This window comes from Camellia sinensis, chromosome 13 (assembly GCF_055761805.1).
Source record: "Camellia sinensis isolate YWXY chromosome 13, ASM5576180v1, whole genome shotgun sequence".
NCBI lineage: Eukaryota > Viridiplantae > Streptophyta > Magnoliopsida > Ericales > Theaceae > Camellia > Camellia sinensis.
This window is the reverse complement of record NC_138973.1, coordinates 1846321-1918409: the sequence shown is the minus strand read 5'-3', so window position 1 is coordinate 1918409 and position 72089 is coordinate 1846321. Positions and strand designations below refer to the sequence as shown.

General features: G+C 37.7%; 4 protein-coding genes across 11 annotated transcripts; 2 read left to right on the top strand and 2 right to left on the bottom strand.

Moving 5' to 3' along the window:
* Positions 1–28881: 28881 nt before the first annotated feature.
* Positions 28882–37128, top strand: LOC114265388 (uncharacterized). Of its 6 annotated transcripts, none has more exons than XR_014348091.1 (4): positions 28882–29679; positions 34723–34773; positions 35747–36134; positions 36747–37128. XR_014348091.1 is itself a non-coding variant. In XM_082901146.1 (4 exons), exons 2-4 carry the CDS (start codon positions 35818–35820, stop codon positions 36825–36827), a joined length of 246 nt encoding a protein of 81 aa, XP_082757272.1. In that variant the 5' UTR covers positions 28882–29679; positions 35747–35817; the 3' UTR covers positions 36828–37128. The 6 variants fall into 6 exon arrangements, 3 of the variants coding, with proteins under 3 accessions (XP_082757272.1, XP_028062015.2, XP_082757271.1); XR_014348090.1 differs by lacking the exon at positions 34723–34773 and adding an exon at positions 30000–30085; XM_082901146.1 differs by lacking the exon at positions 34723–34773 and having other exon boundaries at positions 35747–35889; positions 36042–36134.
* Positions 37129–37520: 392 nt separating this feature from the next.
* Positions 37521–39227, bottom strand: LOC145805883 (17.3 kDa class II heat shock protein-like). Its single transcript, XM_082901144.1, has one exon. It carries the CDS (start codon positions 38265–38267, stop codon positions 37773–37775), a length of 495 nt encoding a protein of 164 aa, XP_082757270.1. The 5' UTR covers positions 38268–39227; the 3' UTR covers positions 37521–37772.
* Positions 39228–39374: 147 nt separating this feature from the next.
* Positions 39375–41744, bottom strand: LOC114265386 (uncharacterized). Its single transcript, XM_028206212.2, has 2 exons — positions 40974–41744; positions 39375–40379 (listed from the first exon to the last, which is right to left on the bottom strand). Exons 1-2 carry the CDS (start codon positions 41544–41546, stop codon positions 39615–39617), a joined length of 1338 nt encoding a protein of 445 aa, XP_028062013.2. The 5' UTR covers positions 41547–41744; the 3' UTR covers positions 39375–39614.
* Positions 41745–59967: 18223 nt separating this feature from the next.
* On the top strand, positions 59968–66925 carry LOC114303194 (uncharacterized). Of its 3 annotated transcripts, none has more exons than XR_014348084.1 (6): positions 59968–60238; positions 60563–60614; positions 61252–61376; positions 65570–65638; positions 65778–65801; positions 65884–65961. XR_014348084.1 is itself a non-coding variant. In XM_028248345.2 (6 exons), exons 1-6 carry the CDS (start codon positions 60054–60056, stop codon positions 66055–66057), a joined length of 471 nt encoding a protein of 156 aa, XP_028104146.1. In that variant the 5' UTR covers positions 59980–60053; the 3' UTR covers positions 66058–66901. The 3 variants fall into 3 exon arrangements, 2 of the variants coding, with proteins under 2 accessions (XP_082757268.1, XP_028104146.1); XM_028248345.2 differs by lacking the exon at positions 65570–65638 and adding an exon at positions 66051–66901 and having other exon boundaries at positions 59980–60238; XM_082901142.1 differs by lacking the exons at positions 65570–65638; positions 65778–65801 and adding an exon at positions 66051–66925 and having other exon boundaries at positions 59978–60238.
* The last annotated feature ends 5164 nt before the right edge of the window (positions 66926–72089 follow it).

Below are 72089 nucleotides of genomic sequence, written 5' to 3'. Positions count from 1 at the left end.
TATTTTTTTAAAATTTAATTTATCTGTGATTTCTATTTGTTTTTAATTATTATTATTTAGGTAAGTTATGATGCGAGTTAGATGTGTGAGTTTTATTAATTTAAAGTATGATGGTAGGAGATATTTTCAAATTAGATTTGTTTAGATAGATTTTAAATATTTTTAAAATTAAAAATTAGATGTTGAGAGGCAAAAGAAAGATTTTAACTGAATAAATAAAAATTAAATTTATTCAGTGATTTAAAATTTTGATAGATGTACCTCAAAAAAAAAAAAAGAAGAGATAATTATATTAATAAATCATAATTCAAATTTAGCTATTGTCATATTTTTTTTAGATCCATATCTAAATTCTTATCTTCTTTATTTCCATGTGGTTTCTATTTTTTATTTATTTATTTATTTATAATTTACTTAAGATGAAGTTGTGGATTTCTATTTTTTTTTAAATTTAATTTATTTGTGATTTGTATTTATTTTTAACTATTATTATTTAAGTTAGTTATGATGTAAGTTAGATATGTCATAGACATATGAGTTTTATTGATTTAAAGTATGATGGTGGGAGATATTTTCAAATTAGATTTGTTTGGATAGACTTTAAAAAAATTTAAAATTGAATATTAAGAGGCAAAAGAAAGATTTTAACTGAATAAATGTAACACTTGTACCCTTTTAAAACTTTTGGGAAATGTATTTGAATCCTGTATTTTATTTTGAGGATCCTTGGTGTTGTTGTATCTTGGTTTTGGATGAGTGAAAATTGATTTAAACTTGTTGGGTTTGGTTGTTCACACTTGTTCTTGTCAAAAGTTCCTTGGAAACTTAGAAATTCTATTCTAGGGTCGACACCAATCTTCCTAAGGGTCGACCCGTACCTGTTGATGAAGTTTTTGGAAGTGTTGCTGGAATATAGGGTCGACACCAGTCTGGGGAGGGTTGACCCTCTTATATTACAGATTCTGTGTGTTAGTTGCTGGAAATTAGGGTTGACCCCCTCCTGTCTAAGGGTCGACCCCCTTGCTTACTGCCAGATTATCTTTTCTACCTGAAGGGTCGACCTCTTTGCCCGAATGATCGACCCTTGCGTGTTTTTTTTCAGAATTTTGAGGTTCGAATGGGCCATACTTTTGGGGGTCTTGGACTTGTCCTTTTTATTTGACTTTAGGGCAATATTCTATTACTATAAATAGACCCAAACCACTTTTCTCATATTACTTTTTCTCCTCCTTTCATCTTAAACCGTGATTTCTTTCTTCTCTCTCTAAAACTTGACTTTTCGCACCTAGATCTCTAAATCTACTCACCTAGAGTGATCTTTTCATCATGGTTCTTTGAGAAAGATTGTAGATCTTGTCAAGGACTTTCTATTGATCCAAGTAGTTCGTGGTTTCATCACCGGTGATTTTTGGGTTGTTTTCTCTTCGCTTCAAGAGGTAGAGATTTCTTTGCTCCTTTCTAATACTTCGTCTATAGATAGATATGTGGTAGATTTTATTGCATAAAAACCACATTCATTATGGATTTTCTTGAAAGCTATGAAAGGGGATTCTAGAGTTTGATATTTGTGATTGGAGTTGTTAAGTTGTTTGTTATTGAGTTATTTGGGAAATGATTTATTATGTTTGTGAAGAGAGGGAGGAAAGCCCTAATTTAATATTATTGATTTAATGGATTTAAAAGGGAGGAAAATCCTAATTTAATATTATTGATATAATGGATTTAAAAGGGAGGAAGTTGAATAATCTTTATATTTTGCTAATATGGGTTGTATAATTGTGTTCATATCAAAAGAAAATAAAAGAAGAAATAACTACAGTATTGGTATTGTTTTAGACTAATCACATAAAGTTGAGTTGAGTTATAATTTTGGTACCAATGGAATTAGTTTTGTAAAATAAAGAGGATGGACTTGGTTTTGGTTTTGTAAAATGATGAGAATGAATTTTTAGAAAATGGTTGGAGTTGTGTGGATTGAAAAATAAAGAAAAGTGATCATTTTGAAAGAAAATGAAATCATCATCCTTTGTAAATTGATAATGAACTTGAGGTCGGATTTTGGAACCTTTACATATTATCACTTTTATTGGACTGAAACTCTTGCGAGAATTGGATTGTTGTCCTACGAGTATTTAATACCTTTACTTAGAGATTTTGTCCTTGGTCATCGGTGGAGGATGGCATTGTTGTGTTAAATCATATCGTGTATGTGTTACACTTGTGTTATTATGCATTCTAGTATGTTGAGATGATTGAGAATGTGCTTGCGCTTAGAATGAGAGGTACCAGTACTGTGACAACCCTCACCTCTGATTAGTGTTAAATTGCGATTAAGCATGATAAGTAATTGATTAAGATAAAATCCTGAATTGATTGCATGAGTGTGTTGCTTTAATTGCATTTCAATCTGTTTGTCATTGAATGATCTATTCATGTTTTAATTTCGAATTGCGAATTGAAAGCCTTATCGACGACCGATTCATAAATTGATTGGTGTTTTATGCTAATTAGGAATTGTAAGATTTTATGGTAGGTTTTATTAAAATTCAATTTGGAATGATTAAATCAGAATAAATAATGTTAATTTACATTTGCTTGAGTTATTACACAATTGCCATTGAGTGGGCCACCTTTACAAACCTTGTTTGGAACTTAATTCACATATTTGACACACCATTCTTCATCCATTTTCTAGACCAAACCGTGAGTAAGAGAGAGAGTGGTAGAAAATTGAATTTATCAAGAAATTTTGCTTGAATTTAGAGGAATTGAAGAGGACTTGCAAAATTAGGCTACCATACTAGGAATCCAAGACTTAAGGTAGGAAATTCATCCTCTTAACCATGAATTGAAGTTGTTACATGCATTGTTCATGAAGGTTTCATTGAAATTATGTTCAATTGGTGAATAAAGTCAAGAATTAGCTTAAAGTGTTGATTTGAGAGTGAATTCATGCATGCATGTCCATATCATAGAGTTTGAAGTTATTTTTCATGAAATTCTTACATGCATGTTCATATCTTAGTTGTGGTCCAAGATTTCACCATTTTTTAGAGTTCAATCTTGCATTTGATCATGTTTTGAAGCATTAGAGTTCATGAGAACTCATGCATGTTATGTTCTTGCAATGTTCTTCAAGTTTCATTCAAAATTGTGTTCAATTGTCACACCTTTGGGCTTGATTTTATAAAATGATCTGTGAAACATGTTGTATTATGGATTTCTAAGTGTTTTCCAGAAAATTGGCCCAAAAGGTTGAGTTTTAATATGTTTGATTCTTGGTTTGAGCTTTGGAAGCAAATCTGGAAAACCCAGATTTTGGCTTCCACGCTCGAGCGAAGGATTCCACGCTTGAGCGACCACTTTTGTGTTCAGAGCTCTGCTCGAGCGATGAAATACTGGCTTGAGCGTAGATTGCAAGCTCTCAGGTTTTTGTGTGTGCAAACGCACGCTCGAGCAACGAGACCCACGCTCGAGCGAGGAATTGTGTCTCACGCTCGAGCGAGCATCGAGCGGAGAATTTCAGCAACCAGTACTTTTTGCATTTTTACAGACAACTCGAGTGAGGGAGTCTACGCTCGAGTAACCCCTCTGTTTTGGTAAGCTCGCTCGAGCGGAGAAAGCTACGCTCGAGCGAGACCCCTATTTTCAACAAATTTTGAAAAGTGTTTTATAGAACATTTTTGCATTCTTATTCCATCCTAGGCATTCCTAGGCCATGTTTAAGGCATCTTAATGAGGATAATGTTATAGAACCACACCAAGCCATATAGGAGCCAAGTTATTAATCCCAAGTGTGTAACTTAGTGTGTATTCATGCTGCAACTGTGTAGGGTTGGCACTCGAGGATGCTGACTAGCCTGTCTGTAGCCCAGTAATCTGTGAGTAACAATGTTGTAAAGATACATTCAATTATAATTATTTCTGAACGATTGGCTGTACTACTTTTTGAAATGACAATGTTTACTGAATGAATGTTTGTCCTATTTGTAAACTGTACTCGTGGCACCCATAGCAACTTACTGTTACTGTTACTGCTACTACTACTGTACTGTTACTGTTACTGCTACTGTTACAGAGATCTCTGTCAGTTCCAATGTTGGGAACTACTACTGTTTACTGTCTTGATGGCCATCAACTGACTGTTCGGTTTGTTAAGACCTACTGTACTGTTCTGCTATTGGATGTACCACGTATGACTGCTATGATTTCTAATTGATTGATATGACATGAAATATGAGACATTGATGGAATAATTGATCTACAGATGCTAATGACTATTTTAATTACTGAAAGGACATTCATTCTTAACCCCTTTACACAGTTGTTATTCACTGGGCTTTAGCTCACTGTTTATATATGTATGTAGGTGGCCAGGCACCGGACCGAAGCTAGGAGCGTCAAGTTAAGCTCTCATTTTGTCAAGCCAACCATTGTGCCTCACTTCGAGGTTCCAAGTCAGTTCAAGCCAAGGCTGTTTTGGGGTGTCTCAGATTCACCCTTTTGTCTCTGTTTTGTAATGAATGCTTAAGACTTTTGACTGTACAGTTATGGTGAAGGGATTGAATCCCAAACCTGTATGTTACGCGTATCTGATATGTATATATGTTTATGGTTATGATGTGGACTAGTCTATAAAAGTCGTTTTCCACTCAGATTTTCACAGCTCATTGGACATCTTCTATTTACTGTTTGGCTTTCGCCAGCCTCTTACTCTGTACTATTGTTATTACTGTTAAGCAGGCCTTTGGTAATCACGGATTAATGGCCGGTGACAATGTTAAACCCTTAGGGGCGGGTTTTGGGTGGTTACAAGTACCTCCCAGCTAGCGCTTGGAGAACTTGGCAGAGGTACCATTACCTTCTAGCCGATGTCTGGTAAATTGGCATTTCGTTATAGAAAGGTGTATCCTTGGCTTGGTATTTTGTTATGGAAATGTGTATCCCTGGCTTACCGTATTTAAGGCAGATAGAGCGAAACTTGTTTATCATTATTGTATCAGTATATCTGTGTATATTATGGGTTATGATGGTTATGGTTTTGGAAGGCCAAGTTGCCTCATTTGTTGAGTAAATAGTTGTTGGTTGTTTGTTGTTTCCCCTTCGTACTGAATGTATTTATGTAAATACATGAATGTGTTAGAAATGGACGTAAGTACTATATTGAGATTGTGAATAATGTAAAGGACATCAGATACTTACGAACATGTTTCAAAAAGGCAAATCAGGTGTACGTCCAGAAAGTGGGAGAAAACGTAATGGGCTTTGTGAAATTGTTTTCAGGAACTTGTTATTGTCATATGAATTTTGAAAAAAGTAACATCATGAAAGAAAAGTAAAATACTTATGTTGTTGAACGAAATGAATGATTTTGAATAAAGTTCCTATATAAGTATATTTCTGTGGGGACATAATTTTTGAATGACGACACGTGGCCGAGGTGTCACCGAAGTGCCAGTCAGGGTGCCATGTGTCCTGATCATGACGCCGAGATCATCTCGGCTAGGCCGAGGTTGTCTGCGAGAATATCAGAATCCGAGATAAGGGACAAGAGTCCTAAAGTGAGAGAAGACTTCAGTTTGGGTAAAGATAAGACTCTTAGAGAAGTTCATCCCAATCCTACTGGGAGTCCAAGATTAGCAGTAATCCTAAGTCCACTAGAGCTAGGCTTCTATTAAGACTAGGATTGTATTGGCTATAAAAGGGAAGCACCCCCATGGGTCTAAGGTACGCAATTTATATTCTGAATAGTGAGTTAAGCATTTTTGCTATCTTTGAAAGATAACTAACTTGATTGTCGGAGTGCCCCGGGTGGACGAACCACCGCCGGAATCTCTTCTTTCTGTTGCAAGTTGTTCGGGCTTAATCTATTCTGCCAGTGCTCTCCAGCTAAGTACTAATTTGGCAGTGTGGTCGGGAATTGACACACAATTTGGCGCTGTCTGTGGGAAAGAAAGGAGAATATATGGCCAACAACAGACAGAAAGAGAAGGTTGTGGACGACATCCCTACTAAGAGTGGGAAACATATTGACCTTGACGTCGAAGAAGACAACTGCAATGAAGAGACTTATGATAAGAATCACGAAGGAAAAGACGTTGGCCAAGAAGGCGACGTACCAAAGAAAATGGACCAAAGCCAGTATGGAAGGATAGATGCCTACGGAGGGACGATGAGGTAAAGGGAATGGCGAACAAATTGGCAGACCTACAAACGGTCGTCAATTTCATGATGCAGAACAACGTCATGCAGCCACCGTTCCCGTTACAAGATACACCGATTCCAGCGGCCAAGAAAGATGCCCGACAAGATGGGCAGAAAACAGTCTCTACAGTCCCCAAGCACACCAGGAGCGAAAAACACTCTCACCGACCTTCAAGGGAGGTCGGGCAAGGAGAGTCGAGAAGGGAAGAATCTCGAAGGACACATCGCACCAAGGAAGCAGACCCCAAAGAACACCGGCATGTTCAAAGGCAGGAGTTGTGCTTCGACGCAACTAATGGAGAAATGTCGAAGAGGGCTCACAACGAAACTGAGAGTAGTGCACCTAAAAGACTGAAATCAGGAGATAGCCGAGCTCCTGGGCGGACCAAAGAGGACTTGAGAGATTACCTTAAGAAGAAGCAACAAAATGCCGAGGTAACTTCCCTTGTTAAGCCAAGAACACCATTCTCGGTGGAGTTGGACAAATTTGAGGCCCCGAAAAGATTCAGTATGCCGAGGTTCCAGATATACGATGGTAAGTCGGATCCCAACTTTTACGTCGGTTTATACCTGAACTCGATGGCATTGTACACTGGGAACGAGCCGTTGCTTTGCAAGGTGTTCCCCTCATCCTTCGGGGAAATCACATCGGATTCGTTTCACAAACTGTCGAAAGGAACTATGAAGACCTGGCCGAGATGTTCATGGCCAGGTTCGTGACAAACAAATTACAGCCGTTAAGGGTAGACGCCCTGATGGCTCTGAAAATTGGTAAGGACGAAAGCCTAAGAGCCTATGCCAAAAGGTATTATGAGGTATTCAACCGAATACCCGAGTGCAATCAAGAGGTGGCGATCGTGTTTTTCAATAACGGCCTAAAAGATGATTGTCCACTACAAAAGTCATTGGCAAAGACATTGCCAAAAAGCATGGAAGAACTCATGGCCAGAATTGAGAAATATGCCAGAACCGAGGAAGACACGCCAAGGACTAAGGAGACAAAGCAAGAGAAAGGAAACAGCTCGTCGAAGCGAGGCCGAGGTAACAACGGATCCAACAAGCAAGAGATAAGACCGAGGGCAGTACAGGCAGTCACAACTGTATTCCGAATTCCAATTCACAAAGTCGTGGATAAAATCCGAACCCAGCCCTATTTCAGAGCACCAGCAAGGGTCCCAGGAGAGTTTATGGGAAGAAGCATTGGTAAGCATTGTGCTTACCACAATGAAAATGGGTATCTGACTCAGGGTTGCAGAGCCCTGAAAGCACACCTGGAAGACCTGGTAAGGCAAGACCATTTAAAGGACCTTGTAGATGAAGCCAGGACAAGGGAAGAGCAAGCAAGACTGCCTCAGGCACCAGCAACTCCACCTCCCCCAGCACAGTAACCGCAGGCAGGCGGACCTCGGGTAATTAATGTAATTCACTCGAAGGTCAACGAAAACGAAATACGGGGGGAGACCCAGAAGGTAAAGCACTTGCAGCATGTGTACCAGGTCCGGGAGAAAAGACCTAGGGCCGAGGAGTGCTAGGGGCCAGTAGTGTTCTTTACTAAAGCCGACCTTGAGATGGTGCAGCATTCACATAACGATGCCTTGGTAGTATCCCTCCAGGTTGGGGAGTACCAAGTGAAGCGCATCCTAATTGACCAAGGCAGCTCTCTTGACATCATGTATGTCAGGTGTGACAAGGAGCTTGGCCTTCACCCAGACGATATGGAGCAGTCCAATAGCTCAATGGTCGGGTTCAATGGAACGCCGACGTGGCCACTGGGAGCAGCAAGCTTGGAGGTGCAGGCTGGCTCCAAAAAGATAAAAACAGAATTCACCATAATCGACACACCCTCCCCCTATAATGCTATCTTAGGAAGGTCATGGTTGCATGCAATGGGGGTTGTTCCCTCAACGTTGCATCAGTTATTGCAGTTTCCAACAGAGCATGGGATAGAGGAGGTCAGAGGGGATCAGTTACAGGCAAAGAACTGCTCCATGGCAGCAATGAAATCCACCTGTAGCATACGAGAACCAGAGACAGTAGAGATCGAAGACCAGGACGTCGAAGTCCTAGATGACGTCGGCAAAGAGTCAGCCGAGAAGAGTGAAGAAGCCCTGAAGAAAATCCTTGTCCAGCAAGGGGATGAGGAACGGTTCTTCCTTCTACGCTCGGGCTTAGCTGAGGAAGAGGAAAAAGAACTGGAGGCTTTCTTGAGAGCAAACATTGAGGCATTTGCCTGGACACCTTATGAGATGCTTGGAATTGACCTTGAGGTCACTTGCCATAAACTGAACATAGACAGGTCGGCCAAACCTGTAATCCAACAAGTAAGAAGATCGACGTTGATGCATGTTGAGGCAGTGGAAGAGGAAGTAGACAGACTTCTGGAGGCCAAAGCCATTCAAGAGGTAAATTACCCGACATGGCTATCAAATACCGTGGTGGTGAAGAAAAAGAATAGTAAATGGAGGGTCTGCATGGACTTTACCAGCCTAAACAAGGCTTGTCCCAAAGACAGTTTCCCATTACCCAAGATTGACCAATTGGTGGATGCCACTTCAAGGCATGGAAGGATGAGCTTCTTGGATGCTTACAGGGGGTACCATCAAATAGCCATGTACCCCCCAGATGAGGAAAATATTGCGTTTATCACCCCAAAAGGGTTGTATTGCTATAAAGTGATGCCTTTTGGGTTGAAAAATGCAGGAGCAACTTACCATAGATTGGTAACCAAGATGTTCAGACACTTAATTGGCCGAAGAGTGGAGGTATACATCGATGACATGGTCGTGAAGACCAAGGAACCTGAAGGTCATCTGGTGACCTAAAAGCAGTCTTTGATATCCTTAAAACATATCAGCTCTGATTCAATACATCGAAGTGTGCATTTGGAGTTGGATCTGGTAAGTTCTTGGGATACTTGGTGACCAGAAAGGGCATTGAGGCCAGCCTAGATCAGATCAAGGCCATCCTAGAACTGAAAGCCCAACATCGGCGAATCAAGTACAGATGTTGATTGGAAGGGCTGCAGCCCTGAATAGGTTCATAAGCAGAAGTTCTGACAAATGCAAACCCTTCTTCAGCTTAGTGAAGAAGGCCACAGACTTCTTATGGACAGAAGAGTGCGAAATCGCCTTGGTCAACTTGAAGAAGTATTTGACCACGGCTCCAGTTCTCTCAAATCCAGAACCTGGAGAGGAGCTATTCCTGTACTTAGCAGTTTCGGAACATGCGGTAAGTGCAGTGGTAATCCGAGAAGAAAAAAGGGAACAAAGGGTTGTTTACTATGTAAACAAAACCCTGGCTGATGCAAAAACCAGGTATTTACCCTTGGAGAAGTTAATGTTGGCTTTAATAATGGCTTCAAAGAAACTGAACCATTACTTTCAATCCCACAAAATTGTGGTGCTAACTGAACACCCTTTGAAGTCCCTGTTGCAGTAGGGAGATCTGACAGGCAGAATATCCAAATGGCCAGTGGCCTTGGGCCTGTATGACCTGGAATACAGACCCAGAACAGCAATCAAAGGCCAAGTTTTGGTCGACTTCGTGGCCGAGTTCACACCAGGATCCATCATACATCGGGCTCCGTTGAGCCGAGGTGAACGATGCCCAAGCGAACAAAGAGGTGCCCAGCCGAGGGCAACGGAATAAAGGAAGGAAGAAAAACTCAGGCCCTGCGGCATTTACATCGGTGACTCCTTTCGACTATTTGTTGATAGGAGTTCAAACCGACAAGGAGTGGGGGTAAGAGTAGTACTGGTATCTCCAGATGGACAGATACTAGAACAATCTACTCGTTTGGGGTTCAAGGCCTCAAATAATGAAGCAGAGTATGAAGCACTGATTGCAGGACTGAAACTGGCAGTAGCAGTAGAAGCAAATGAGGTGATAGTCTTCTGTGACTCTCAGCTTATACTCAACCAGACAATAGGCGAGTTCGCAGCCCGAGACGAAAGGATGTCGGCCTATGTAAAGGAGGTCGGCAGATTGGTGGCCTTGTTTCAGAATTGCCGACTACAGCAGGTTAGCCGAGATGATAACAGTCACGCTGATGCCCTGGCCAACCTGGCTAGTGCAATACAACCTAGAAAGGCAAGCACGATAGTGGTTGACTACTTGCCTGGTCCAAACATAGAACCACTAAACACAGAGCGCGTAGCAATGTGTGTGGAGATGGGACCAAATTGGATAGATACAATAATAGCATTCCTTAAAGATGGGAAGCTGCCCAATGACCGAAAAGAAGCGCACAAGATCAGACTAAAGTCGACAAAATTCAATTTGACCCCAGAAGGACACCTCTACAGAAGATCATTTACTGGACCCCTTCTGAGGTGTGTGCATCCTGCACAGGTTGAAGATTTTCTGTACGAGATACATAAAGGAATATGTGGAAGCCATGCTGGAGGCAGGTCACTTGCCTACAGGGCCATTACCCAGGGATATTGGTGGCCCTATATGCAGAAAGATGTCGAAACTTATGTGAAGAAGTGTGAGAAGTGTCAAAGGTTTGCACCTTTGATACATCAACCAACAGCCGACTTGAACCCAATATCCAGTCCTTGGCCATTTGCCTAATAGGGCATGGATCTTGTCAGAAAACTACCTCAAGCAATTGGACAAAGGAAATACTTACTAGTGGCAACAGATTATTTCACCAAGTGGGTAGAAACTGAACCCCTTGCCAAGATTTGAGACATTGATGTAAAGAACTTCATCTGAAAGAACATCATTACCAGGTTTAGGATTCCAAGAGCAATAGTTACAGACAATGGAACACAATTTGACAGTAAGCTAATCAAAAGCTTCTGTGCGAAGTTCAAAATCAAGAATTACTTTTCGACCCCAAGTTTTCCTCAAAGCAATGGACAAGCAGAAGTATCCAATAAAGTTATCTTGGATGGGATAAAAAAAAGGCTGCAAGCAGCAAAGGGAAAGTGGTTGCCCAGTGTACTCTGGGCATATCGGACTACGCCGAGAAGATCAATGAGGGAATCCCCGTTTGCCATGGCTTATGGCACAGAAGTAGTCATTCCGCTGGAGGTCAGCATCCCAGGGATCAGAACCCAGGCAGTGGAGAATGGAACTAGTGATGTATTTTTAGCTCGAGATCTGGATTTTCTAGAAGAGAGAAGGGAGAAAGCAACAATTCAGCTGGGGACATACCAGCAGCAGCTCGCTAGGGCTTATAATAAAAATGTGAACCCACGAGAGTTCCAAGTTGGTGACCTCGTCCTAAGAAAGGTCGTCGACAACAAGAAGGATCCTAGAGAAGGCAAGCTTGGCCCAAATTGGGAAGGACCCGATAGAATCGTCTCGGTATTGGGCAATGGGGCATATCAGCTTGAAGATAATGAAGGCAAAGAGTTACCAAGGCCCTAAAATACATGCAATTTAAAGTTTTTCTATCATTAGACTTTCTTAATAAATAAAGTTTTAGCTTGATTTTTTTACACTTGTGGCTGATAAGATACTTGACGATGTTTCTAGAATACATACTTAATGAGAACCCAAGTGAAACTTAAGTTCACATCAGGGGGCAGAGGGTTGGAGAATGATGCCTGAGAAAAATTTACAAGCTGAGATTAAGTTTAACACTTGTTGAAATTTGAGAAAAATTTACAAGTTGAAGTTAAACCGAGGCTATGTTTAACACTTGTTGAAATTTGAGAAAAATTTACAAGTTGAAGTTAAACTGAGGTCATGTTTAACACTTGTTGAAATTTTATTAAAAATTTACAAGTTGAAGTTAAACCGAGGTCATGTTTAGCACTTGTTGAAATTTTATGAGAAATTTGCAAGTTGAAGTTAAACTGAGATCATGTCTAACACTTGTTGAAATTTTAAGAAAAATTTACAAGTTGAAGTTAAACCGAGGCCATGTTTAATACTTGTTGAAATTTTATTAAAAATTTACAAATTGAAGTTAAACCGAGATCATGTCTAACACTTGTTAAATTTTTAAGAAAAATTTACAAGTGGAAGTTAAACCGAGGCCATGTTTAACACTTGTTGAAATTTGAGAAAAAATTACAAGTTGAAGTTAAACCGATGTCATGTTTAACACTTGTTGAAATTTTATTAAAAATTTACAAGTTGAAGTTAAATGAGGTCATGTTTAACACTTGTTGAAATTTTATGAGAAATTTACAAGTTGAAGTTAAACCGAGATCATGTTTAACACTTGTTGAAATTTTAAGAAAAATTTACAAGTTGAAATTAAACCGAGGTTATGACTAAAAGAAAATTGGTCTAAACACTTGTTGAGATTTTTTAGAAAAATTTACAAGTTAAGACCAAGGTTGTATTAAAAAAAGTACTTATGTACTTGCCGAGGTAAACCATTGGTTTGTATAACCGAGGTATATGACCCTGAGGAAATTGCACAGATAAGGTGTATGCTTGAAAGCATGCAAAATTATTCTAAGTACAAAATCATACAAGAGTCATACAAAGGAAATTGTATTTGCATTCAGAAGAATCAGTTCAAAATGAAGAGGGCACTTCGGCCTACCAAAAGAGTAGTTGTTCAGAAATTACAGAAGTGGCACTTCGGCCAGATCCAAGCTTACACTATTTTAAAAAAGAAAGAAAAAAGTACAAGGTACAGGGAAAAAAAAGAGAAGCACGTCAAACTAAGACTCTTCGGCGTTTATGGCTGGTTGGGTCTGGAGTTCAGAAGACAGTTAAGAAGACATCTCGGCGGCCCTCTCAGCCGCGAGCTCGGAATCAATTTCTTGAAGACTTTGGTCGAGGCTCTTGTCGGCAATAGGCGCGTCCGATGTTGCCTTCTCAAAAGGAGAGTCTTTTGAGACCTCACCTTCCTCATCTTGAGTCAAGTCCAAGACTTGCTCATTCAGAGTAGGGGGCTTGGCCCCAGCAATGTCTTTTATCTTCCTAACTAAAGCTTCCTCTTCAGACTCAGAACCGTCTTCGGATTGGCTTGGAGCAGGCGGGAATGACAGGGGGAGGTCGTCGGCATTCTTGAGGGGGGAGTCCTCGGGGACGTCCAACTTCTTGAGAGCAGTCATCCAACCAAGGGTGAAACCCTTGTTGCATGCCTGCTTCACTTGTTTTTTGTAGTCCTCCCTGACGTCGGCCGCCCCCCTCTGCGTATGCCTTCTCATCGGCAGCCTTGATCTCGGCCTCCTTTGTGGCTAAGGCATCTTGGAGTTCTTTTTGGGCCTCGGCCATATTTTCTTCGGGCTTTTTCTTTTCGGCCTCAGGAACCTTCTTAATAGGCTCTGTCGCATTTGCTTTTTCCTCGGCCACGTCTTTGGCTTTAATGGCTGCCGCAGCCTAATCTGACAGTGTCTTCATTTTTGCCTTAGCCCTTTCGATGGCCTTCTATAAACCACCAACCTCCCTGATCTTGTCGGCTAACTCCTTCCTTATTTCAAAAGATTGCATAGAGAAGGAGTGGGCGTGCTGGATCGCTTAAAAGAAAATGGATAAAACAAAAGTTAGTAGAAATTCTCTAAGTATGGAAAAATAGAGAAAGAAAATTACCAAGTGAAGGAACTTACTTGAACGGAGTGTTGCAGCACCAAGGCGAAGTTTTCATACTGGCTCATCTCGGCGTTGCGATCGAGATCTCTATGAAGGAGCAAAGTTGTAGTAAAGGCAACGCCGACGTTAACGTCATCGACACTATCGCTAGCTCTGACCGGCCTGTCCTCTAGTGTGATTGGGGGGGCCCAGGGGGAGTCAGACTTCATGAAGCCCGAAGCTGTTGTCGATTCGGACCTCGGCCTCTTCGACCGAGTTGATTGGGATGGTTCGGCCTCGGCGGGCCTCTTCTTGGGGACGGAGGGGGTCTTCTCGCTCTCAGCCAATTTTGAAATTGGCAAGGTGTCCTCAGTGTTAATCTGAGTCACCGTTGCCTTAGGCTGAGCCTTCTTCATTCTTTTAGGCTTTGGTGTTGGTTGAGGCTGGGATTGTGCTGGTTGAGCGTTGACGGTGTCAGGGATGTCAACTAGAAGATCTTCTGCGACTGCCTTCTTGCGACCCATCTCGACAGGAATTGCAGTTCAGCGTCGGCGTCGGCGTTGGGATGGTAGGATCAGCTGTGGAGCCGAGGTAGATGGTTGTTTTGCTGGATCTGAGGTTGACCCCTGATCTGGCTGAGATGATGAAGTTGTTGGTGGAGTTGTGGCGGAAGGAGGAGACTTACTTTTCTATTTCCTTGGGACGTCAGGAAGTACCGACTTGTAGGTCGTGATGAAGTTGAGCAGTAAAGGAGCTCTCCGCTTGTGGACTGGCAGGTCCAGTAACTTCTTTAGATCCTTGCTGGGGAAGACGGACTTCCGGAAGTCTTTTGGTGGTTATGGAAGAACTGCAAGAAAAACAGATGTTAGAACATATGGAAAGAACAAAGTATTAAAGGCTTGAAAAAATGTCACACTTGGCTCTTACCATTACCCTCTACGAATACCGTTCGACTGAGAGGGTAGAGGTGAAGGTTGTCATTTGGAGCAGACTCCTAGTTGCCCGAGATAATGAAGTAATCATCCCCGGCTCCCTTGTTGGAGTCTGGGAGGTTGGCAACAAGTTTGTATTCAGTAGACCTCGGTTTGGGGAGGTAGACATAGCCTTTTTCTAATTTGAGGCCACACATGGTGTAGCAGTATTAGATGTCGGCTAAGGTCACCCTAGCATTTTCTCAGCGTGCTAAGGCTATGATACCATTAATGACTCTGTATGAGTTAATGTTTAACTGCATTGAGTTAAGCTTGTAATAATGGAGGACTTCTCGGAAAAGGATGTCTAGTGGAAGCCTGAGTCCACACTCAATGAAGGCGACGACCGGGAAGGGCATGGAGTTGACTGTGGGCATAATGGAGTCGTCCTCCCCAGTCAACCTAAGGTGAACGTTGGCTGGAATGGAAAACTCCTGCCTAAAGTATTCTAACTTGGTTGGGGTGTCTTTCCTGTGCTTCCACATACCCATGATGTCGGCTTAAGGGGAAGGTGTGGGATTTCAGAAAGAAGTGTTTTGTGACGGTTTTGAAGGACCTCGGCTAAAACCTAAATGTGAGCTGGGGTTAGAATTTGTGGGGATTTTAAGGGGAATTCGTTTCAGTTTTTCCTAAAATTTGTGGGTTCTACAAGCAAATCCCAAACCTAGATCTATGGAAACGAAGATTGAAGGCACGAATCTGGAAAAGACACAGAAAACAGAAAACAATAGCGTGTTTCAGAATCAAGAATAGTGATGAACTATCAAGAACACTGTGACAAAGTGTGCACAAGGGCGTGTAGACGTCCCCGAACGCCCCGGGAGGGTTAGTCCCGTTCTGTTCATTTAGGGTCACTACAGCTCGGACTCTTGATGTCACGGTTCCTAATCTGAACCAAAGAGTTCAAATCCGGCAAATCGTTTTGAGAAACTGATTTTTTGAAAAAGTAGTGCCAAACATGGACTGCTTTGCCAGATACAGAGTCGCCACCTAAATATTTTATTTTGGGAAATTTAGGAAACCCTGACTCGGTGCCAAAAGGCCACGTGTCCGTCATCACCAAAGTTGCCTCGGCTCGGGAACTTGGGTACGATTGGGGAAGGTCACTTCGTGAGCACCCCCGCTCGCCCGATCAAAGATCGGCCTCTACTAACCATGATATCTATTTTTGAAAACATTGTGTGTTCTTATTCCGGTTATTAGCCTAGGTTACTATGTGATGCGCACAGCATACAAGTATAGACTGGGTCACCCGAATTGGAACAAAACATTTCATGCTTGTTTATTTGAAAGATGGTTTGCTACTCGCAGGTGGGCTTAGAAGAGATGGTTTTGCCACTATCTAGTGGGCTTGAAACAAACATTTGATGATTCATTCCAATCCAGATAACTCAACCTTCACCCACAGGCATTCAGGCAGTTATATCACATAAGCAATTAGCCTCATGGTAAGTATGCTATTCATGGCAGTCACTCACACGCATGCAAGGATGCTAAAGCATAAAACTTACCGAGTACTCCAAGCCAAAATAGAAACTACATTAGAAATCATGCATGATCCTAAGTATACAAAAATGCCTAATGCAACACATGCAAAATGTAACTATAGCAGGCTCGGCTATTCTAAACATGGCATATGAAATGCTACAGCTAACATGTATTCAATTCAGAATTGAAAGTACAATGCAGTTAGTATGATGCGCCGAGCCCGGTGCATGCAAAACAGATGAATGATGCAAACATGCTGTCATACTATATGCTAATTGAAATATGCCTAATCTAACCATCAAAAGCGGATAAATAAAAGGGAGAAAGACGTGGGGTTGGAAGACATACATCACACACACGCACACTTATTACAGTTATGCCCTCGCACAGAGGGTCCGAATAAATAATACAGTCCCAAATGAAAGAATATTACAGTCCAAATATTATACAAATTCCTAATTAATTAATGAATTAACTAAGAAAGCAAATAAAATTGGCATGCAAGCCAGGGACTGCCTTGCTTCTGATGGATGATGCATGTCCGGATTGTCTTGCGCGGAAATCCACCGGAATGCCCCAATTAGCCTCTGTTTACACCTGTTCTTGAAATGCGTGCCAAGCCCCAAAAGGTTGCTGATTCTTCGTTTTACTACAACAGAGAGCAGGAAAGGGGCATAGCAATGTATTTTCACAGATATATGCATGCCTCGATCCTCGTGCCACCAATCACGCATATCGATGCATGATGGCAGACGGGTCGAAATGTGCAACTCAATATAGAATGAATGCACGTGTAAACACAACAAGAACCTAGCTCCATCATGGATGATCCGGAGTGTCGGTGACTGGGGAATTGAGATACGTTCCGTCACTCGGAGTACGGAACATACCTCGTTTCCCGTGCCCGGGCTAACTCCTATCCCGAATACGATGTAATATGCATGATATGCATGAATGTAACTAAGATACAGTCCTAACATACACAATGCTATGGAATGACATGCCTCGAAATACGTGCACACAGGCACGCAAACCGAGAAAAATGACTAAATGCGATCTAAGATATAACCTAGTATGCACTATGCTATAAAAATGAGATGCCTCGAAATGCGTGCACACGGGCACGCAAACCGAGGAAATGATAGAATGCGATGTGAATGCATGAAAATGGCATATAGAATGCAACATGGACTTATACTAACATGAGAGAGCCTCAGCCGTACTCACATAAGAGGCCGATGGATGAAAATGAAGTGCCTCGAAATGCGTGCACACGGGCACGCAAACCGAGGCAATGCATACGCAATGCAATGGCATGGAAATGACATACAGAATGCAACATGGACTTATACTAACATGAGAGGGCCTCAGCCACACTCACATAAGAGGCCGACGGATAAAAATGAAGTGCCTCAAAATGCGTGCACACGGGCACGCAAACCGAGGCAATGGCAGAATGCGATGAAATGACATGGAAATGACAAATGGGCTTATACCAACATGAGTGAGTCTCAGCCACACTCACATAGGATGCCGGCGGATAAAAATGGAGTGTCTCGAAATGCGTGCACACGGGCACGCAAACCGAGGCGACGACAAAATGCGATGAAATGACATGGAAATGACAAATGGGCTTATACCAACATGAGTGAGCCTCAGCCACACTCACATAGGATGCCGAATGATGAAAATGAAGTGCCTCGAAATGCATGCACACGGGCACGCAAACTGAGGCAATGATAGAATGCGGTGCAATGACATAGAAATGGAAAGCAATCATTCTAATGGAATTTCAGTCAGTAAAATATGGGGGAAAACAGTCCCGAAATGGGGCGAAATGACATGAAATGCAAGGAATTGTCCCGAAATGCGAATTTAGGCACCCGAAATGGCCTATAGCTATGCCAAATATGCACAACATGGACATGCAATGCAAAGACAGAAGCTAGACAGTCCCAAAAAAGGCACTTTCACAGTTATAAACATGGCCAAACAGCAAGCATAGGTATGGCAAAAATGGCATGCAAGAATAGGGACCAAAAGAGGGGTAATGAAGCAAGTGATATAAGAAAAACCCAAACTGAAAAATTTCCTTCTACAACATTGAAGAGGGACCAAAAATATGAATGTTCACAGTATATGGAAAGCCTCGAATCAATATACAAACATGCTAAAAAAAAGGCACAAGATTGAGGCTCAAAAGGTGCTATAACATGAAGTATACAAAATAATCACCAAACAGAAAAAACGTGTTAATGAAACATGAAGTATAGGCCAAAATAAGGCCACTTTCAGTTCGGACCAAGGTCCAAAAACAGAAGCAAAGGGGGCTGCCAATTTATGCAAAAATGGGGCCAAATAAGGGATATAACTACAAGTGACACATGGAGGTACCAAACAATGTTAAGCCCTTCTCCAATGTTGAAGAGGGGCTCAAAATAAGCCTAATGTCAGTTTACAACATGCTCGAAAATAAATTGCTCATGGGCCAAAAATAGCATGCAAAATCATGACATATAAGAGGATCAATGAAGCAAGTGTATTATGGAGGGCTCAAACAGGGTTGAGCCCTTAATGAAAAGTGAAGATGAGCTCAAAAGAGGGCCCTTTTCAGTTAGGGCCGGAGATTGAAACAAAAATAAAGTGGGGCTTACAAATAGATCAAGAAAAAGGGTCAAAAGGGTAAAAGTATCACTTACCCTTGAAGACTCAAACTTTTGTTGCTTCTTGGATGAATTTGCAGCTTCTTTAGCCTTTGAGAAACCTTCCTTGTTGCTGGAAATGAGGTGGTGGTGGTAGAGCTTGGTGGTGTAGAAGGAATGATGGTTAGGGACTTAGGGTTTTTCAAAGAATTGAGAAGGATGAAGATGGAGTTGTGTATGAATGCTTGAAGGAGAATTTTTCTAACCCCAAAATACTACAAGGCTTGATTGCTATATAGGCCAACAAGGGGGTGTAAAGGTGGGGGAAAAGGAGAGCAAAATTCCCCCACAAAATATCCCCCGGATAAATATCTTTTCTGGGGGATATTGCCCCACAGCTGTAAAGTGCATAGTGCAAGGAACACGGCCGGCCTATTACTTTTGCTCCAGGTGGCCGGCCGGCCACACCCCCTAGCCGGCCGGCTAGGGGTCAAAAGGTTCAATCATATTTTCTGGCCGGCCACCAACTGGTGGGGTACTCTTATGTGTGTACAACACAACCATGTGGTTAAAAGTCCAAGAAAGTGGGTCCAAGGGGTTCAACATTAGCTCGGAAAGAGGGGTTCAAAAGGGTCAATTTGAATTACTGGCCGGCCACCTCTTTTAGGGGTCCTCTCATGTGTGTACATCACAAATATGTGGTTCAAAGTTCAAGAAAAAGGGTCCAAGGGGTTCAACATTAGCCCGGAAGGAGGGGGTCAAAAGGGTCAAGTTGAATTAATGGCCGGCCACCAACTTTTAGGGTCCTCTCATGTGTGTACATCACAAATATGTGGTTCAAAGTTCGAGAAAATGGGCCCAAGGTGTTCAACATTAGCCCGGAAGTGCGAAAAACGGGCGCCGGAGGGCGTCGGAGGATGTATAACTGGTTGCTGCAACAATTGCTGGCCTCCCACCCTTCAGTGATCTCCCCGGTGATAAAACAGAGGTACCTGCCAAAAATGAACGAAAACCGTTGCAAAACGAAAGCTCGGGGACCAAAACACGCAGTTCGGGGTCTCGAAAATGGGCTGTTAAGCACCGAAAGTGGCATTGGGCCACGAAGTGGGTTTCCCAGACCCCAGTGTCCCTCAAAAGGGAGAATAAAGGAAGTATGCCAAAAATCAGAGCAAACGGAGATGGTTAGGCGGTCCCGAACCGAGGCACACGGCCAACGGTCCGGAAAAACCGGAAACCAGACTCCGAAATGTGCAAAATGGCCTACGGCCACCAAATGTAGCCTACGGACATTGAGAGATGGTCTACGGCACCTCTCCCTTCCCTCAGGAAAAGAAACAGAGAAAATCGAGTCTGGTTCGCAAACCGAGACAAGGTACAGAAGAGGGTTCGGAAGTCCGAAGGCAGGGCTCACGGCCGCAACTCTGAAACTTCTGAACGAGCACATTATGCAACATCACCAAGCGCTCAATCGGTGATGTCTGGGTCTTAAGGTCGGTCAAAAATGGGGTGTCTACAAGGCGCGAGGCCAAAAACAGTGGCAAAAGTGAACAAATTTGTGAGCAGTGTGTGTGTATTCAAGACACGAATTGGGCAAAAGGAAAATCATAAAATAAACGTGCTTAGATACGTGATTGTAGACCGCACCCGAGCACGCCCGCTGTCCGCATCGCGACAGCGGGAATTCATTTTGTTCTGAGCTACTACAGTTCGGACTCAATGTCATGGTTCTGAATCTAATCTCACAAAGTGCAATGTGAAACTGATAAATCACCAAAGAGTTCAAAATCCGGCAAATCGTTTTGGAAAACTGATTTTATAAAGAAGTGCCAAACATGGATTGCTTTTCCAGATACAGAGTCGCCACCTAAATGTTTTGTTTTTGGAAAAATTTAGGAAACCCTAACTCGTGCCTAAGGCCACGTGTCCATCATCACCAAAGTTGCCTCGGCTCAAGAACTTGGGTACGAGAGGGGAAGGTCATGCAATGAGCACCTCCACTCGCCCGATCAAAGATCGGTCTATACTAAGCATGATATACTGTTTTTGAAAACACATGTATTCTTATTCCGGTTATTAACCTAGAATTACTATGTGATGCGCACAGCATACAAGTATAGACTAGATCGTCTAAGTTGGAACAAAACATTGCATGTTCGTTTGTGAAAATGATTTGAAGTTTGCTACTCGCAAGTAGGCTAAATCGGGGATTTGATGAATTGTTCCAATTCAAGCAATCTAACCTTCACCCACAGGCACTCAGACAGTTAATCAAATAAGCAGTTAGCCTCATGGCAAGCATGCTAACATGGCAGCATTTACACACATGCAGTATGCTAAAGCGTAAACACTCACAGTGTACTCTGAGCCAAAACGGAGAACTAATTAGAAATCACGCATGATCCTAATTCATGTTAAGATAGCTAATGCAACACATGCAAAAATGCAACTAAGATAGACTCGGCTATCTAGAATGGCATATGAATGCGACAATTCGATACATGTATTCAACTTGGAGTTGAAATACAATGCAGTTAGTATGATGCGCTGAGCCCGGTGCATGCAAAACAGATAAATGATGCATGCATGCAAGCATAAGGTATGCTAATCGAAATATGCCCTAAAACTAACCATCGTAAGCGGTTAAGTAAAAGGGAGAAAGAAATGGAGATTGGAAGACATGCATCACACACACGCACGTTTATTACAACAGTTGGCCCTCTCGAAGGATGGTCCGAATAAGAAGCTAACTAGCTAATCTAAGCTAATTAAACTAATTATTACATCACAAAACTAGCCAACTAACAAGCCAACTAATTAAGCTATTACAACACAAATTAAATAGTTAAACGCATTAACTAATTAGGTACAAAATCAAAGCATAAACTAGCTAAGCAAATTAGCTAAGTAAAGCAGTAAAGCAATGTCCTCAAAGGGAGAAGAATACACGCATGCTCGGTCGCCTCGTTCTGAAATCCGTCGCGATGCCTCGATTTGCCTCTGTTTCCAACTGTTCTCAGAACCTTGCTCCAAGCTCCAGAAAGCTTCTAACTCACCTTGGGGACCTGTGGAAGGGCTGCCGACCACCTAGGGGTCTTTCCAGCCACTGGCCGACCACTTTCTATATTACAGACTAGAAAAAGCGGTCGGCCAGCTAGTTTTTCTGGTCGGCTAACCAATTTTGCTGTACTTCTCCACTTTGGTACAACAGAGAGCAAGAAAGGGCATGGAAATGTATTTGCAAGATATGTGTGCGCAACCACCCTCCCTATTATTTCATAAGCTCAAGGGAGTGTGGTTCTCGACCCGCAGGCCACCAATCACGCATCTCGATGCATGATAGCCAAGAAGCCAAATTGCACAATTCAATGTAAAATGAATGCACACATAAACACATAAATGCCTAGAACTCTATCATATATGATCAAGAGGGTCGGCGATCGAGAATTGAGGCACGTTTCATCACTTCAAGTATGAAACGTCCATCATTTCTCGTGTTTGGACTAATACCTAATCCAAACAAATGCAATGCAACTCAAGAATGCAAACATGTAATGCAACTTAAGCATGCAAACATGCAATGCAAGGCATGCAAAACACAATGCAACTACGTGGCATACACAATGCAAAAGATAACATAGCATACACAATGCAAACAACAACATGGCATACACAATGTAAAAGATAACATGGCTTATGCAATGCAATGTAACAACATGGCATACGCAATGCAAACAACAACATGGCATACTCAATGCAATGTGACATGATCAACTTAACAAAGCTAATGACATGCAAACAATGCTAATGCATGGATACACAATGCAAGGCAACATAAGCATGCAACAACATGATGCAATATAACAACATTCACATATCATGCTCGATAGACTTAAACCAAAATAGGCAGACCTCAGTCATGCCCAAATTAGTGGCCATTATGATGAAACTAAGGCATGAAGATCAAGACAAGCATGCTCAATGCAATGGCTCATCAAGTAAGCCTAAGAGCACAACCCTCAAGAGTGCTAAAGAAGTGACAAATGTGGAAGTGTAACAACACTATAAGCTCTAAAGTTAAGCAAAAAATGATGCCAAATCATTCAAACAATATAAGCATGGCATGCAAAGGTCCTTAAGCATTAAAGCTAGCAAAGAGGACTACAAAGGGGACATGCAATACATGGCACAAATGCATGAATCAACCATGGATAGAGCTCAAGTAGGTCTAAACAAAGACCAAAACATGCTAAGATGGAGGCTCAAATGTCTAGGCATGCAAGCATACACGCTAGGCCATAAGCTAGGCAATAATGCATAACACTCAAAGGCACTTAAAGAATGAATGAAGTGGGAACATGGCAATGCTACATGATCTGAAATGTCATGGTAACTGATGCCAAATCATGTACACAACACAAATGAAGCATGCTATGGTACCCAAAGCTTGAAACTAGCAAGGCATTTGTACTACAACTATGCAAAACATGAAGCATATGGTCAAGGCGACCTAAAATAGTCCTAGAACATGTCAAAATGATACTAAAACATGTATGGAAGGAAGCCAAAACAAGCTAGCATGAAGGGCATAAGGCATGGAATATGCAAGGCAAATAAGGTGGATTACACTACACCTATCAAGACCAAGCATGAGATGGCTTTGCCAACAAAAATCAAAGTTATATCATGGAAAAATAACCCCAAAAACACATTGAAATGATAGCTCGCAAGCTTAGGCATGAAGGCATACGCAATGACTCATGTTTAAGGCATAAAGGGCAAACCCTCCAACGCATTGAAAGAGTGAAAGATGTGAATGCATGAACATGAAGCATGCACTGAAATCACATAACAAATGATGCCAAATCATTCAAATAGACCAAGCAATGCATGCTAGTGGACTTGATACACAAGACTAACAAGCTAGAATGCATTATAGCTATACAAAGCATGGCATGCATGACCAAAAAAATACAAATCAGAGCTAGAGCATGCTAAAACATGGACAAAAGCTTCTTAGAGTTAAGCCAAAATCATGTTAGAATGATGGTCTAAAACATGATACACATTAGGCTAGTTCATGGAATTGTACTACAAGTGCATGGAGCATGCATGAGGCTATCAAACAAACCCAAAATAGATCTAAGGCATGTTAAAAAAACACCAAAAACCTACTGAGATGGCCCCAAAACAAGCTAGAAAGACATGCTATTTCATGAAGCATACAAAACTAGTTTGTGAGAAATACACTACAAGTGTATAAACCATGCAAGGGGTGACAAAACCAAGTCAAAACAGTGGTATGTCATGCTGAAATAATCCCAAATACATGCTAAGATATGGCCAACATAAGCTTAAGAAACATGCTCACACATGAGGCATTCAAAGCAAGCATGCAAGACATAAGGAGAGGGGATGACCCTCTCCTATTTGGAACCTTAAAACACCATTTCCACCACTGAAATTTCTCTGAGTTTCAGTGGTGAGAAGGCCAAAACAAGGTGATCCTAATAGCTTAAAAAGATGGCACAAGAACAAGGTCAAACAAGGCCTAAGAGGGGTTAGACTACCCCCAACATAAGCAAAACAAGGGTTTAAGGGGTTAAAGGCTCACCCTTGTAGAATCACTTTGAAGCTACAACCCCAACAACTTTTTTGAGCTCAAACCAAACCAAAAACACTAAAACCAGCTTCTAAGAGCCTCAGCAACAAAAGGATGGTGTTTGAGTGTGTGTTTGTGTGTAATAGTATGACAAAACTACACTTCTAAGCACAAAAATGAGGCCAAGAGAGAGATATAGAGATATATGTGTATCTATAGCTCCAGCCAAAAAAACTGAACCTGGAGGAGAAGGGAGGAGGTTCTCTCTAATAGAGAACAAAAGTGTAAGCTTGTTGGACAAGCTAAGGGTCTAAGGCTATCCCTCCATATGTGTATGGAGGATGGTTTTAGTGCCTTCCAGTTGTGACAACTGGATAGAAAATATCTCTAGGAATGAGTTGGAAAAGTGGTCGGCCAACTACTTCTACTAGTCGGCCGACCAGTGGAAGTGGTCAGCCAGGGCAAAAAGTGGTCGGCCACAGGGGAGAGGTGATCTACACACTGAAAGCAAGGCAATGGTTTGGTGGCCGACCAGAAAAGGTGGCCTAAAGACCAAGGAAACCAATTTTTTGACCAGAAAATTGGCTGGCAAGAAGGAAAATGGTCTCCAAGGGTAAGAGCTGGTCCCCCACCCTTGTACCACCTTCCAAACAAGGAAAACAAGGTTTGTACCAAAAACAAACCAAAAAGGATGCAAGACGAAAGTCTGGGAGGCAAGGCGCATAGCCGGGAGCCTCGAAAACTAGTCTATAGGCATCAAAAGTGGTCTACGACCACAAAAGTGGTCTCCCAGACCACAGTGTCCCTCTAGGCAGAGGCAACAAGGTGTGGTTCAAAAACCACGACAAACGGAGAACGTTAAGTGGTCCCGAGTCAAGGCGCGCGACCGAAGGCTCCAAAAATCGAAAACTGGTCTCCAAACGAGAAAAGTGGTCTACGACCACAAAGAGGTGGTCTACAAGACCTCTCCCTCTCTCTAGGGAAGAGAAAACAAGGTTCGGTCCATAAACCGAGCCGAAACACAAAGAGTTCAGAGGCCCAGAGGCAAGGCACTCAGCCGAAAACTCTAGAAACTCGAAACGAGCACAACATGCGCAATCACCGAGCGCTCAATCGATGACGTCTGAGTCTTAAGGTCGGTCAAAAATGGGGTTTCTACAGTGATTCATAAATCAAGAACTTGAGAAAAACAGCAATAGCAACGAATAATAAAGTAAAGTTTTTTGAAGAGAAACAAGGAATTGAAATAAAAAGGAATAGTGACTCACCCAAGAAAAATGAAGCCGAAGTAAAGTTTGCCGGGATCAGACGGTAGCCGGAAACAAGAAAGTGCAGCAGAAGCCTCGCCGGAGGAGAGAGTGAGACTGGTTGCAGAAAGCTTCGCAAAAGCAGCAATGGAGGATTTAGGAGAGTAAAGAGAGAGAGTTTTTGCACGAAGACAATGATGTAAAGTGAAAAGACGAAGAGAGAGGGTTCTAGTTTTGTCAAAAAAGCGAAAAGGCGGCAAAATGAAATTGATGAGCCTAGAATGACGTATTTGTCAGACGGCGCACGTAGGCACAAGGCGACTTAAATGGCGCGTATCGGACACGGTATAGTGGGAGACAGACGTGTGGTAGAAATGGTTGAATAGCAATGCGTGACAGCTAATACGCGTGTTGAAACTCTTGAAGTTCTCAATATAATGAAGCAAAAACCTCGGCTAAGGAGACGATCTCAGCTTAAACGAACTTGGTTATTAGTTCCAGAACATTGATGAAAGCAGACTATAGGTCTTGGTCATATTAAAATGATAAAGTTATGACTTCGGCAATGAATGATAAAGCGAAGATTAGTCGACGTGCTAAATGAAAGGAATGATATAGGTTCTATCACCTCAGGATGCCGAGGTAATAGAAACTAGGGGGTAGTTGTGGGGACATAATTTTTTAATGACGATACATGGCCGAGGTGTCACCGAAGTGCCAGCCGGGGTGCCACGTGTCCTGGTCATGACGCCGAGATCATCTCGGCTAGGCCGAGGTTATCTGGGAGAATATCGGAATCCGGGATAAGGGATAAGAGTCCTAAAGTGAGAGAAGACTTCAGTTTGGGTAAAGATATGACTCTTAGAGAAGTTCATCACAATCCTACTAGGAGTCCAAGATTAGCAGCAATCCTAAGTCCACTAGAGCTAGACTTCTATTGGGACTAGGATTGTATTGGCTATAAAAGGGAGGCACCCTCATAGGTCTAAGGTACACAATTTATATTCTGAATAGTGAGTTAAACATTTTTGCTATCTTTGAGAGATAACTGACTTGATCGTCGGAGTGCCCCCGGATGGATGAACCCCCGTCGGAATCTCTTCTTTCTGTTGCAGGTCATTCGGGCTTAATCTATTCTGCTGGTGCTCTCAAGCTAAGTACTAATTTGGCAGTGTGGTCGGAAATTGACACACACAATTTCTATATAAATTGTCACATTATGTATATGATATGATCTAAAGCATTCATGATCATAGCTATCTGTATGTTGTTATTGTTTAGGATCATATTGGGATCCTTACTGGACTTTATGTTCATTCCATATTGCTAATCCATTTTCAGGTGAACGTCGAGAAGGGTTTCAAAATCGAGGATCTTTTTTATGTGTTGGCCACGGGGCCTTTTATTTGTAGGCGGAATGCCATTGATGTAAAAGGAATAAGCCCTTGCTTTTAATTTAAAAGATGTAAGCTTACGGGCAATTTATTTATTTTTATCTCATGTTGCATTCATTTTATATTCGAATGAGAGAATGTTTAACAATAATACTCATTAATGTATTAAATTTCTACGCATGATCTTTGAAGTTGTGTTATAATGAAGGATTTGGTAATGGTATCCGTTGATATAAAAGTGGGGCGCGACAATAAATAAAAATCAAATTTATTAATTTTATCTATTTGTATATCTGTTTTATTTTTATTTTTATTTTTATTGTTATGTTATAATGTAATATATAAGATATAAATAAATACCCACAACTCTCATAAAAAAATATTATTTGATTTTTTGGGGAGACAAGGGAAACAAGTTTTAATATTTGTTTTTTGAAAATCAGTGAGAGATATTAGAATGAAGAGATTATGAAATATTTTTGTTATCTTTCTATTTAAAATCCATAAATTAAGGTGAGATAGAGATATTTTCGTTATCTTTCCATTTGAAATCTATAAATTAGGGGATAATTGTTATTTTTAAAATAAATAAATCAGTCAATAATTTTTTTAAAATCTATTTTATAAATTAAAAATCAATAATTTTAGAATGAGAGTTTGAAACTCTAAAGAGATTTCTCATTAGAAATTGTCTTTCTCCTTATATAATATATAGATATATAGATTTGTTAAAGACAATGACAATTACTACATTTAAAAGGTTAGTAAATTTGTTTTCTCAATGATCTTCATCATTTATTAAGCTTATGCAATGTAGTAGCTATGACTAGGTTTTTCAAAAATCTAAAAACAATTAATATTGATTGAAAAGAAGATCCAAGCAAACCAATTAGTAACATTAATTGCAAAACCCTAATAATCTTTATTTATTTTTAGCTATAGAGTTGGTGCTTTTCATTGATCAAATTATAATTAATACTATCAGAGTGATGGGTGTTCTTAAGACATGGCCAATAATCTTCTCTAGGCTTTTCATTGTCTGGTTCACTTTCACTTTTATTTTATCCCAATTTCATCTTCTCTTCCCTTCATTATAAATAATTCATAATATATCCAATAAAATTTGGTACATTATGTTTTGTATTTGTTAGTTTCATACAAATAAAAGTGTGTTAGGCAGGGATATATCTTCGCTTATATTTTCTTTGTAAATTTCATTGAATAGATCTGATGAAATTGTCGAAATTTTTTAAGTCAATGTAAATTCATTATTTAATTTTGTTAATAACTTTTTTTATAAAAAAATAATTAAATTTTAAATACCAGTGGGTTCGTATACTTAAGTTTATTTTGTTGTTTCTTGTGTAGATAAAAACTTAGGGGTTGTTTGGGGTGTCCTAAATAAGTGTACTTTTTGTCTTTTTGGACTAAAAAGTTTAAGAAAAAAATATGGATGTTTGGATTAAATTTTTGACTTTTTATGAAAAAATGTGTATTAAAAAATTGTATAAATTAGTGTATAGGGAAAAATTAGTATTGAGAGTTGTGCAGCCGTAATTTTTTACTTTTGGTGAATAGTGATAACTTTTAAACTTTTTGAGTAATTTTTTGACTTTTTGACTTTTTTTATACTTTCCAAACTTGGCCTTAGTGCGTGAATCCTATTATTAGGAGATTTTGCTGATCAAACTGTTTATTTATCGATTTTTGTGTAGATTATATATAAAAAAGGAAAATTAGATTCATTACATGATTTTATTTATTATAATTAAAAAATAAATAATTTATTTTTAAAAATGTACTCACCTTTAATTTTTTTTAATGACAAATGTAATAAAATTGTGATTATTGAACAATTGATTTTACTATAAATAAATCAATAATCTAAAAACAAATATAATTAAATCATATAATTATAAGGAAGTGGTTTTGGTTCAGTCCAAGATCGGACTGGACCGTGCTGTTAGGTCCGTAGGGACCCATCATGGGTCCCGTTTTGATAATGTGAACCGTTCAATATGTAAAACTCGTCGAATACTATATGCCTGTAAAAATTCACGTTAATCGGATATTGATAGCTATGTGAACAAAACAGTTTTTTATCAACCGTTAATTGTTTCACCGTCTATTTTTTTTTTATAAAACTGATTTGATCACGTAGCTATTCATATCCGATCAACGTGATTTTTTATAGGCATGTAGTACTCAACAAGTTCTACACATTGACAGTTCGAATTATTAAAACGGGCCCAAAAAATGAATCCCATGGGCCGAACTGGACGGATCCAATCTTGATCTCAACTTGAGACAAGCTGGACCCTATTATAATTATTTATCAGTTATTAAAATTAAAGAAAAAAACAATCAACACAAAAAAATCCACAAAATAGATGAATCAAACGATCAAAATAGAGAATCTCTCCTCCTATGCCTGCAATTTGTTCAATTCTCCGAACAAAATGAATTGCTTTGCGGGAAAGTCTTTCTCTAACTTCTTTCCATTCAAATCTCTCTGCAACCACACCACTTTCCTTCCTGTATATGCATACTTTCTCAACAACCAAACAGAGCCAAGGATTTAGGTTTCTGTAGATGTTTTTGTTAACAGGAAACTTTCTGGACAGAAGCTTTCCTGTAGCAAACGAAAAGGTAAATGCTGTACCTTTTTTTTTTCTTCTTCTCCATAATCTGTATATGCATTTAAACTCTGGCAAATGAGTCCATCTTATTCCATTCTGAATATATTGATCAGTTGTAACTTTGGTCTCTCTACACTTGTTTCACATAAACTTAGTGAATTTAATTCAATGGTGTTCTACTTCCTTTTTGTTGTCTTTTACGTTTTGATTACTAGTGCAATTTAGGAATATAATTGTAGTTTGGATCATTTTATGCATTGAAATTTATTTGTTTTATTCATTTCATTTTTTCTGTAAATGTTTTGTTGCCTAATGAGCTTACTATGGCAGGAATTGGAAATCAATGCTCCTATCAAGATACTAAACAGTTAACTGTGCAACTGTTCACTTATTCTGGATCTAAAGGATAATAGCATGTATGATTGTATAGTCCCAAATGGTTTTATTTGCTTAGCTTCCCTGCCCCTGTATACTGCTGATCTTTGTGTCAAATTAGATTTAACTACCATATATATATATATATATATATTTTTTTTTTCATATTCTGATTTTTTTTCTCGTGTTACTAATTTTATTTGAAGTGATAACCATATTAAAGGGCTTCCATTGAAGTGCCTCGCTTGTTGGAGCTTAACATTGCTCTGATACCATGAAGAGATTATAGAACCTTTTGGATTTTCATTCAAAACTAATAAATAACATTGCAGAGAGGTTACATTTATTCAACACTCCTTCAACAACAAACTCTAAAATGCATTTTTTTTATACGATGATTTTGATATTGATTTGGTAATTATGCTAAGTGGGGTTTCTGCATCGGTTTTCAGCACTGTTCAGTTCCTGGGCAACTGTCCAGTGCAGAAGATGCAATGTTAATATCATGGAAATAAATCATATTTGGATAGATCCTTGCCTTTGTGTATAAAAACTGTGTATAGTGCTTTATTTAACTTTAAAAGCTCTGCCAATAGAATTGCGATTCACATCCAACTGTGTGGCCAGTAAGCTACAATTATTTGTTTTTTTTTTCCCAACGACTTTAGTCAACTTATTAACAAATGCAATTTTTGGTTGTGTGAGGAGCATTTGATAACCTTTAAAAGTGGATTAGTTAAGAGCCAAATAGATTACTTCTTAGTGAGAAAAGTAGATTGCCTAAAATGCAATGATTGTAAGGTGATTCCTGTAGAGAGTCTGGTCTCTCAACATAGGATTTTGGTACTAGATTTATGTTTTAGAGGGCAATACCAAGTTAGGAAGGATGATGGGCGTCGTAGGACGAGATGGTGGGACCTAAAAGGGGATAAACTAGAAATATTTAAGAATCGAATGGATAAGGAAGGTACTTAGGACTTAGAAGGTGATGCTAACACTATGTGGAATTCGATGGCCAATTGTATGAAGAGAATCTCAAGGGAAGTGCTTGGAGAGTCGAAAGGAACGGAACCCAGCTCTAGGGAAACTTGGTGGTGGAGGGAAGAGGTTCAAGCGGTAATTAAGGCAAAAAAAGAGTGCTTTAAAAAGTGGCAGAAGGATAGAACTGAGGAAAACCTGAAGAGCTATAGATTGGCTAATAAGGAGGTCAAGAAAGTAGTGAGAGAGACTAAGTTGAAAGCTTATGATGACCTATACACTAGACTAGATAGTAAGGAGGGAGAGAAGAGGGTATACAAACTTGCTAAGATACGGGAGAGGAAAACAAGAGATTTTAATCAAGTAAAGTGCATCAAGAGTGAGGATTCTAAGGTATTGGTGAAGGATGATGAGATTAAGGAAAGATGGAAGAATTATTTTGAGAAACTGTTAAATGAGGAACATGGAAGTACGACAATAGGGGAAGAAATAGCCAGTAATACGATAAACCAAGACTATAGGTTCTATCGCAGGATTAGGAACTTTGAAGTGGAGATTGCACTTAAGAAGATGAAATCAAATAAGGTTTTAGGACCCGATGATATCCCTATTGAAGCTTGGAAGTGTTTGGGTAAAAAGGGAGTTGCTTGGTTGACTAAGTTGTTTAGCAAAATTTTGTTGACTAGGAACATGCCAGATGAGTAGAAGAAGAGTATTTTAGTGCCAATCTATAAGAATAAAAGTGATGTCCAGAATTGTAACAACTATAGAGGAATCAAGCTAATGTGTCATATAATGAAAGTGTGGGAGAGGGTGATGGAACGCCGATTGCGAGACATAACAGAGGTGTCAGAGAATCAATTTGGGTTTATGCCTGGTAGGTCAACAATGGAAGCGATCTATCTTTTGAGGAGAGTAATAGAAAAGTATAAAGAAAAGAAAAGAAAAGAAATAATCATATGGTGTTTATCGACCTTGAGAAAGCATATGACAGAGTGCCCCGAGATATAATATGGTGGGTGTTAGAGAAGAAATGGGTGACAAAAGGTTACATTGACGTAATTAGGAACATGTATGAAGGGGTGGTGACCACTATTAGATCGCCAGCTGGAGAGACAAATGAATTTCCTATCACTGTAGGGTTACACCAAGAATCTACCTTAAATCCTTATCTTTTTGCTTTAGTTATGGACGAGTTGACGATAAATATTCAGGATGACGTGCCATGGTGTATGCTTTTTGCAGATGATATTGTGTTAGTGGATGAGACTAGAGAAGGAGTTAACATAAAGTTGGAAATTTGGAGAAAAGCTCTTGAATCTAAAGGATTCCGGATAAGCAGAACTAAGACAGAGTACATGGAGTGTAAATTTAGTAACAGTAACAATGAAAGCAGAGGAGAAGTGAAGATTGAGAATCAAGAACTGCCTAAGAGTGAACATTTTCGTTATTTAGGGTCGATTATCACAACAGCAGGAGAGATTGATACAGATGTGGCCCATAGGATTAAGGCGGGATGGTGTAAGTGGAGAAGTGCGTCTGGGGTATTGTGCGATAAACGAATACCCACTAGACTAAAAGGTAAGTTTTATAGAACGGCTATTAGACCAGCTATGTTGTATGGAACGGAGTGTTGGACAACCAAGAAACAACATGTAGATAAGATGAGTGTGGCTGAGATAAGGATGCTAAGGTGGATGTGTGGTAAGACTAGACAAGACAGGATTAGGAATAAGTGTATTCGGGAATGGGTAGGAGTAGCACCGATAGAAGATAAGTTGAGAGAGAATCGTTTAAGATGGTTTGGTCATATTCAACTGAGACCAACAGAGACAGTAGTGAAAAGATACGATGTTGTAACGGTAGATGGAAGTGTTAGGGGACGGGGTAGACCTAGATTAACGTTGACTAGCGTTATAAATAGAGATATGAATCTATTTAATTTGACTAATGAAATGGCCTTTAATAGGGCCGTGTGGAGAAGAAGGATTCATGTAGTCGACCCCATTTGATGGGACTTAAGGCTTGGTTTGGTTTAGTTTGGTTTGGGTAATGATGCCGTTACATAACTTTCACTTTCTGCAGAGAAATTGGAAATGGAAAACGGACTTCCAAGTTTATGCCTCTACAGACTTCCATTATTTGGCTTGTCAGCTTGAATGCATCATTTTTCTTAGTCTTGTGGTCATTTGAGCTGTGCTTTGTTTATTGTAGGTTGAAATTGCATGCAATAAGGTCATCAATCTTTCCGGACAACATTTATGCTTTGTTTTTACGTAAAATTCATTGTTACAACATTGTAGCTCTCTTCCTGGTGATTTAATGAGGAGTATTGTATGTCTTCTATTTTATGCCCTACATTCTTGATGCAACATGCACCAGGCAAATTTTACTTGATTACCTAGCAAGAAGAATGACTTTCCATAATTTCATGTACTGTTTTCTTTCTGAAAAAGGAAACTTGATACCTGTATGTATAGAAACAAAAAGATAGAAGGAAGTAAAAGATTGTTAACCTCTAATCAACTCAATCCAACTCAACAAGCCTTTTTTGTGCAATTGCTTGGGATTAAATGGATCCATTTCTTCAGTTGATTCTATTTGAATCATGTCCGTTCTATTATGATGGTTAATATATAGCCCAAAAAACACTGAAGCTATATCATGCATAGTTTGGTGGCTTGAAGTAATCAAACCAGCACTTGGAAAAGTTCTCTTTCTACCTCTTATTGCTGTGTTAATTCATTGTCTCAAATAGTCCACCTGCTTTGGTTCTTTGGTATGCCAGCACCCTTTTCTGGGCTATATTCGGAATTTTGCTCTTAATTTTTAGATCAAGGGATAATGGATGCAGACATTTATTAGAAGTTTGATAACACACAGTAATAATAAAAGTTTGCAGAATTTTTGGGTAGGATTTTTATAGCATTATTTCTTAATAGTCTTTTTTCTTGAGACTCAATTATGTATTTCTTTGTTTACTGGAGATTGGATGATCCTGTTGATGGCAGTTGGACTGGGAAAAAGAAAGGAATCTACTGGAATAAAATCAGCTAATATAAAGTTTCTGGATTTAATATAATTTAGTTGGTTTGAGTGCAAATCTTTCACTGTGGTAGAATATGACATGTTGAGTGTCTCTTTTTTGTTTTCCCCAATAAGTAACTCTATTATAGAAAAATTCAGAAGGGGTGCAGCCTTGTACACATTGAAGTCTTTGTTTGCTTTTCCTCCTCCCCATAGACTGTATCCTGTTAGGAGCCCAAGCAACATGCCAAAATGATCAGGTCTAGTGGAACCGGAGAGTAAGATTCTTATTATTTCTCATTAATTTTTCATGTTCTTGATGCTTTAGTATATTAATTTTTAGAATAAACTACCAATAGGTCCTAATAGTCGGACTTAATTCCCATCAAGTTCTATTGAAAATAAGTCTTGGTAAAATTGTCACTAAAAATATTTTTTTGTGACAATTTTTTTATATATGTCGCTAAAAATTAACAATTAGTAACTTTTTTTTGTTATGATTTTTATAAATTATCGCTAAAACTTACAATTAGTGACATTTTTTTATGATAATTTTTTTTCATACGACCTATTAGACAATAAGTCCACTTATTAGGGCCTACACGTAAATACCCCTAATTTTTACTGGTAGTTTCATAGGCCCTGACATTCTAAAATGTTTCTTTGTGTACAGGGTACCTTAATAGGTCAAGGTGTAGTAGAGCTTTGTGATAGAGGACTGCCTGTAAGAACCAGATTAATAGGAACTTTACTAGTTTACTATTTTCTTATTTATCTGTGATCTTCTGAGTCATCCTTATGTATTGCATTTTGAGTTTGCATTATATGCACCATTGTTTAATTGAAAATGCTGCTTTTAGTGGCAATAACACACAAAAGATAATTAATGCAGTAATCCAAATAGCTGAGACGGATTAACTATTTATTGTCTTACAGAGGGCATGGGTTGTTTAGCTTTCTGTTGCAATATTTTTTGCGTTGTTCTCTCACCTTAGTTGACATACATCCAAAGTCTAGACTGCTAGCACTTGTTCCAGCTAGATAGGGAGGATGATACGACTGCCCTCATCCCACTCAGACCTGTTTGAAGAGTTTGGAGGGTATCTGGACTTGGCGTTTACTTCTCATCTCATCTCTTATCCACTTATCTTATTCAATATTCACATCCCATCATTCTTCACTTCAAATAAGCTACAATGGGAACTTTTGCTACCTTACTGTGCAAATGGTTATCTCCTATCCCCCCTGTAGTGATTTGGAAACAGATGAAGACTTAAAACGTTAGATCTCGTGAAATCTGGTTGCCCCTCATCTTTGAATTTAAAACTTAAAAAACTTTCTGAATTAATCCTCGGCTTTCAACAGTTACTATGGCCTTATCTTTTGCATGTAGCTTTCTCTAGTGACTTCCATTTTTATTGAAACAAGTGTGCATGTTTTTTGTTCAGTTGTTGAATTTAGGAGTTGTGCGGCTCATTACTCCATACTTCTTATTGTAACCTGGATTCTATTTGTTGCTGATGTAACTTGGTTGTTATGTTGGTGTATTATGCATTGTTGTGTTAGGTTTATGAATTTTTCTGTAAATTGTAGATCATCCTTATTTTGATGCATTTGCTCAATTTATGTAAATTATTGTGCATTCTTTATTTTATACTCTGGTATAATTACTATGTTTGCTGTCATATCTGATTCAGGCTTGACTATCAGAATCATTGTTCCTCTCCAGAATATTGTTGGATATCTAGAAAAATGTAGCTTTCTTCCAATGCTTACTAATGAACTCCCTCGTCAGAGGAATTCAACTCGCAAGCAACAGTTCAGTAGGTTAAGGAACCTGGTACTTATCGGCAGAGTTTTACATCCTTCTAGATTGCTTGTCTTCATCTTCTTTGATATTTTATTGTCTCTTGACTACTTCGCAACTTGCACACAGTTTGATATTGCAGCATGCTTATATCCATTCTCCATATTATCTTTGTATATCAACAGTTTGAAAACAATACTGTGTTAGTGCCAAAGGAAACATCCTGGTTCGGGTTTTGTCCAGATGGGGCACTCAGACCCGTTTTGCCCCCTCAACAGGTATTTGTCTCCATTTTTGAAAAAAAAAAAAAAACAAACAAACAAACAAATTGCTTATTACATGTCTTAATTATCATCCACATAGGTAGAGCTCTCTGCTGAAGGTTGTAGTTGAACATGATCTATTTTGTGATCCGCCTAAGTTGCATTTCTTTAACAAGAACCAAGAACTTTAAACGAGAAGAGGAACAAGCCTTCTATTGGCATTACTTATCCTGCAATGATCAGGCAAATCATTTGATTAGCTCATCATGTTCAGCTTCTTACATTCAACTACTTCTGCTGCTTCTTGTCCATGGCTTGGAGATTTTGTTAAATTACTAACCTAACCTGAACCACTTTAGGTAGAATTAATTCATTCTACAAAGAGAAATTGCTGTAGTGTAGTTTGAAGAAAAACAAAACTCTGAATATCATTGATTAGAATCTTTGATGTCCTGTATAACTATCCTGGCATTCAAATCTGTGCGAAAAGTGTGGTATAAGCAGAGCTATGAGACAGCCAACAGCAGCTGTGCAATCAACTAAAGCTCCCTACTTGCTGCCCAAAGCGTTAATGTGAGCATTGCACTAGTGCTTAACGTTTAACCCTTTTTATTCTCCTTTCTGCAGACAAAGCTTTACATTGAGAACTGGATTGGCTTGAAGAACTTGGACAGAGCTGGGAAAGTCAAGTACATCAGTGTGCCCTGAAATCATATTAAAATCTCCAAAAATGATATGATAAAGCATATCAAAGAGGGTCGACGAGGTTCAAAAGTTCAGTAAACAAAGGTTGTGGGTCGTACACATCAGCTGAAGTGATAATTGAAGGATCAACATCTTTATGCATGTTCTTTTTTGTCATAATTTTTTTTGGGTTCTGCAAGAGGGTGGATTACCACATATACATTCTTCATTTCTCTTTCATTTAAATTATTATGGGGAGTTATTATACACATCAATTTGAAATTTTAATTATCTGCCTGCTGTTCAGTAGTTGTTCTTCCGTGCCTCTAGTTGGTTTAGCTCCATGAATTTTCTTTTTTTTCTTTGAGAAAATTATCACAGCCTGATTTATTTATTTTAATACTCTATATTTAGTTTCAAGGCTTTTGGGTTCTGTGTTTTTCAAATGAACATGTCATTACTATGACGCAGGTATGAGATATAATTAGAATTTTCTTTTCAACTACCATTTTTTTTTTTTTAATAATTATTTCCAGTAATTTTCTTTACTAGTAAATCATTTTGCTGCTCGAGTTTTTTTAAATTTTTTATGTGCGATCCTTCAATTATTAAATTATCCATATTTCTGAGTTAGATAATTGTGTGGATTCAAAGGCTCAACCATGGAAACAAACAAATGAGATAAAATTGCAATTAAAAAAGAAGGCGGCATAGCTATAACACAGAAGATAAAAAGGCACGTTCATAATAGCTAATAGCAATATTCCATCCATCATCAGCAAAAGCATAGTCACCACTACAGACTCACTGCATAATAAACAACCAGCATATGAAAAGAAAGCTTGGGGTTGATCCCAAAAACACACACAAAGGGCTTGACAGAAGGGAAGCACAAAAGAAAAGAGAAAAAAAACACAAATACTCGGGGCATTAAATTCAGTAGTAGATAAGATAAGAGGTGATGAATTCTCAAGCGATCTTGACCTCGATTGTCTTGGGCTTCTTGGGCTGAGGAGGAGGCAACTTCTCTACAGTCACAGTCAGCACACCGTCCTGACAAACAGCAGAGATCTCATCAGTATTAGCATTCTCAGGCAACACAAACTTCCTCATCAACTTCCCAACCCTCCTCTCCATCCTCACATACTTAGCCCCCTCTTTCTCCTCCTCTCGCTTCCTCTCTCCGCTGATAACAAGCACATTGTCGTCCTCCACCTGTACCTTAATGTCCCCTGACTTCAGCCCAGGCATGTCGATTATGAACACATACGAGTTCGGGTACTCCTTCACGTCCGCAGGTGTCGCCGCCATGGCCTTGGCATCGCGGACGTAGTTGCGCGACGGTGCGTTCACGGACTTGTCGGTGGCAGCTGCGTCGGCGGCTTCGGCTGCGGCAGCGACGTCCATCATGTGCTGGAGAGTGTGGAAGATTGGGGAGTCCATACCTACTAGCCTCAAATCCATTTTTTGACGAATCGGAATCGGAATCGGAATTGTGTCGAATTTTGCTTGGTGTCTTGCGTTGGATTGGTTGAATTATGGAGTGTGATATATATATTAGGGAAGGAGGCGAAGGATTTGAAGTTTCTAGAGAGACTGAGTTCTGGAAAGTTCTGTAATTTTCTTCTGAAAGTTCCGGAGAAATGAGGAAGGTAATGGTGGGACACGTTCCGGATGGTTTTGTTAAAGTTCTGGGCTGGGCTTCTCTAGTGGATTAGACTGGCCTAGTCTGGGCCATTGGTTTACAACATGCCAGCCCAACAATCTAACCAATAAACTAGACTGGCTCAGTCTCGACCCGTTGTCTACCACAATGCCTTATTTTACCCTTTTTGATAGGACTGTTGGGCTTGTTTAGTGAACTAGATAGGTTTATTATGGGCTTATGGACTTGTTGTCTATCACATATCCTAGTTTGATATGATATTTAAATTGTTGATATTTTAGAACTCAGCGCGAATCATATACAAAAAAAACAAAAAAAAAACAAAAAAAATTCAGATTGATCAGGTAATTATAGAAGTATGATTCAATAATATTTATTTTTAAAAAATAAACGACAAATATGATTAACAGATCTGTTTACCATTTATTTATTTTAAAACAAATACAATTAAATTATTTGGCTACGATTACAAATCAATTTAATTTTATTTATGAATGATTTGCCTACTTGAGCCTAGCCTGTGGAGGGTGAAGGCCCAAACTAAATCAGAGAGAATCTGCATTCATAAGAATTAGTTTATACATAACGTTGTTCAATACCTTTATAATTTTTTCATCCAATTCAATACCTAAAAAGAATTAAAAGAAAATTATGTATTGGATCTATTATTATAGGCAAGTGAAATAAGAAACAAATAACTCAAACATATATTGGCTATAATATTAGTTATCAAAGTCAATTTGGGAATAGACTCAATTCATAAGATGTGCAAGCTTCCTCAAGTATAACATCAATTTAATCATTGCATATTTAGTCCATCTTTTCTTTTCTTTTCTCCAAACTAGAATTGTAGCAACAAGTGATTAATATGGGGAAAAATTATATCTCAACCAATGCACCAACTATTTCATGAATGGAGTCTCAATGAATGAGACCAATTTTCTTACTAGCATTTGCAAGCAAACAATAGCATGGTAGTTTTGGAAACAAACACAATACAATGATAAATACTGATGCATCACTTACATATACAAAACTGAAGCCTTGGGACACACAACCTTGTCAATACATTTTGCATAGGAAACTCTTTATTCGAGTAGGGCTATTTTTATTTTTAATGAAATCCGCACCAAGAGCATGAAAGATCAAATGTTGAGCTGGATTTCTTTAACTAAATTTGGACGTGCTCTTGGTTGTCCACTGTGTGGTTGATTTATGCCAAAGTTGAAGATCCTTTCCATGGCTTTATTTCTACTCCGTCGCTCTCCGAGCATTTTCATTATCAAGTGAACTGTGTGCACTAACAGAAGAAGTGCCATCACACTGCACCACACTATGACTGCAACTACAATTGTGCTAGTAAGTGACTTTCTGTATTTCTTTGGTGTAACCACGACAATAGAAAACGCATAAGTAAATGCCATGGATGTGATTGTCAACCACATGATCATTACCAGAGCCAACATAAACGACCTTTTCCTGAATGGCAATCCGCTAATAAGCAATAAGATTATGCTTAAAGACGAGACGAGCCCTATCGTATTAGCACGGAGGAAGTATGGGTATGAGTCTTTATAATTGTAAGCCATTACAGCTTCCCCAGCTCTGTGTCCATTTGAATCGTCCTGCCAAACACCACCCGGAGGGCTCACCCCAGCTTGGAATGCCATTGTTGCAATAAGTGATGCCACAATCATTAATGCTTCTCTTTTCTTTGATATCCACTCACCCTGTACGAGGTCCTTGGCTCTTTTAGCCTTAGAGTTTCGAAGGAAATCTTCAATGTTACCGTGCAAGCCTTCGGAATCAGCTCCATTTTGTGCTAGAAATAGAATGTCCATTGCCGTGTGGCCATAAGCATTTGTTGCATTTACATCTATTTTGGTATTCTGGAGCACATGTTTCACAATCTGCAATATTTATAGTTGTTCTCACCATTACATAAAAGAAATTGGGAAGAGATTAAAGCATATTCAGTTGATTATTTGGCCCATATGACTAATGTGTAGATTGATTTCACCATAGAATGTGTTTGCAATCCACTTGAAGGAATGTGGGTTCTATGCAAGAAGGTTGTCAAAATACTGATTGTATGTGTTTGGCTAACATATTATAAAAGTAATCCTAGATCTTAAAATGATGTATATTATATTTAAGTCATTAAGCAAGATGAATAGAAACTTAAACCATATATATATATATATATATATGGGATGTGCAATGGGATGTGGGGTTACACACCCTAACAGCTCTCAAACGGCATGTTTGATTGCAGGGATTAGAGTATGAAATTGGGATTATTAATCTGTAGACCTAATTATTCTATGTTTATTTTAACATTTTAGTTTAAGATTATTAATCTAATAGATAATTAATTTAATAAATTTATAAAATTATTAGTAATGAGGTATTATAATTATTATTTTCAAATTCATTCCTAAATTTCACACAAACACAGCGTAAACACAGAGAGAGAGAGAATAGAATTGAAAAAAAAAAGTTACCTCAAATTGTTGACCCGAAACAGCTACGTGTAAAATGGTGTTACCATCATTATCCTTGGCATTAACAAACTCTGGATCTGGAATCTTGTGCAGCAGGAGGCTCAAAGTGTTTAACTGCTGGTGCTTGACACATAAATGTAAAATGGTCTCGCCTGAGTCCAGCCTTACTCGAGCTGCGTGGGGAATGGTCCCAACCAACACTTCCAAGATTCCCCCATGGCCTTCCATGGCGGCGATATGAAGAGGATTTTTACCGTCTCGATCACGAGCTAGGCACATCTGACGACCCTCTCTTACTCTTACTAAAGCTTGCACAATATCAAAGTGGCCCTTAGTGGTTGCCAAGTGAAGGGCAGACCGATATCTCGAATCTAAAACTTCAACAAGCTCTGGTTTGAGATGCACAAGGCGTTGCACAAACTGTGTGCGGCCAAGTGTAGTAGCCACATGGAGTGGATTTGGATTGATGCATCCTACCACTACCTTATCCAGAATAAGCTGGTCTGCTCCAATTATTTCATCCAATGATTCTACATTTCCATCAATTGCTGCTTCGCAGAGCCTCTGTTCCATCTTTCTTTCTTTCCTCTCAGGTCAACTCGATGCTATGTTTTTGTACCAAATGCTATTTATGAAGACTCTTATTTATGAAGACTTAAACAGTGTGAACCAAATAATTTTTTTAAGTATTAAAAAAGTTGAAGGCTTATATATATAATATAATAATGAGTTGTTGATAAGTATACATGAGGAAATGATATCCGAGGAAGGCATCTTCTTTTCCTCTCCCTTTCTCAATTATTTATTTAGGCATAGTTTAGGAAGTTCATTTTGGTGGGTTAGGGGTTAAAATAGTCATAAAAAATAAAATAGGCTATTTTAGTTATAAAAAATAAAATATCAAATCTAACCCATAATCATTACATTCTTCTCTCATAAAAAAAAGTCAAAAAAATCAAAAAATCCTTCATAAACCAGGCTTTTTAGCCCTGAGTTAAAATAGCTAAAAAACTAAAAGTCAAAAAGTCAATTCACTTCTCAAACGGAGGCTTATTGTTTTTTTTTAATCACTCTCTCTGATGCGGTTTGGTATAATTTATTATACGTTAAAAATTAATAAATTAAAAATAAAAATCAAAAATATCATTTCTTAACTTTTAAATAATAAACTCTTCTCAACTTATTTAAATTATTTTTACTTAAAAAACTATAAACAAAAAGTACACCAAATAATCTAACACAAATTTTTAAATTAAACTTAGGTCTCGTTTGGAAACATGTTTTTTTAGTAACTTTTTGACTTTTTAACTAAAATGTGATGCAAAAAAAATTAATATATTTGGGATGATTTTTTGACTTTTTACGAAAAGATGTACAAAAAATAGAGAGAAAATAAAATTTTTGACTTTTTGATATGAATTATTGATTTTTTAATTTTTTTAATAACTTTTTAATTTTTTAACAAAAAAAATCACTTACTAAACGAGGCCTAAGTTATAACCACCCTTATAATCCACACCAAACATCATTTCCCACTGACAGGCTTGGTTTGGAAAACATCAAACACCCTTTCCCACTGGGAGGCTTGGTTTGGAATTTTTTTTTTTTTTTTAAGTTGTCACATTATTATTATTATTATTTTTTTAATTATACTTTTTTTTATAAAAAATTAAAAAATTATTAAAATAATATGCCCTGAAATAAGGCTTGAATCCATGTATATATTTTTCGGCAAATATTAGAGTATTGTTATTCAAGATCAAAAATTAAAATAAATTTTCAAGTTTAGTGATGCGATAATCAATTACAATATTAAAGGTAATATTTTTCTCTCATATTTTTTTTAATACTAATCAATCATATCAATTACATATTATTAGGTTTAAAAATAAATTTTTATATCATTTTCAATATACATATTATATATGATGTATCACATATTTAAATTTGTGCCAGGAAAAGTACTAATTATCAATATTAAATAAAAAAACCGGCAATGAGGGCCACAAAAACAGTGGCTCAAATGGCTCAAAACTGTCAAAACGACGTCGTTTTGGATGCAAAACAATGCAAAACGACGTCGTTTTAGTAGTTTTGAGCCATTTGAGCCACTGATTTTGTGGCCCTCAAACATTTTCCATAAAAAATAGAAAGAGACCAAGTCAGAATGAGTGTGTGGATTTTTATTACTAAATAATGGTTCCATTGGTGTGAATCTAACTCTTTTTTTTTTTATATATAGTACAATTATTACATTTTAAAAAAAGTTAATTTTTTAAAATTATCCTTTTGATAGTATATTTTTTTAAAATATCAATATTATAATTGTACTTTTTATATTATTTATTAATTTAAAAGAAGGGTAAAATAGAAAATTCATATTATTTTTGTATATGATTTTTTAAAATAGACTAATATTTTGAGATAATGAAATACGAAATAAGTGACTAATATTTTGCGATAGTGAGAGTAGTTAGCAAATGTAAACGTGAATTAGCTTTGGTTTGATTTTCATCTTTGACTATATAAGTATAAAAAGATGAAAAAAAAATTATAAAATCACATAAAGACAAAAAAGTTGCAAAATATCAAACTATCTCATATACAAATAAAAAGTTAAAAAAGCATCATTCTATACTAAGGCACAGTTTTGGAAGAAGATTTCCAGGTTTTTTTTGACTATTTTAGCTACAAAAAACAAAATAGGCTATTTTAGCCACAACAAACAAAACATCACATTTAACCCATAATCATTACACTCTTCTCTCACAAAAATAGTCAAAAAAGTCAAAAAGCCCTTTCCAAATCAAGCTTTTTAGCCCAGGCTAAAATAGCCAAAAAAATCAAAAAGTCAAAAAGTCAACCCACTTCCCAAACGGAGGCTAAGGGCAATTTTGTCATTCCGAAACCAAAAACTCAAAAAAATCAAACAAGAATACCAAACAACTAAAAAAGTTCTAAATTAAAAAAAGTCAAAAAAAAGTGAAAAAATCAACTAAAAAAGTCATTATCAAAAGACATTTTGCTTAGAAAAATGCTTCGGACCCCTACTGGGGGTCGACCCCCAGTGAGGTGGCGCGCTGTGATTGGACAAAAAAAAACTGTTTTATTTTTTGTTTTTATTTTTTTGAGTTTCAGCCAGTGGGGGCTCGCCACCTCGCTAAGGGTCTGCAGCATAATTGTTTTGCTTATTAGACTAAAAAATTTATTTTATTTTTTTGTAACTATTTTAATTAAAAAAATCTCATTTTAACTTATGCTAAACAAAAATTTAAGAATTGTGGAGACTTACATATATAACAAGTTTTCACATTATGATGCAAGTTGATATTAAGGCCTCGTTTGAGAACATGTTATTTTAGTAATTTTTTGATTTTTTGGCTAAAATATGAGATAAAAAAAATTAGTATGTTTATGGTGACTTTTTGACTTTTTACGAAAAGATGTGCAAAAAGTCAAAGAGTTGCAAAAAATAAAGAGAAAAGGAACTCTTTGGCTTTTTGGTATAGATTATAAACTTTTTGATTTTTTTAATAACTTTTTTACTTTTAGACTAAAACAACTACTTGCCAAACAAGGCCTAAATAATTGAAGACATATACAGATTATGGTAACAAATTGATAGTTGATAGTTGATAGTGGATAGTGGATAGTGGATAGGTGGGATATCTAGAATAACATCTCATGTTAAATTAAAAACAAAAATACTTCAGAGCTCGAAAATGTTGAGGCTCAGTTGGTCCGAATTCAAAACAACGTCGTTTTGATTTTTTTTTTTCTCTCATCTCTTTTATTTGTGAAACAAAGAGAGGGAGTAAGAGAGAAAGAGAGAGGAAGGGAGAAGAAATGAAGAGAGAAGTGCCATCACCGACGCCACCACCGGCCATCCTCTACACACAGATCTATTGATCTGTATCTCTCTCTATCTCTCTTTGTTCTGTGTATTGATTTTTGGGTTTGATTTGTGGGTTTGATTTTTGTTTTGATTTGTGGGATTTTGGGGGTTGATTTGTATTGGTTTGATTTTTGATGTTTGATTTTTTTTTTTTCTCTCATCTCTTTTATTGATTTTGTGGAAGAAGAAAAGGAATATATATATATATATATATGTGTGTGTGTGTGTGTGTGTGTAGGTCATCAGAGGTTGATTTTGTAGGTCATCAAAAATATTAGATTCTGCGTTCAAAAATATGTAGGTCATCACAATTTGATTCTGTAGTAATCAGAGTTGCAATAAAAATTATTCACTAAAATATACCAAACCAAACAACTGCGTTTAGAATATCCTTCCTCTCCTCTCTCTCTTTTTTTTTTTTTTTTTTGATTTTGTGGAAGAAGAACAGAAAAAAAAAAAAAAAAAAAAAAAAAAGTAAGGAAGAACAAATACAAACAGAGGAGGAAGAAAGGGGAAAAAAAAAGTGCCAAAACGATGTCGTTTTGACACCTCAAGTCATTCGAGCCTCAGAAGATTCGGGCTACCTAGCTGGACTGAATTAAAAATAGGGGTCATATTAAATCTATCTACATAAAATAAAAGAAATGTTATTTATCATTGTATTTGTTTTATTTTTTGCATGTGTTCATGTAATAAACGTCATGTATATATGTGAGGTCAATCATATTTAGAAAATGATAAAATCTAAACGTCATTGAAAATGAAGATTTTGATAAAATATTTTAGTAATATATAACAGTACACATAAAACAACTCCTATATATTGTTAAGAAAATATAAGTTGTTAGACATCTTCACCTTAACTTCAGTTTTTTATTTCTTGGACAGAACAATTTTGTCTTGTTTGTCTTTGAAAAATTCATTTTTTTTACATTTTCTTGGCCATTTCTTTATAAAAGATATTAATATTGCATCTGAGTCATGATATATTGAGTTCATACTCAAATCTTTTGCATTGAAGTACAAATTATATATATATATATATATATTTATAATGATCCTTCATTTAAAATGCATAATGGCAATTTTCATTCCAAATGTCCAATGCAAGAAAATGAATTCCTAGAGATAATTCTAGAAATTATTCTGTTTTTTTATTTTTAATTTGAATTTAAAATTTGGTGCAACATTTTTACAATGTAACCTTTTTACAAATTTATCCCATGAATATCCAATAAGAACAAAAAAAAATGATGCCATTTTTTTTCTTTTTTTGTCAATTGGTGCAAAATGGATAATATATATCAATCCTCTATACTCAAAAGCATTACAAGAAAAAGAAATTGTACGGGAAAAAAAATAAATCTTCTCGTATAATCCTGTTGATCAAGTCTGCGCTCCTCTGTACGTCGTCGCTTTATCACCTGAAAACACAAACGTGAGCTAGCCGGCGGGTGTGTGCCGGAAACCTCTCCGATGCCTAAGTCAGTAAGCTTGACCAATAGACAAAAGCTCTGTGTATTCAGAAAGCAAAGTTGTGTGTTACCTCTCCAAAGGTGATGTTTGTGAGCTTTCATTGGTTTCGTATGGCACAATCCTAGTAGAACTTTTACTTCTCCATGCAGAGTCCTCCTAGGATTCATACTCCTGAAGGACAATACTTATCCTTCAACACCCCCCTCACTGCTTAAACCAAGTGAGATGGTTTTTACCATGGCCGAACTCCAATATAACCGAAGTAATTATGATCATGCCAAGCCACAGATTAGACCGAACCGTGTTTAGTTTGGTTCTCCTTTTCACTACTCCTTATCTCGGTTCCTCATGTACAAAGAATGGCGTGGTTAGACCGAGCTATCGAGTAGCAAGGTTCTAACTGGTCTAACCACAATACGTCATGACCGGGCTAACCGGTCTAACCACAATACGTCTTCCAACCGGCCTAACTCCAAGTCGCTTTCGGACCGAAGTAAAATTACATTTCTCTCGGGCCGGAGTAACTTTATACCTCTCTCGGGCCGGTGTAATTCTACGGCCTTTTTACTCAGCCCTTCGTATTGTGGGCCATAATGACCCATTGCCCAGCTCGGCCCAATTTTCACATGAATTACCCTCTCAATTGCCCCTTAATTCCATCTGCGCAGCATGATAAGGATTACTTGTCTATCAGCCGAGCTAAAGTTTTAAGCCTTTCCAGCCGAGCTAAAGCCCTTTAGCCTTTCTAGCCGAGCTAAAACTCTTAAGCCTTTCTAGCCGAGCTAATTTCACAACGGGCTCTGCTTGTCTGGTCAAAACGTCTCTTCAATCACAGCAACTGAATCGCTTCTTATCCCAAGGACACGTGGCATGCTCTCATCGGCTGAAGGCAGCTGTCCCGCCGTCTTCGTACCTCGTGTTTTTTTGAACAGTTCCCGCCTCTGTCCTTTCTCTTTTCATCAAACAAACTCTTTCACTCTCTTTTGAATCACTCACACCACTATTCATTTCCTTCTCTCTCTCTTCGTGCCTCTATTGTTTCTTCCAACTTTGCAACTGTGAAGCTTGTGTCTGTGGCTGCTTTCTACTTCCCTTTCCTTCCTCTTATCTTGGTAAGTAACACAAATCTGTTCTCTTTTTGTTTGTTTTCGTCTTTGTTCTGATTCATAGCACATTGTTTGTGTTTTTGCAAAACACATTTTCTTGCTTTAACTTGCGTTTTCTAGGAAAAACTTCATAAGATCCTTATGAACTTCATGAAGTAATCTATAAAACAGTGTTTGATCCACAATTACCATATAACCGAACTAAAAAGTAGTTTGTAGTCGATGTCCTTCTATCAGACTTTAACCGAACTAGCACTCCATGTTGGTACCAGTAGTTTCAGTAAGTCAAAACCACCTCTTAATAGACCTTAGCCGAGGTAAACGAACCGAACTAAGTCCGAACGTAGCATACTGAAACCCTATCTTTCGACCGAGCTAGGTCTTTGGGGCTAAGCCAGCTTTCTAAGTTTTTTAGACCGAACTCAGAAAGCTGCCCCTAGAGGCTTAACCGATCTGGCTAAGCCTTCTTTTTAACCGAGATAACAAATCGCTTTGCCAAGACCGAGCTATCGAACCGTCTGCTTAATCCAAGCTACTAAGCATTTTGTCGAAACCGAGACAACCTGTAGCATCCCACACACCCGAAGTAGGACTCCTATTCTTGCTTTTATTTTGTAGCACGGTCCAATGACCTGTGCTTAACCCCTTTGTTTTCCACTTTGCAGACTTAGGCTGCCCAGGCACTCCACTGTGCACCCAACCGAGCTACTGAGCACAATTTTGCGACCGAACTAATTTATCCATAACTTAAAAAATAAATAGGGAAGTATAGGTTCTTGGTAGAAACCCCTGGTGGCCTGGCCGAATTCCGAAGGGTTTACAACATCCCTGACGACGTCCAGCTTATTCTGGTCGAACAAGATACCCTTCCTTGGGGAAAACAGGGCTATGTACCTTTCACCCTCCTATCAATAATAGAAACCGGACTAAGATTCCCCATTCAACCCTTGATTTGTGAATTTTTAAGACAAACCAGAATATGCCCAACTCAGCTTTCCACCAATTCTTACCGTATAATAATGGGCATAGCCGAACTAAACCGCCGAGCCGGTCTTAACCTCGGTCTAGCCGAAATATTCCACCAATACTCCATTGGCTCCAAAGATGACGGTTGGGTCTACTACCTTAGGATACGCCGTCGTAGAGAAAAAATAATAAAAGATACGCCGGATAAGGACTTGAACGATGATGACTTTTTCTGGGTGTCTGGCAATTTTGAAGACCAGCAAGCCCTGATCCCTGGCCGAAGTATAAACTGGAATAAAGGAGAACCTGGTATAATTACTTCGATTTTTGGTATGCTTTATTTTATTTCGGTTACCTGCTCATGAACCGAACTAACAGTTGTCTTCTTTACGCAGATTCAGCCCATCTTCAATCTCTTTACAGCTACCCCAATCTAGGCACTCTCCGCGCCACACTACGGCATCCAGAACGGAGTTGGGCTAAGTTGTTAAATTTTGAACCGACATACAGATACAGCGGCCGCCGAAAAGCGAGAGTGACTGACTTTCTGCTAGAGGAGGCCCCCGAACCGGACCCAACCTTGCCACAAATTAGACTAATCTCACTCACAGCCAAACAAGAAATGGCCAAGAGAAATAGTTAGGGCCTTCTTGACCGAAACCAACAGACCCGAAGTACCGCCACCGAGCCAAACCCAAGAGACCGTGGTGGCGCTGCCAACGCAACAACCTTCTTCATCTCGGTCAAAGAAGCATGCCCGGACTAACCAAATCGAGCCACGCTTAGTAGATGAGGATGAAACCATCCTTCCGCCGAGCCCCCCACCAAACCCTCAACCGGAGCCATCTGGCCGATCTACCTCCAAGTGGGTTCCCAAGCTCACGTTTCAGAACCGAGATATCCAAGATACTGACTCGGTGGTTACTGAGAAGGATCACACACTGGCTTTCAACCTTGCCAAAAGTGTGTGCCTTCCAAAAGACATGGAGCACCACAATCAATTGAACACCGAGTTGAAGGCCATCCGATCTTCAACAAAATCCATGATCCTGGTAGGCAATTCTCTTCTTTGCTTTTTCATTTTTATCATTTTTTCCCAATCTTTTAGTTCGGTTAAAAAAGAAAGTTTCTACACTATTGCAGGCCATTCAGAAAAACAACATCGCACACAAGCAAGTGTTGGAGCTCAGGAGAACTACAAGGGAGGCCATGGCAGAAGCTGAAGCCAAGACCACCGAGCTCAAACAATCACAAGCAAAGATGGGCGAGCTGGAGGCCGAGGTAACTCGCTTAACCGGATTGGTTACCTCGGCTAATTCTGACAAACAAAGAGCTCTAACCGAAATGAAAGACAAGCATTTGTGGGAGCTCGCAAAGCTTGAAAGCACCAAAGACGCCGAAATACAAGATTTGAAGAAGAAAGCTGATGACGCCGAGCTAAAGGGCTATAAAGAAGGCGAGGCTGCTTATATCCAACAATGCGAGGCAGCAAAGGACTTATTTTTCAAGTGCGGCTGGAGAAGTGTTGTGGAGCAGCTCGGCTGTGGGTCCGAAACCGAGGTCTACAATGCTCCGCAGTATTTTATTCCGGCCTCACTAACTCAGTATGCTGCATCCGTTCAGCAACAGTTCCTTGAGAGTTCTGACGATGATGAAGAAGAGCCAACTGGTACCTAGGTCAGCAATGTTCCAACAAATCAATCAGCTCGGGCGGAGCACACGGTAGAAGACCTGATCATTGAGCAACCAACCGAGACCGTGCTTTCGACCGAGACCATACTTGCGACCGAGACCGAGCTCCAGCCAGAGACTGGGCTTCGGGATGATGGTGATGCCGATCTGGACGCTGAGATAGATGATTTGTTCAACTGATTCCTGTATTTTTCTTTTGCCTGTCGTTTTGGACTTGTAACCGGGCTGCGGCCCCTCCTTTGTATTTTCTCTTTGATGAATGAAAATTTTCTTGTTTTGAACTCTTACTTCGGTTGATTTGCATGCTTGTACTTGTAATGAATTTTCCATGATCTTTTCACTTCCAACTGTTATCTCGGTTTAAATTCATGTTTGAGCTTGCTTTCTAATAGTTGTGTGGCCGAGATACTTTATTCTGGTCTCAACTGAGCAATCTGATTGAGCTTACTAGCCAACCACTCTTTAGCCGATGTCCTTACTTCGGCTAAAGAATACTAAAAGTTGGTTTAATCCAATCAACCACTCTTTTAGCCGATGTCCTTACTTCGGCTAAAGAGTACTAAGAGTTGGTTTTATCCAGCCAACCACTCTTTAGCCAATTTCCTTACTTCGGCTAAAGAGTACTACGAGTTGGTTTAATCCAGCCAACCACTCTTTTAGCCGATGTCCTTACTTTGGCTAAAGAGTACTAAGAGTTGGTTTAATCCAGCCAACCACTCTTTAGCCGATTTCCTTACTTCGGCTAAAGAGTACTAAGAGTTGGTTTAATCCAGCCAACCACTCTTTAGCCGATTTCCTTACTTCGGCTAAAGAGTACCAAGAGTTGGTTTAATCCAGCCAACCTCTAAGTTAGTTTTTCCCAGCCAACTTAGAATAAAATGTTTGGTTATTCGAACCGAACGTCCTGCAGCCTGGATCCTTATCCTGGGCTTAGGAGGGGTGTTGGTTTAATCCAGCCAACCTCTAAGTTAGTTTTTTCCAACCAACTTAGAATAAAATGTTTGGTTATTCCGACCAAACGTCTTGCAGCCTAGATCCTTATCCTGGGCTTAGGAGGGGTGTTGGTTTAATCCAGCCAACCTTTAGATTGGTTTTTCCAGCCAGCCTAAAGTAAAGTGTTTGGTCATTCCAACCAAACGTCTTGCAGCCTGGATCCTTATCCTGGGCTTAGGAAGGGTGTTGGTTTAATCCAGCCAACCTCTAAGTTGGTTTTTCCCAGCCAGCTTAGAATAAAATGTTCGCAATGTTCCTAACTTTACTAAAACAAACTTTTACAGAGAACAACTATGCTGAAAAGAATCGATTGTTTTATTGAGGAAAGAAAAAATTACACATGTTTGAAAGAGGAAAGCTAAAAATAAAATAACTTTAGATTGGCGGTGTTCCATGGCCTAAGGATTGCTTTGTCGTCCTTGTCTTCTAGGTGGTATGCCCCTTTGCCTGCTAATCCGACCACTTTGTAAGGTCCTTCCCAATTAGGCCCCAACTTGCCATCTCCTAGTATCAAGGTGTTTCCCATTACTTTGTACAGTACCCAATCTCCGATCTTGAATTGCCTTGGATGTACTGTTTTGTTGTATTTCCTGGATAACTCTTGTTGATATGAGGCAATGTGGACTAGTGCTCTTTCTCTTCTTTCTTCGGCGAGGTCGAGCTCCAATGCTATGGCTTCTCCATTCAAATCGGGATCAAAATTTTCGCTTCGAATTGTTGGGAGTCCAACTTCCAATGAGATTACTACTTCCATTCCGTAGGCTAAGGAGAATGGTGTTTCTCCTATTGATCGTCGAGGTGTGGTGCGATAAGCCCATAAAACATGAGGAAGTTCCTTCGCCCATCTGCCTTTGGCTTTTTCTAACCGTTTCTTCAGTCCATCCAATACTACCTTGCTTGATGCTTCTGCCTGACCATTTGCTTGGGGATATGCCAGTGTGGAATTGTAGAACTCTATCTTATATTCTTCACAAAAGCCTCTAAAAATTTTGCCGTCGAACTGAGTGCCGTTGTCCGATATGAAGGTTTTAGGTATGCCGAATCGTGTAATGATATTTTGCCAAACGAACTTCTTCACATCTTTTTCCTTGATTGATGCCAATGCTTCTGCTTCCACCCACTTTGTGAAGTAGTCTGTTGCTGCGAGAAAGAACTTTCTGTTTCTGAGTGCTGTTAGAAGTGGTCCTACTATGTCCAAGCCCCATATTGCAAAGGGCCATGGGCTGGTCAATGGTAGGAGTTCTCTGGTCGGCTGATGTATTTGATATGCGAACTTCTGACATTTCTCGCACTTCTTCACATATTTCTCTGAGTCTGCCTGCATGTATGGCCACTAGTATCCTTGCGAAATGGCCCTGTAAGCTAGCGATCTTCCTCCTTGATGGCTTCCGCACACCCCTTCGTGTATCTCGTATAAGAATGCTTCTACTTTGCTGGGGTGGACACACTTTAGATAGGGTCCTGAAAACGACTTTTTGTATAATGCCCGAGATGGGGAGAGCCAAAATCACTGTGACTTTGCTCTAACTTTGTTGGCTTCTTTCTTTTAGTCCGGTAGGACGTCATTTTTCAAGAATAGTATGATGGGATCCATCCATGAGGGGCCTAGATCGACGCAGCATACTTCTTCTACTTCGGGGTCTTCGATGCTTGGTCTTGGTAAGTAGTCGATGAGCAATGGATGAGGGATGGATGTATCTGTCATTGAAGCAAAGCCCGTTAGTTCGTCTGCTCTGCCATTCTCTTCCCTGCCTATTTGTTCAATCCTCACTACTTCAAATTTCTTGATCTCTATTCTGACCAATTCTTGGTACTTGGCTATCCTATCATCCTTTGCTTCATAGTCGCCAGAAATTTGGTTTACCACCAGCTGTGAGTCGCTATAGACCATTAGTTCGGTGGCCTTCATGTAGGATGCTGTTTTGAGTCCTGCAAGGAGTGCTTCATACTCCGCTTCGTTGTTTGATGCTGGGAAGCCAAGGTTGATTGTTTGCTCCACAACCAGGCCGTTTGGTGAGATGAGGACTATGCCAAGTCCTGCACCATGCCGGTTAGATGTTCCATCCACAAAGAGCTTCCACATCTCTCCAACGAACAACTTCCAGCAAGTGGAGGGGTCAGATGATGTCGTAGGGTCAAGAATGTTGCTGGTGTTTTCTTCAAGGTCCATGCTTGCTGTCTGCCCCTCGCTATCTGATTGTACCAAGTCTGTATTTGTTGGTGAGTCTTGGTTTGCTTCTTCCTTGCTGTCTTTAGTCTGGTCTGCCTTGGAGTCTGACCGAGTGCTTTTTGCTAGGGGTTGCGCTATTCCGGCGTCAACTTCCATCCCTAGTTCGGTTGTGTCAGTTAGGTCGACTGGGCAGATATGATGACTTCCAGCAGTAAACTCTGCAACGAAGTCTGCCAAAGATTGGGCCTTTACTGCGGTTCTGGGTTGGAACTTGATGTCGAATTGTCCCAACTCTACTGCCCACTTCAAGATTCGTCCAGAAAAGTTCGCCCTCTCAAACAAAGCTTTTAGTGGAAAAGCTGTGAGGACGACTATGGTGTGGGCGTGAAAGTAGTGTGCCAATTTCCTGGAGGCCATCATTAAGGCCAATGCTAATTTTTCCAGTGGCAAGTACCTTGTTTCGGCTCCCAGCAATGTCTTGCAGACATAAAAGATGGGCAGATGTTGGATTCCTTCTGCACGAACCAACACTGTGCTAATTGCGTGCTGAGAGACTACCAGGTACAGGAAAAGTTCTTCTCCAGGTACTGGGGTAACAAGCAGTGGTGGGGAAGACATATATTCCTTTAAGCTTTCCAGAGCTCGGTCGCATTCTTCGTCCGGTTGAGTGCAGCCGCCATGCTGGTGAGATGCTGTACTTCTTTCACCGGGTTAGGCCTCTCCAGATCCTGGATTGCTTTGATCTGGGAGGGGTCTGCCTCTATACCCCGGTTGGTTACCAGGAAACCTAAGAATTTGCTAGATCCTACTCCGAATGCACACTTGGATGCATTGAGGCGCAACTTGTGCTTCTTCAGGATCTCAAACATCTCACCTAGGTCCTTGAGATGGTCATTCTCATCCTTGCTCTTGACCACTATGTCGTCGGTGTAAGCTTCCATTGTTCTGCCTAACAACGGTTCAAACATCTTGGTAACCATTCGTTGGAATGTTGCCCCTGCGTTTTTTAAGCCAAAGGGCATGACCTTGTAACAGCACAGTCCTCTTGGAGTTGTAAAGGATGTGACCTCCTGGTCTGGTTCATGCATGGCGATTTGGTAGTAGCCTTTGTATGCATCCAGAAAGCTAAGTCGGTTGTGCCCCGCCGTTAGGTTTACCAGTTGATCTATCCGTGGTAGAGGAAAGCTGTCTTTTGGGCACACCTTGTTGACTGTTTTATAGTCGACAAAGACACGCCACTTGCCATTTTTCTTTGGCACTACGACTGTGTTGGAGATCCATCTTGGGTAGTGCACTTCTCTAATTGCTCTTGCCTCCAGCAGGTTACCTACTTCTTCCGCTACTATCTCGGCATGGTGGAGTGCCGATCTGCGTGTGCGTTGGATAATTGGTCTGGCGGATGGGTGGACATTGAGTTGGTGACAGATGAAGTTGGGATCAATACCTGGCATGTCGTATGGCGTCCAGGCGAACACTTCGATGTTAGAGGTCAAAAATTCCAACACCTTTAATCTCTCAGTGCTGGACAGCGACGAACCGAGCAAAAAGAACTTATCCGGGTTCTTTTCATTTATTCTAACCTCTACCAAGTCCTTCACCGCTTTCTGATCAGCCGCTTTGCCGACATCTGCGAATAGCTATTGTTCTCAGGTTCTTCCACCGAATGAACGTATCCTTTGGCAGCGCGGCTACCATTCACCGTGACGAAGCATTGCTTCGACATGATCTGATTGCCATAGACTTCTTCAATTACCCCGGTATCGTTGGAGAACCGCATGACTTGGTGGTAGGATGACGCCACCGATCGCATGGCATGCAGCCATGTTTTGCCCAAGATGATGTTGTAAGTGGTGGGGACCTTCAATACCCAGAACTCCACTTGTTTCGTCACGCTTCCTGCTCTGACTGGAAGAATTATTTTGCCGACGGGCCATTCTGGCATGGAGTTAAATCCGATTAGGGGAGATACGGCAGGCGCCAAGTCTTTGTCTTGCAGCTTCAATTGTTTAAATGTTTCGTAGTACATGATTTCACATGAACTACCCTGGTCAATCAGAATCCGCTTGACGTCAAAATCCTTGACTCGGAGAGTGACGACCAGGGCATCATTGTGAGGGCAATATATCCGTTCCAAGTCTTTATCCGAAAAAGACATGACGTTTGTGGCCTCTGTCTTCCCCTTCTTGATGGCAGGTTGGGCACTTAGCACCTCTCTAAAGTGTTCAGCCTTTTTGATTGATCCCTTGAGCTCGCATACACGTTCAAGTTCAAAGACTCCATGTATCACATTGATAATGCCTTGAGGTGGGGCGTCGACTGGCATCCCGTTGGGGTTATTATGGTCCTGGGGGGCTGGTTGCGTCCCTCCTTCAATGTATTTATCCAAGTGTCCTGCTGCCACCAACTCCTCCAGGTGCTGTCTTAATGGCGTGTAATTCTTAGTGCGGTGCCCATTTTCTTTATGGAAGGTGCACCGTGATCTTTCGTCATAGTCCTTCTGCGCTTCCCCTGGTTTGGCTGGCCATCTGACGAAAGGCTCATCTCTTATTTCACTTAGAATTCGGTAGATCGGTTTCTTGAATACCGTGGTTATGGCCATGCGGACCCTCAACCATCTTTTATCCGGGTTTTCTCCGTTGTCTCGCCTGCCACGTCCGTTTCTGTTCTGACATTCTACCGCATTGACCTTTGCTGAGGTCTTCTTTTCTGGTACTGTGGTCGTGCCAGATTTTGTTTTGGCACGTGCGCCATCCTCTTCTACCCTGATGTGCTGATGCACTCTTTCCATCAAGGCTTCCATGGTGAGGGGTGGTGTCATGGTGATTGAGTCCCTTAGTCTATTCCCGACTGGAAGGCCTCTTTTGTATTGTGCAATGGCGAGATTGGTGGGGCAGTCCCCAATCTGGTTGAATGTCTCCCAGTAGCGACTATTGTAGGACCTTAGCGTCTCTTTTTCATCCATGTCGATGGAGAGTAACCGGTCAATCTCCACCAGAGTTTTGGTGTTTGTTCTGAACCTTGTGACAAACGCCTCTGCCAATTGCGCCCAGGAGGCTATGCTGCCTTCTGGAAGTTTTTCAAACCAAGTCAAGCCTAGGTCGCCAAGGCTTGACGAGAAGAGGATGCACATTAGAGCCTCGTTTCGCCTATATACCGCCATAACCTGGCGGAAGTGGCTTAGGTGAATGTAGGGGTTCGTTTTCCCCTCGTACGTAGTGAATTTGGGCTGAAGGAAGCCTGTAGGTAGGGGCGCGTTTTCAATTGCCAGAACGAACGGCGAGGTCTGCAGCCTTGCTAATGCTTTGTCCGTCGGTTCGTAGGCAGGGCGTGGTAATGGCATTCCAACCTCGACGCTTCCATGCGATCGAGGGCCCAATCGTTGAAGGGCAGAAACTCTGCGTGGGTCGCGCGCCCTAGTGTCCTCCTTCCATCGTGCCTTTTCTTCCAGCATGATCCGTAAATCGGATGATCTGGGCAACTCCGTTTGTTTGGATGATGTTTGGTGCGAGTGTGAGGGTCGGTAGGTACTTCCCTCTGTGTAAGACCTCAATGATCTCGTTCTCTCAGACCTGGAGTAACGAGTTCTGGAGGTTCTAGACTGAGTATCGCCTGTCCTGAGGCTTCTACTCTCTGCTTATGATGGTGTGGAATGCCTTCCATGGTCTTCTGAGCGGCGAGGGGGCGTCTTGTTTTTGCGCCCCTCTCCTGTCGCCACTCATTTTCCCTTGATCTGGCGCTTCAAGGCTTCCATGTCGGCCGTCATCTTCCTTATTAATTCGTCTTGCTCCTTTACGCAGTCCTCTAAAACTTGAGGATCAATCATCCGCCTTTACCTGTCAGGACTTTGTGAATGAGAGTGACGGGGGTTGTGAGTCCGCCTTCCCCTAGTATCTCTCCTGGGGTTATGTCGTTGGGACTCTAAGTCCGCCATGGGAGGGATAGAAGATAATCCTTCACGCCTTGCACCCCCATCTAGTGTTTGCCCGTCGATGGCGGACTGTGGTAATTCTTCAATGTGTGCCATTGTTCCTAAAGAGGTAAAGCTTGATCAAGAGGCTTTGTCCTGTCTGTTTTTCCCACAGACGGCGCCAATTGTATGGGAAAGAAATAAACCTTATCGTATAATCCTGTTGATCAAGTCTGCGCTCCTCTGTACGTCGTCATTTTATCACGTGAAAACACAAACGTGAGCTAGCTGGCGGGTGTGTGCCGAAAACCTCTCCGATGCCTAAGTCAGTAAGCTTGACCAATAGACAAAAGCTCTGTGTATTCAGAAAGCAAAGTTGTGTGTTACCTCTCCAAAGGTGATGTTTGTGAGCTTTTATAGGTTTCGTGTGGCACAATCCTAGTAGGACTTTTACTTCTCCATGCAGAGTCCTCCTAGGATTCATACTCCTGAAGGACAATGCTTATCCTTCAACACCCCCTCACTGCTTAAACCAAGTGAGATGGTTTTTACCATGGCCGAACTCCAATATAACCGAAGTAATTATGATCATGCCAAGCCACAAATTAGACCGAACCGTGTTTAGTTTGGTTCTCCTTTTCACTACTCCTTATCTCGGTTCCTCATGTACAAAGAATGGCGTGGTTAGACCGAGCTATCGAGTAGCAAGGTTCTAACCGGTCTAACCACAATACGCCATAATCGGGCTAACTTTGAGACCGGTCTAACTTCAAAGCGTCTTCCAACCGGCCTAACTCCAAGTCGCTTTCGGACCGGAGTAAAATTACATTTCTCTCAGGCCGGAGTAACTTTATACCTCTCTCGAGTCGGAGTAACTCTACGGCCTTTTTACTCAACTCTTCATATTGTGAGTCATAATAACCCATTGCCCAACTCGACCCAATTTTCACATAAATTATCCTCTAAGAAATCCAACAATCACAATAACTTAGGCCTCGTTTGGGAACAGGCTAATTTAGTAATTTTTTGGCTATTTGGCTAAAAAGGTAGGTAAAAAAAACTTGTATGCTTGGGATGACTTTTTGGCTAATTACAAAAAGATGTGCAAAAAGTAGAGAGAAAAGAGAATCTTTGACTTTTTGGTATGAGTTGTTAGCTTTTTGACTAATTTAGTAACTTTTTGACTAATTGATTAAAATAGTCTCTGGCCAAACGAGGCCTTAATCAAGAGTATTGCAAAAAAATGAAGAAAAAGTAGCGTGGGTATTGATTCTAGGGACGTCACATAAATTGTAGATGCTGAGGTAAGCATGTAGATAGGCATGGTCTAAGGCTGAAAGTAACTAGAGGTCGCAGTTCCCTATAAATGAATGAAATGAATAAATTACATTTATTACCAGAAAATGCTTCAAACTTTTTTTTTTAAATCTCTATAATCTTTTTACATCTCAATTATTAATGTATATTTGGTACTTATTAATATATATTGAGATGTATATTTGGTACTTATTAATATATATTGAGATCTAAAAAAAAATTTGAGAGTTAAAAAAAAAAAAAAAAAAAAAGAGATTTATTGTTGCTATTATCAATACAAGTGCTTGTGCTTGTCAGTTGGGACTTTGACCATGTTTGTTTCGCCGATGGGATAGGATTCCATGAAATAGTTACTGTTTAATTCAAAAATTTTATACAGGACGAATAATTTATTTTTACTATTAATTCTAAGGTTCTGTTTGTTTTGGAGTATGAGAGGGAATTGAAATTAAAATAACTATGGCCGTTATTTAATGTGTTGTTTGTTTACAGAATTGAGGAATGAACTGCTAAGCCGAGGAGCTTAGGATAGACCTTGCAGATGGGATTTGGATGGGCCTCCAGGACTTGATATTAGAAAAATAATCCCGCGGACTAGAAATTTTTTATTTTTATTTATTTTTTATTTTATTTTTTACATGTCGGGTATTTTTTTTTTTACATTAATGTTTAATTTTTTGTTAAGTAAAAATCATTATTTTATTTATTTTATTTTTTTTTAATATTTTTTTTTTACATGTTGGGCATTTTTTTAAAAACATTAATGTTTAATGTTTTTGTATTTTTTTATTTGTTTTATTATTTTATATTTATTTTATATAAAAATAATTTAACAATCCCTACACTAACAACTATCATCAAAACAAATACAATTTTACTTAATCCCCTCATTATCAATCCTCTCGTTATTAATCTTCTCACTATCAATCCCTTCTATTCTACCTCTGAAAACAAACGGAGCCTAAATATATTAGATTGTTTTATCCGATGGAGGTAGTAGGGGTGAATATGATTCAGATTGGTTTAGATTAGGATAAAATCAGGATCAATTCGTTATTTACGGTTCTTAAAAAATTAGAACTAATATAATCCGTTTAAATCGTGGAACCAATCCGAAAGATTGAATTATTTTAGGACCACAGATTCTCATAATTAAATAACAAAAAAAATATAAAATATTTTAATTTCATAAAAATATAAACATAGCATCAAACAAAAGCAACAATCAATAAAACTGGATATTTATATAACAATGGAAGGGTTAGTTTGAATTCAAGAATTGAAAATATATATGTGTCAAAATTTGGATCTTTAGATTGCTTCAATCTAAGGGCTGAAAATGTCTTACTTTCATTTGTCCTATTTAGACATTTTAATGATTGAGATCAATTACATCAAGATCTAATGGTGCAAAATATAAGTTCCAAAATATCTCAAAATGTATCTCTCACACCTACTCCTCACATCTCAAAATCTGTCTCTCTTCTAAATTTCAAAATTTGAACAGACCCCCCCCCTCTCTCTCTCTCTCTCTGTCTCTCCATCGGAGGCCATTCCCATGCTCTTCTTCAATTCCTATCGGAGCCCAACAATTGCCGGAGACACAACCCCGAACCCCCTATTACCCTTTTCGTCTTCTCTCTTCCTCCCTCTCTCTCTGCGCCATCCCAATCTTCATCAACAATGGCAGACACTGCAAAATGAAGAATCTAAGGAAGAATTTGGTATATTTGACCCATCATGGTATATTTCCAGCAATAGAGCAAACTAGAAATTGGTAGATCTAAATGCATTGTCTAACCATTCTTTACTCTGTTTATAAATAATAAAAAGTTGTGGTGTTCAACCATTCTTCACTCTAGCCAAATGTACTGTTCAAAGGGCTGTAATTTATTCACCTTCAGCAATCTCATCCCCCTTCCTCCTCCGTGAATGTAATAAAAATGAAAAGTGTAGGCTTCGTGGTCACCAATGATTATCTTCCTTGCAGCGCTAAACCGTGTTGCGTGTTACTCTATTCCTTGATTTTTATTAGATTTCTTTCTCAATGTTATTATCCTGTACCAGTCCCGAAGCATGTGCTGCAATATTGTGGAAGTCTTCCCAAGCAGCTCCTAAGGTATGTGATAAATCTAATAATTTTAGAATCATCTTTGTTGATCAATGTTGGGTGTAAATTTGTAAGGCTGCTGAAAAACTAAAGATAACTGTTCAAGAACATTACAGGCTCAGAATTGCAGATGGTATAATTCCTGTAAGCACATGGGTCTCTTATCATGTTTATAGTTTTTTTGTAATTTTTTTCATTTGTTTCGAAGAAATGAGCTGGAAATAAGAAAATCAAAAGTGGAATCATATGAAATGGTCAGATGTGAAAAATTTTGTAGGAGTTAAGATTTTTTTTATTTAAACTGAAATTTAATGTTTATGAATTAGGTTTACTGGGATACCTGATTATAATATAAAAAAAAAAAAAGTTTGTGGAATTCTACCATTGTTTACTCTGTTTATGAATTAAGTTTACATGACATTCGCTGGATTTATTCCTTACCTAAAGTTGTATTTGAGCTTCTGATTTCTATTTAAGAGAAGATTGGATCACAGGATTGTTATGATTCTTGGCCATGTGATGCTTCATCAAATACCTGATAATTATCCAGTTATCTAGACTTTGATTCAACTTGATCTTATGAATTTTGATACTCTGGTTTGATGTCATGTAACCAAATTTTTTATTGTTTGTTTGGTTCCTATAGGAGGTAGGTCCATCCATGGAGAATGAAGAGGCTCTTGGCACAGATGGAATAGATGGTTTTTTGTCCAATCTAGCTAATGCAATTCCTGGAATTGATGAGGCTATGAGCTTTGCTGAGATGCTCAAGTAAGTAACCATGTTTCATTTGATTTGGTAGCTCTATAAACAGCAAATCTCTCAGGTCCTCATCATTTGTTTCATATTTAGATCTGGATTGAATGGTGTATTAACAATGCATATAAGGTGTTTGAAAAAATGCATGTGAGAGATAGAAATTGGTAGTGGTGGCTTTTGGGGTGGTGGGTTTTAATTGGTTTTGGAAGGTATAAATTGGTCAATTAATTTTTTATTTATTGTTTAAAAGTACTAAAATAAACTTTAAATGATAAAATTTTTATTTTTATTTAAACTTTGACGACATTATTAATTTTTTTGCATTTAACTAATATTGATTAACATAAGATTGTAAGTTTAAAAAAATCATGTTGTCCCTTATCAATGTTTGGATTTTTAGGTGTTTGGACATGGAATTGAAGAGTTACGCTTGGAGATTGATACATGTTTAGGAATCTATTATGTTTTTCTTGTGTATAATACAAATATTACAAATAGCCAAATAATTTTTAGAAATAAAGAAATTGGACCAACCTTATCAACCATGATAGTTGACAGTGATCACTTACCAATCCTCCTTTCCTTCTTTAACTCCAATGACACAAACCAAGTCAAAGAAAACAATCTCAAAAGAAAGAAAATAAAATTGTATGGGCAAATTACACATACCTCACTTGACAATTATGCTCAAGTAAGTAACCATGTTTCATTTGATTTGGTAGCTCTATAAACAGCAAATCCCTCAGGTCCCAATCATTTGTTTCATATTTAGATCTGGATTGAATGGTGTATTAACAATTCATATAAGATGTTTGAAAAAATGCATGTGAGAGATAGAAATTGGTAGTGGTGGCTATTGGGGTGGTGGGTTTTAATTGGTTTTGGAAGGTGTAATTTGGTCAATTAATTTTTTATTTATTGTTTAAAAGTACTAAAATAAACTTTAAATGATAAAATTTTTATTTTATTTAAACTTTGACGACATTATTAATTTTTTTGCATTTATCTAATATTGATTAACATAAGATTGTAAGTTTAAAAAAATCATGTTGTCCCTTATCAATGTTTGGATTTTTAGGTGTTTGGACATGGAATTGAAGAGTTACGCTTTGAGATTGATACATGTTTAGGAATCTATTATGTTTTTCTTGTGTATAATACAAATATTACAAGTAGCCAAATAATTTTTAGAAATAAAGAAATTGGACCAACCTTATCAACCATGACAGTTGACAGTGACCACTTACCAATCCTCATTTCCTTCTTTAATTCCAATGACACAAACCAAGTCAAAGAAAACAATCTAAAAAGAAAGAAAATAAAATTGTATGGGCAAATTACACATGCCGCACTTGACAATTATCCTTTCACCTTTTTTCCTTTGTTGTTTTATGATTGATTTTGAGAGAAACTGTGTTTGATGAAATGGTTGAGAGTTACACACTGTAATATGTACTTTTGATCAGTTATTATTAGGGTATGCCCGTGCTTGAAGGCACGATGAAAATATTATTGGAATGAAAATGTAATTGGAATGATTTTATGATTTTAAACAAACAATAAAATGCAAGTCCCACAACACAGAAACATATAATAAAAATCAGACGAAATATGCCAGCCAATGCATATAAAGTGTTTGAAAAAATGCATGTGAGAGATAGAAATTGGTAGTGGTGGCTATTGGGGTGGTGGGTTTTAACTGGTTTTGGAAAGTGTAATTTGGTCAATTAATTTTGTATTTATTGTTTAAAAGTACTAAAATAAACTTTGAAGGATAAAATTTTTATTTTGATTTAAACTTTGATGACATTATTATTATTTTTTTACATTTATCTAATATTGATTAACATAAGATTGTAAGTGTACTATATTTAAGCTTTTAGCAAAATTTGTTATAATGTTTTATATCAATCATCTTTTCTTTCTTTCTTTTTTTCAAATTATAAGCAGAGGTCCATAAAATATCAAAAAATGGTCCTTTCTATTTGGGATACCATGTGACACATCATAAACCAATCACAAATCATCATGCCTTCTGTTGTCCCTTATCACCTAACAAAAAAATCATGGGTTCTACCTTCTCTACTAAGCCATGCAATAACACGTGGTTGTGCTGTTGAGACACGAGACAACTGTTCTAAAATATCCTTAAATTGTTTTGACTATCTTAATGTGTCATTGAAATGAAAATCAATGGTTGGACCTAGGATGAAACCTCTTACCTCACAAGCTATATCAAAAAGAAATTGCATAGTAAAAAAATTTACATGTGAATGTTTTTATATAGAGGAAAACATAATAGATTTGTATTATACACAGTTTGTTATCCTTACTATTCAAGAATTTAGCATTCCCATGCGTAAATAGTTTGCGTTGCCTCTTAGCTTTTGTCGCCAATAGTTTGTTTGGATTTTATTGAGTGTCAACTCTTTTTTGGTTAGTGTTTTGATTGGTTATTGTTTGGATGCAATATAGGACTGCTCTAAATCATAAAACAAGGCGCCTGATTTGTGCAAATTGGTCATCAGATCATATTAAATTAGAACATATTTAATAGAAGCTGTGTTTGGATTTTTAGGTGTTTGGACAACTGGACTATGGATTTTATCAATTACATATGACTAAAAACACCCTTGAATAAAAAATGAATGAAAGCTAAGAGTTTTTTTTTGGCCCTTCCCTTCAATAAAAATTTTTCCTTTAAATATTTAGTTTATACTTGAGACTTCAGCTCATTTCCCTCTTTAGTATGTATGGGATTACAAGATATTCTTTTGTTCCTGTGATTACAAAATATCTTTTCTTTTTGTTTTCCCTCCAGTTTTTATGTGAAGGGCTACCTTTTTATATTTTTTTTTTCCTATTTCTTAATCTCGGAGAATGTTAAAAAGTTGAGATATTCAAAATTGAATTTGAAACTCTCACACTTAGATTTTAGTTGGTTTTCCTGAAGGGAAAACATTAATTGCTATAATTGAGAAGACCCATTGCGGTAATGAACCCATGCTGATCGGTTTTCCAATTGGTACATTTGTTAAGCTTGTTCATTTTCGTTGTTATTTTTTCTCATTTGACAATGCCATTGTCTATTAAAAAGAGAAACCCTTGTGTGATAGTGTCTGTCCACTATCAATACACCATTACAACAGTTCAATTTTGCAGACAAGTGGAGTGAGATCAACCGAGGACACTAAGCTAGGATAATTTCTACTAATACACCATTGTTGAGGGATTTTAATCTCTACTTTGTTCATTCTATTTCATGTGATATTTGTTATCTCTACTTTGTACGTTGTTATTTATTTATTTGTTATTTCTTCACAATAGGATGGAGTCACTTGCTTGAAGTCAATTTAATTTTAATTTTAATTTTTTTTAGATTGCTTAGCACTGGCTGGTGTGCATTGTTTACTATTTATTTTAAATTTAGTTTTTTGGTATTGTAGAGCCATGGCTGGTGTGCATTGTTTGTTATATATATTTTGAATTCTATTTTTCTGGATTCCAGAGCATTGGCTGGTGTGCTTCATTTGGTGTTTAATAATTTTTTGGTATTGCAAAACACTGGTTGGTGTGCATTGTTTATTTTTAATTTTAATTTTTAAATGGCTGGTATTATTTGGTAACGAATGAATAATAAAACAAATATATATACCCGTGCTTAGGGGTTGTTATCTTTAATTGAGCTTTGTAGAGTGTGTGGTACCAACAAAATTGCAGAGTGTGGGTTTTAAAAACAATATTTCTTTATATTTCTCAATGTCTTAAGGTTTTTGTATGTTTTTCAATAAATTACATTTGTATTCAACTACATTTTGATCTCAATATTATTCACATCGTGTCATTACGCACGAGCATACTTTTTATTTTGTACTTTACATACCTCTTATTCTTCCCTTTGTATTTTGTTTATGTACCTGCTCTTCTCATCTTTATTGCAACCCTCTCTTTGAAATTAATTTTTATATTTTATTATCCGATTTGCTACTAAAATTGTTATAAGTTGTTTAAGAAGAATAATATTTCTTTATATTTTTTTAGTGTCTTTATCAAAAAATCAAAAATTGATACAAACTCTAAAGTTGGTTGTATGTTATAAGTATGCTAGGAGGTTGTTAATTTTGTGTCGATTAATTTTTTTTATGACAATTATTAAATCTCATTTTGCTTTCTTACAGTTATCTTTTTCAAATTTACATAACTAGACATTTTCAGGTTGAGACACTTTTGACCTTTAACTTCTAATTATGGACAACATTACTATTTTTAGTCATGTAAGTTGTTTTATTTTTAATTTATTTGAAAAAAAAAATACACCTTTCTTATAAGTCTAAGTCAATTTTCTTTTCTTTTCATTATTTTTTTTTTATCTAATTTCCTTATAACAAAATGCTCTTTTCTTATATTTTACAGATGGATGGAGACCTATGTGAAACTGTAATATCGACTCCTTTTACTCATTTTCTTACATGCATACATTTTTTAATTTTTTTTACCTCTAATTCTTTTGTATTTATAGGTTCAATTTCTTGAAGAAAGAAATGCTAATGTTGTCATTCGTGATGAGCATGACCTTAATGTCATCCGGGTTCGAGAGGTAGGCCCAATTTAATTATATAGAATGTTTTTTTAAATGCTGTATTTTTTAAGCTTTCTAAATACATATATTTTTATTGCGCACACCAGTGTTTAGTCATGGACAACTGTACGTGGCCCTATCTAGATGCGCATCTTTTGATCGTACAAGTGTCTTCCTTCCCAACAATGAGCTAGATTCTACTACAAACATTGTTTATCTTGAAATTTTGTTGTAGTGTTACTTATGGATCAAATCACTTTTGTCAAAAGGTACAATTTATTTATTGACAAATTTGCTTCTATTGATTACAAATTATTATTTTAAAATTTTTTTGCTATATATGTTGACTTTTGTAGGATTGGGTTAAAAAATATATGGACCTCAAAAAGATAAATACAATTAGATTGCTTTGATGGGGATGTAACAAGATAATTTCAATTTAAAAGTGTTTTGATATTTATATAGATTTTCTTCTACTAATAAACTAACTTTTTTATTTTCATAAATTACTAGATTGTCGTGCATGTTTCTCATTGGGGATATATAGAAGTTGAAACAAATACTTTTTGAAAGTGATGAGGCGCTCTTAGGAATTCTAAGAAAGAACAAGTTTGAAAATCATATTTATTTTTGTGAAAATCGTACATTTGCTAGCTACGATCTAGATTTTGTAAAGTTTTATATCGATGTAAATTTTAGTTTTGTAAAGCCTTTCATATCGATTTAGATGTATGTTATATAATATTCATTTGAATTATTCACTTGGTGCTATAGTCTTTTTTTCTTTTTTCTTTTTTCCTCCTAATATGCTCTTGAATTAGCTTAAAGAAAACTTCATATTTTTTTTCGGTTGAATTTGATTTTTTGCTTCCATATATATTTTTATCAGGAAGGGTGTTGCTTTTAATATAGCATTGGATTGTGTACGTATTAATCTTTTAAAATAATTGTTTATTACACAATTTTATATATATATATATATATATTTGAATTGCAACGTACGATTGGTGTGCTTAATTTGTCATTTTTTTATTTGTTATTTTTTTTTTCTATTATAGAGCATTGATTGGCATGCTTAATTTGTTATTTGTCTTTTTTTTGTATTATAGAATATTATTTGATGTACTTAATTTATTATTTGACATTTTCTTTATATTGCTGAGCGTTGACTGGTGCGCTTAATTTATAGTTTATTTTTTTCTATTGCAGAGCACTGACTGACGTATTTCATTTGATTTTTATTATATGTTTGTGTTGTGGGACTTACATTTTATTATTTGCTTAAAATCATAAAATCATTCCAATTACAATTTCATTCCAATAATATTTTCACCGTGCCTTCAGGCACGGGCATACCCTAGTACATTATACAAAGTAGAGTTCTCCTTTGTATTAAAACTAAACATAACATCAAACAAAAGCAATAAGAAAATTGGTTTTAGATAAACAAAAGTAACAAAACTCCATGAATAAAAGTAACAAACAAACAAAAATATAGCAGCAACATAGAATAAGGGTTTAACTTTTATATGGAATAATAAATAATATGATGTGGGATGGTTTATAATATAAATATAGGTTATTTGTATACGGTCCGGATTGGTTCCAATCTGGAATTGATCCTTTGCCTACTGGATTGGACTCGTAGAGATGTAAGTAAGCCCTTGTTTGACATAAACTAAAATGAGATTAAGGATTAAAATAATTATAAAAAAAATTAAAAAAATTAAAAAATTAATAAGATAAAATATTATATTTAAATCATAATTATTTTATATATATATATATATATATATTTATAAAAGTCACAAAATTAAAAAGTCTAATCTAAATTAGGTTTTTTAATCCTGGACTAAATAGTCAAAAAAATCAATCTACATTCTAAATGAAATCTAAAATCACATAAGGGGAGATGGTATTATTTAGAGAAAGATTAAAAATGAAATAATTCTATATTTTTGAATTACAATTAAAAAATCATAATTAAATATCATATAAGACATAATTAAAGATCTCATAAATCAAAATTAAAATTTTAATGATAACTAAAAAATAAAATGACATAGCTATATGTGTGTATAAAATTTCTCTATTATTAATGAGTTGAGCGGAGCATCGAGCTTGTTTGGAGAAATTATTTGGGCTTTGTTTGGGAAGAAGGGTTGGATTGGGTTCGGTTTGGGGCTATTTTAGCTACAAAAAGATAAAATAGGTTTATTTTGTTCAATAAGACAAAACATTACATCTAACTCAAAATCATTACATTATTTCTCTTACAAAAAATTTAAAAAGTCAAAAAAATTATTCCCAAACGAAACATTTTAATCATAAATTAAAATAATTAAAAAATCAAAAACTCAATCCACTGTCCAAACAAATCCTTAGTGGTTTAAAAGAATATTATTTCACACTATCCTTCTAAAGATGAGTGTTAACTTATCTCTCAAAAACAGATCAAAAGAAACTTATCTCTCAAAAAGAGTCTCACTAATTCAATCAGTGATAGCTATGTTAGAACACCACGTCATATTTCAGAAGCAAACAAATATTTTCCAACAGTGAGTCCCATAATTTTCCGCTGGTTAGTTGGCAATGGGCGCCACTGCCAGCGAGATGCAATGGAAAATTATTGCAGCCTTTATATGCTGCCTGTGCCTGTGCTCCACTTCCCATCATACACCTGGCCCCTATTAGTAGTGGCCCCACAAGTATTTTGTGACCAAAACAAGAAACAGCCATGTTTAAAATCACTGAAATATTAGATCATCAATGGGGTGTTTGGATGAAGCTCTTTTAGTTTTTTTTTTTTTTTTTTTGGCGCTAAAATAATATTAAAAAATAAAATAGGTTAAAATAGTTAATAAAATAAAATATCATATCAAACGTATAATCATTTTATTTTTTTTTACAAATATCACATCTAATTACAAAAAATCAAACTATCTTTTCAAATATAAAAATTTTAACCTCCTAAAATAGTCAAAAACTAAAATTATTTACTAAAATAGCAATTTCTCAAACACCCACAATATCACTAATTTTTTTATATTTGATCATAAAGACTATAAATGTATATATAATTACAAACAAATATGAAAATCAGTGATTTTGGCTTTTTTTTTTTTTGAGAAATGTTAATATAAATACCTTTTGAAAATAATATATTATATATTTTTAGTTATATCCTTTAATTATGATATTATTTTAGTTATAACTCAGAATTATTTAGTTATGTCTTATATGTTGTGTTTAATTATGAATTTTTTTTTATACTTATAATTAAAAAAGTATAAAATTATATTATTTTTTAAGTTATTTATAAGATACACACACCTTTTAAGGGACATGCACCATAGCATTTCCATACCTTTTTCAGTGCATGTGTATATATTTTGAAGAATAATGTTATATGTACTCATTAGTATATTAATTAGTGTATCACTTGATGATGTGACATAATTTAAAAAAAAATTAGTATTTAGTATTTTGTAATTTGTATAATGAGTGAGATTAATAATAATGTCATAACTAATGTTAGTATACTAATTAATATATTAATTAGTACATGTAACACCACGGTATTTTGAATAATGCTAAAGACTCTCACATTTATAAATTTACTCATAATGATGTGGCATGAAAATTGAATCTATCATCATTAAATATATAACAAATAGAAAATTAACACATATCTTGTCACAACATTATAAATAAAATTATGAGTACATTTAGAAGACTCAAATAATTTTCATACTCCCTCCGTCCCATAATATTAGTCCCTTATTCTATTTTTCATTGTCCCAAAATATTAGTCCCTCTTCAAAAATCAAGTACAAAAATAATATAAATTTCTCATTTTGCCCTTCTTTTAAATTCATAAATAATATAAAAATTACAATTATGACATTGATATTCTCAAAAAAGTATACTATCAAAGGGTAATTTTGGAAAACCAACTTTTTAAAAGTACAATAATTGTACTACCAAAAAAAGTTGGATTCCCCAAAAGGGACCATTATTTTGGGACGGAGGGAGTATATTTTTTCAACAAGAGAACAGAGACAAAATAAAGTAGATTGAATTTTTTATACAACACATTAATGTGATGACAATTGTAAAGCAATAAGAGAAATACTATATCTGTCAATTAATATACATACTAATATATTAACAGATAATGTGATATTATTTATATAATTTTGAGTATTTGTAATCTGTAAGGGTAGCTTAGTTAGTTGATGATAAGAGACTAGAGATATATCTCATGTTCAAATCCTCATGTTCAAATCCTACCCCAGCTAGTTACTGACAGGCCGTTGCGTCTTTGCCTGATCGATCAGCTCAGGGTCTCGAGATTAGTTGAGGTGCGACATTCTAAAAGAGTACTGGCCCAGACAATCAATTATAAAAAAAAAAAATTGTATAATAAATATGATTAATAATAATATCATAATACTAATTAATATGTTAATGTGTATATTAATTGATACATATAAAACCACCCATTGTAATAGGTTTGGCTGTTTTTTTTGACATGAATTAATAATGGCAAATGAGCATATCAAGTCAATGTCCAACTTGCACGGAATTGGTATGAATAATTAATTTAATTGAACATTTCAATAATATTTTCACTGAGCTTCTGTTTCGGAAGTGAGTTGATTTTTTGATTTTTTAATTTTTTTAGTTATTTTAGTCTGGAGCTAAAAAGTCTCGTTTGGGAAGGGTTTTTTTGACTTTTTTTGATTTTTTTGTGAGAGATGAGTGTAATGATTATGGATTGAATTTGATGTTTTATTTTTTGTGACTAAAATAGTCTATTTTATTTTTTGTGACTATTTTAACTCCTAACTCACCAAAACTGACTTCTCAAACTATGCCTGAGTGCCATTGTTAAAATACAATCATAATTAATTAATTAACTATCAAAACCCTTGAAAACGCAAAATAAGGGGAAAATTGAAAGGAAATAAAATAAAGAATTGTTTAGGAGAAAAGTCTTTAAGGTTGATCTAAACGGACATAAAATGAATTGTTTAATGAATTTCTCTTTGGTGTAAGATAAACCGGAAAGTGAAGAGGTTTGCCTTAGCCTTCGTTTGGGAATTGAATTGACTTTTTCAGTCCGGATTAAAAAGTTTAGTTTAAGAAATATTTTTTAATTTTTTAGCTTTTTTGACTTTTTTTGTGAGAGAAGAGTGTAATGATTATGGATTAGATGTGATGTTTTGTTTTTTGTGGCTAAAATAGCCTATTTTATCTTTTGTAGCTAAAATATTCAAAAAAACCCACTTTAATTCTTCCCAAACGGACCCTTAGTGTGTAAGATAAATATAAAATATTAAAATGGAAGGTGAAGATCCTGCTTTCCCCCCAATGGATTGGTCTGGATCGTTGAGAAAGAACTTCTAAAAAAAATAAAAGAATTGATACATTTTTAGAACATTAATAATGTGAAAAATCAAAAAAAAAAAAAATCAAGATCAAAATATCACATACCCACACATCAATTAAAACTCCCAATCTTTTTTGAAAAACTAAATCAAAATCAATCTAGCCAACTACGGAAGTACTAGGCTTTTTTGGGTAGGTCAGTTGAGTTGACCAGAGAAGAGGTCAAATAAATCAACAATAATTCATCCCACTAAAAATATCACCACTAATAGCACTAATGCATTAAAAAAGTAAAAAAAAAAAAAAAAATACAACTCCAAGACCAAAACATTACATCATTAATGGCGGGACCCACTGCCACCTAATTAGTGGGAGTACTAATTAGTGCTCCCAAGCATTTTTCCAAATAAATTTGGTGAGTCCACAAAAATTTGTCAAGCAAACCCCGTTGCCCTCTCTCCCTCTCCTAATTAGTTGCAACACATTAATGCAAGATCTAGATACGAATTTAAATTCCTACCGTAAAAGAAAAAAAATACGAATTTAAATTTTAAAAAAATTATCAGAAAGTCTTATTTATCAAATTGTTAATCCATATAACCCCACATTGATTCTTATGTATTGGCAAGTCTTGTTTGTCACATTTTATAGACAAACAGGTCCCGTTTTGAACTTACGTCATGTATGGCTTGACGGAATTGCCCTTTCATATTGTTGTCATAGACGTGTATGTTGGGATTGAATGAGGATTT

Bases quoted from the DNA above. Each gene is read 5' to 3' on its own strand.
- LOC114265388 (XM_082901145.1), top strand. From the start codon at position 35,722: ATGTTTGCTGTCATATCTGATTCAGGCTTGACTATCAGAATCATTGTT. The intron at 35,890-36,041 runs GTACTTATCGGC...GTATATCAACAG, and splicing joins TCAGTAGGTTAAGGAACCTG to TTTGAAAACAATACTGTGTT. The intron at 36,135-36,746 runs GTATTTGTCTCC...TCCTTTCTGCAG, and splicing joins CCGTTTTGCCCCCTCAACAG to ACAAAGCTTTACATTGAGAA.
- LOC114303194 (XM_028248345.2), top strand. From the start codon at position 60,054: ATGCTCTTCTTCAATTCCTATCGGAGCCCAACAATTGCCGGAGACACA. The intron at 60,615-61,251 runs GTATGTGATAAA...TGGTTCCTATAG, and splicing joins CTTCCCAAGCAGCTCCTAAG to GAGGTAGGTCCATCCATGGA. The intron at 65,802-65,883 runs GTAATATCGACT...TTGTATTTATAG, and splicing joins ATGGAGACCTATGTGAAACT to GTTCAATTTCTTGAAGAAAG.
- LOC114265386 (XM_028206212.2), bottom strand. From the start codon at position 41,546: ATGGAACAGAGGCTCTGCGAAGCAGCAATTGATGGAAATGTAGAATCA. The intron at 40,380-40,973 runs GTAACTTTTTTT...TAAATATTGCAG, and splicing joins TTTCGGGTCAACAATTTGAG to ATTGTGAAACATGTGCTCCA.
- LOC145805883 (XM_082901144.1), bottom strand. From the start codon at position 38,267: ATGGATTTGAGGCTAGTAGGTATGGACTCCCCAATCTTCCACACTCTC.